A 68,653-nucleotide genomic window follows, 5' to 3' on the forward strand; every position below is an offset into this window, starting at 1 on the left:
TCTTCTCTTCTTCTTCTTCTTCTTCCTGTTTGGAATTTTTTAAAAGTTCCTCAGACGGTAAAAATACAAGTCTGAGAATGTGAGGAGGCGGTGCCTCTCTCTGAGTCAACAGGCTGAGACAACAGCTCACAAAATGGCGGCAGCACAGACACACACACAAACTCTCACAGACACACACACACACAGACACACACACACACACACACACACAGACAGACACACACACAGAGGTTCAGCTGTCTTTGTGAGGGACACTTCCTCTCACATTAACCCTCACATCTCAGTGATTCAGCCTGACATAAAAGGACTTTTAACCCTCAGACATTTTAAACAGTGACTAGATATAAACACGTCCTCACACAGTGGACAGAGCAGACTGTGAGCCCTGAAGGTCGTGTCTGATGAGGACGTTTGCTCCATATTTGAAATTCAAAGCCTGTGTCTCAGCCTGTGTCTCACCCAGCAGCCGCCGCAGGGTGTTTCCAGTCTGGACCAGGAAGTGTCAGGTTTCTAAGTAAAGTACAGAAACAGGTTTTAGAGTTTTTAACCCTTTACACACCACACAACATGACCTGCTGTAGACCCACCACTGGCTGCAGCAGGGTTAAAAACACACACAGGCGGCTGCTCGGGTCTGAACCACACCTTACTAACAGGTTTTCATCCCGGAGAATAGAAACAGGCTGGCACTGATCCAGCAGGGGGCGGGCTCTCTGGGTGTGTTGTTGTCGTCCTGGCAGACTCAGCTCTCAGGTTCGTTTCTACAGAAATGAAACTCAAACACTGATCTGACTGTTCAACGTGTTCATCATTATAATCACAAGATCAGAATGTGTTTACAGGAACTGCAGTTGCTGCTCTCAGCTCCAGGAAATGAACCTCCCCCACACTCACAGCTAAATATGTCGACACAACAAACAGAGACTGATCTTACCAAAGTGACATGAACAGAAACAGAAAGAAGGCCGATGGTCCCTGGTCTCACCCCACACAGGGACAGAGGAGTCCTGAGGACACTCACCCCTCACAGGGACAGAGGAGTCCTGAGGACAGAGGGACTCACAGGGGATTTTGTGTGTCACAGGGTTTTTGTGTGTCACAGGGTTTTTGTGTGTCACAGGGTTTTGTGTGTCTAACTGTGAACCCCAGCCAGACTCTGCTGTATTGAAGCACAGCTGACATGGTTCTGCTGTGTTCTACAGTCTCAGGAACATGCAGCCTCCTGCTGCTCTTTGTCTGCATGTGTGTGACAGTCTGTTCACAGCCGCTCTGTGAAACCACTTCCTCATTCAGGGTGGAGCAGCAGAAACTCCTCCATCTTGTTCTTTTGTTCAGCGTTTACTGAGCTGATGTTTACTCTGAATTATCACCCTAACAACTATGAACCTACAGTAAACAAAGACACAGATCCACAGAGCGACTGTGTTTCAGCGTGCTGCAGAGTCAACGTGTCATATTATAAACCGCTTCTGTTAATACAGAACAGGCTGTGAACTTAAACACAGCTGTTCCCCTGCAGCACATGGGGAGTGGGACGAGACGTCACGGAACACGGTGTGTGTCACGGGGGTTTTTATGTGACACACACACACAGACTCTCTCTCTTCCCGTGTGTCTGAGCTGTACAACCCTTTCAGTGTAAATCAGCAGCTGTTGTGTTGAAGCTCTTCCTGTCTCACAGAGAGCTGCAGCTTCAGCCACAGCCTGTCCTCCATGTTAGACTGACAGGGCTCCATGTGCACTGGCAGCACATTAAGAGTTAATACATGTGACCTGAGCTCTGTGAACAGAGGGTCAAAGCCTCTGTCCTGAAGCAGGTGGACAATAAGAATCATTTCTGCAGCAGCACCAGGAGCTGAGAGTGAAGTCATGAAGGAAGCAGCCGAGCCTCTGCACCTCAGTTATGATGAGGAACTTTATTTTGTTTGTGTACATGTTGACAGCATGAAGGCACAGAGCTGCTAAGAGAATGAAAATACAACTTCTTAATAGTTAACAGTTTTTTATCTTAATAAACATGGCAAACTAATGAATATAAACCCTGAAAAGCACTGGTTATATCAGCTGCTGAGGCACAAAGAAGGAACATAATAATCATAATGATGGTTCATACCCTGAAGTCATGAGGAGCATCAATTAGGCAGTGATCATCACTTCTATTGATCAGTAATGATGAAGTCAGAGAACAGGTGTCAGCCTGAACCTCCATGATAATGTAACATTGATCTACAGTTCAATAAACATTTAGATCCATCAGAGTAACAGGAGTGAAACATTCCTCCAACTGATTCATGCAGAACTCATCACTGAATATTACCAACATTAATAACAGGCTATAGGAGTCTTATTCAGAACATTATCCAAATATAAAAATAAAGTGCATTTCATAAGCTTGAAGAAGCTTCTACACTGAGTCACAGAGTGAAGACGAGCAGCTCTTCATCACTTGGTGACAGGGTGGAGGTCCTGACACAGAGCTGCTCAGAGATCCTGCTGCACCTGAACCATCAAGAGAGACACCAGGTCTCCATGTGACACATGTTATGATGCAGCCTCTGTCTGAGCAGCTCTGTGCACACAGCAGACCAACACAGACTCACACAGACCCACACAGACCCACAGACCAACACAGACTCACACAGACCAACACAGACCCACACAGACACACACAGACTCACACACACTCACACAGACCCACACAGACTCACACAGACCCACACAGTGGACACACTTTAAACTCAGCTAGAGGCACTGTGAGGGTTAAAATGATTTTTCTTTCATATAAAGATTCTGTCAGTGATGATTAATTATAGATAAAGCCTGATTGATTGATTGATTGATTGATTGACACTTTAAAAGAAGACCACATCACTGATCAATGAACTGCTCTTAGTCTGGCTCATCAGCTGGGACCAGTCTGCCATGGGAGACCCTACCAGCAGCTCAGAGCTGCAGACAGCTCAGCTCCCAGCATCCTCTGAGCTCTCAGACCCTCCACCACGGTAAGGTGGCAGTTCAAGGAGGGGTCACATGATGCTGCCGGAAGTTATCCACTTCACTTAATTGGTCCATTAATTATTATTTATTCACAGTAAATAATTTGTCTTGGTTCGTGTGTGCCAGTAACGTATAGTGACAGTCATTGAGTTGGTCCGGCAGCCCTGACTGCACTGAGTTGAGGTAGCGTCCACTGTGAGCGACACAGAGAGCAGGTGTTCCATGGGGTTTGTTTGTACAATATCTGCCGTGGGTCAAAAAAGTTAAAGTAACACTGATCTACACACGCTCTGATTGGTCTGCTGCTGGAAATGTCACCAAGTGCTTCAACTCAGACCAGCTGAACTTTAACTGCTTCATCAGGAGGAGGAGGAGGGCTGCTCTTCATCTGGCGTCTTCTATAGATCATAAAACCAACAACAGCAACAGCAGCAACAATCACAAAAAGAGTGACTCCAACAACCAGTCCAACATGTCCTCCTCTGCTCCTTTCCTTGTCTCCTCCACTGTGTCCTGCAGAGCAGAAAGAGCTGTGATCAGTCTGAAGAACAGCACACACACACACACACACACACACACCACACACACCACACACACACCACACACACACACACACACACACACACACACACACACACACACACACACACACACACACACACACACACACACACACACACACACACACACACACACACACACACACACACACACACACACACCACACACACACACACACACACACACACCTGTGCAGTTGGAGTCGGCAGCTCTCTTCCTGCGGCTTCCCTTTCCCTGTGTACACTCGTTTGACAGGACTGAACAAGAACAGAGCAGAGGTTAAAGGGTCAAACTGACCAATTTCAGCACCATTTGTTTGTCATCACAACAGACCTACAGCTGTGTGTATAAGCTTTAATCTCCATATTGCTCTAACATAAAGTTAAAGAATGTTTTAAAGTATTTAGTAAGTCTCCAAACACACCTGTCAGGTTGACTCTGCTGATGAGCGGAGCTCCTTTAATTGTGTCCCCTTTGACTCGGCACTCATATGTCCCGCTGTCCTCAGTGCTCACATTCTTCAGAGTCAGAGACGCGTCTCCATCCTCCTTCCATCCCTCCTTCAGCTCCACCCGACCCTTAAAAGATGGAAGCAGCTTTTTCTTTGCATTAGGGTCTCCATTTCGATACAGGACAAATCCATCATCCTCGCCTTTTAAGCGCCACACTGCAGTGTTGATGTTCCTCTCTGCGTGACATGGCAGAATGACGTTTGCTCCAAGACGTGCAGCAACTGTGAAATCTAGAAGTGAAAACACAACAGTTGTTGTTTTATGAGGCACCAAGGTTGTTATGAGACAATAAACTCAGGATCCAAATGCTGGTCTCAAAGGTGCTCGGATTTATTTGCACAACAAAAGACGACCACTAGGACGAAAAGGTCTCTCTGGAGTAAACGAAAAACAACCACAAGGGCGAAAGTCTTTGAGGAAAACAAAAAGTCCACGACGGTGGGAATCCTTAAAGGCGCTCTGGAGACTGCAGCGGGAGACTGGACGGGACCAAGGCTGAGGCTCCTAGGCGGCGGAAGGACACAGGATAAGTACGAGCGGTTGGAGTATAAAAGGTTCAGGAAGGAGGTCGATCTGTTTACCACGACGTTAGTTGAAGAACTGATGAGGAAGGCAGGTAAGTGGAGTCCTTAAATAGGCTACTCTACTACTCTACTTAATGTAGATGAGAAACAGGTGAGACCAATCAGCCCAGTACTCCGCCCAGAGGAAGCTGCAGCCCAACAGAGCGCCTGAAAGAAAAAGCAAAGGGAAAACAAAGAAAAACAGAACAACCAGTAGGCCAAAAGAGGGTGCTCATGCATCTCACCACAGTACCCCCCCTTCAACGGACGCCTCCTGGCGGACCCCCGGGCGTGTCAGGGTGGAGACAGTGGAACTCCTGAACCAACGCAGGGTCATAGATGGCAGACCTGGGGACCCAGGAGCGTTCTTCAGGTCCGTACCCCTCCCAATCCACCAGATACTGCAAACCTCTGCCTCGGCGGTGCACATCCACCAGCCTCCGGACCGTGTAGGCGGGGGCGCCATCGATGATGCGAGGAGGTGGAGGAGGGGGAACAGGCGGCTGCAGAGGGCTATGGGTAGCAGGCTTGATGTGGGAGACGTGAAAAACAGGATGGATCCTCATAGATGAGGGAAGTGCCAGTTTGACTGTGGCTGGATTAATGAGCTTCAGGATTTTGAATGGACCAATGAACTGGGGGGAAAGTTTACGGGACTCTGTCCGTAAGGGGATGGTGTTAGTGGACAGGAGGACGGACTGACCTTCTTGGTAGGGGGGGGCAGGTGTGCGGTGGCGATCGGCTGACCTCCGGTTCTGGTCGGTGGAACGGAGCAGGGCTCTCCTGACCTGCTTCCAGATCCGACGGCAGCGCCCCAGGTGGTGTTGTACTGAGGGGACGGCCAACTCCTCCTCCTGGGTCGGGAAGAGGGGGGGCAGATAACCCAATGAGGCCTCGAAGGGAGACAAGCCGGTAGCCGCACAGGACTGGGAGTTGTGGGCGTATTCAACCCAGGGCAGGTGGGAACTCCAGGTTCCTTGATTGGTGGCCACAACACAGCGCAGAGTCGACTCCAGATGTTGGTTGGCCCGCTCCGTCTGTCCGTTCATCTGGGGATGGAAGCCCGACGACGGACGGAGGCCCCCAGTGCCCGGCAGAATGCTCTCCAAACACCGGAGGTGAATTGAGGACCTCTGTCAGAAACGATGTCAGTGGGGATGCCATGGAGCCGGAAGACATGGGTGACCAGCAGTTGAGCCGTCTCGAAGGCAGATGGAAGCTTGGGGAGGGGTACAAAATGTACAGGTCCACAATGGTGAGGATGACTGTGTTACCATCGGACGGCGGAAGGCCCGTGATGAAATCCAGTGCAATATGGGACCAAGGGCGACCGGGCACTGGGAGAGGACGGAGCGGGCCGGCAGGAGGACGATGAGAGGACAAGCCGTGGGAGCAGGCAGAGCAGGCAGAGACGAACTCTTTCGTGCCCCGTTCCAAAGAAGGCCACCAGAAATGGCGTTGAAGCAGGTTGACAGTGCGGCGGACTCCAGGGTGACAGGACCAGCGAGAAGAGTGGACCCAAAGCAGGATTGGCGGGAGTTCAGTCTCTTAGCTCCCCTTATGAACTCCAGGTTCTTGTGGTCGGTCCAAACCACAAAGGGTTGCTCGGAACCCTCCAGCCAATGTCTCCATTCCTCCAAAGCCAACTTTACGGCGAGCAGGTCACGGTTTCCCACGTCATAGTTCTGCTCTGCAGAGATGAGGCGGCGAGAGAAGAATGCACAGGGGTGAAGTTTATCATCCTCTGCAGAGCGCTTAGACAGGATGGCCCCTACCCCTGAATCCGAAGCATCTACCTCTACGATGAATTGTCTGGTAGGATCCGGCTGGATCAGGATCGGGGCTGAGGTAAAACGGGCCTTTAACTCACAAACTCAACTCAACTCTAGGCAAGCGGAATCCTTAAATGGAGAAATGGGGGTGTGGTAGTATGCTAATCACTACTTTCATGCACGTATGCAAGGTGATGAGAACAAAACTGGCGGATGCGCAGGTTTCATGAATCCCACAGTGATTTTGTGTTTGCACTTGTTCACCATTGGTTTAGTCCACTGCAGCGCGTCTCTACCAAAAGTCTAGATGGGGTCAGAGAAGTGGGTAAAAAAAAAAAATCAAGCAGCAACCTTCGGGCCTCAGACTTGAAGCCCATGCGGAAGTGTCAAAACTTGTAGTTCATGCTGCAGCCACTGGGGGCTGGCTCCAAAAGCGAGTAATTTCCCATTGACTCCCATGTAAAAATGGCGACTTCACAGCAAAACATGTTTACAGCCTGGTACAAAAACCACTCTGGTCTCAGATGATAGTTTCTCTTCTAGTGTCAGTAGTACGGGGGGTGAATTTTTTTACAACCCACACTTTAATTGTATTCGGACTTAAAATTACTTTTAAAATTACTTGAGTCACAGGCGCTTGCCGTATCACAGCGCGAGTTTCCTGGTTCCACGATCGCCCGCCCCCCTAAACTCTGCTCGTGCTCCCCCTCTTTGTCCATATTTGGAGTTTTGGCGGACGTGACGCTACCAACATGGCGGTGGTCCCGGAACCTCCCACTGAGCCTCAGAACAGCTCTTCAGAAACGTCACGGAAGCTCTGTCCATAGATTTCATGGCTTTTTGTAGCATCTGAGGAGCAAAGCCAGGAAGACACTATGGAAAAAAACGAGATTAGGGAGGGCCCAGGCCCGGCTGAACGAGCGGTGGTGAGTAAAAAGGGCTGCTTAAAGTTCATTGTGTTGATACATTAACATAACAAAGATGCTGTTTGTGTCCTGGCATTAGTGTTTCCATCTACATATTATTCATAGGTGAAGCAGACTCTGAGAGAAGGTGACAGAGTCCAGTGAGTCTGCAGTGGCCCAGGGTAAAAAACACAGCCACAGGGACAAGAAGAGGCCAGGATTGAGTTGTTATTTATGAATATTGTCCATACTGTAATAAAACATGTATATTACGTGTAGGGCTGTGCGATTTGACGATAAATGATCGTGAAGGATTTGAACGTATCGGCGATCTACCAGAACGGACAGATCGTTTTATCGTCCATAGAGCACCTTCTATTAATTGCAGTTCTATGTTCGCTCAGACGCATGAGTTTTTTCACTCGTCCAACTCTCAGTGTGCTTAATGTGAACCTGACCAACCAATGACAGCCTCCCTGTTAGGAAGCTACGGCTGAAAACGAAAAGAGAACGGAGGAACTGGTCCCTGAAACCAACTCCACCTTTATGTTCGGTACTGCGCGTGTTCTAAGCCTGTGTGTGTGTTTGCGCGCGACGTGTGTCGCAGTGGAAGGGCCGCGTGTATTCTAATGCTACGAGCGCGTACGCGCCCACCTTTCTGAACATTACCAGCTCGTTATATTCAGGTTCGCTGCTGTTGTGCCGTCAGCACCTGTGTGTGTGTGTGTGTGTGTGTGTGTGTGTGTGTGTGTGTACATCAGATGCAGACAGAGGCAGCAGCTGATGACGTCACCAAAACAATAACGCAGGCATTTGATGAAGAGGCTCCATGAGGACTCTAGTGAACGGTGGACAGAGCTGACAGCAGCAGCTCCGTTTGTCCTTAGACATGATTCCCATGAAAGTTTGATCATTTGTTCTAAATCACATTGAACTTTAAGAGTTACTTAAGTCTCATACTGTATTTATTGTTTAACCTTAGGAGGCACACTTCAGTCTGTTTAATGACTGTTGAATAATACTTTACAGAACTACATTAGTCTTCTTTTAACCTGTTTGAATTTTGTTCTGTAAATTATTTAAATTTTCATGTGAAAACTAATACTGAGTGCAGGTTATCAGAGTTGTTGTTTGCCTTTAAAATCTACTGATAGTTTTTGAGAAGTGACAGAGCAGCTACCTGAAGTCATTTACACAGAAACATGCAAATTAGTGTCAATGTAAAAACAAATCGTGATAAAATCGTGATTGTATCATTAAAGAATCGTGATATAAAATTTTTGCCATATCGCCCACCCCTAATTACGTGCTACATTTTTGCCTAATTTTTCATGTGGTGAGTAATGGGCCGGTCTTGGCCATTAAACTCCTGGGCTGAAAAGTTGTCCCACTCCGCCCCTGGTCATCTGTCAAGTCCACAGGGTAACTGTAGTCCTTAATACAGAGTCATATACGGTGCAATCATCTTTTTGGCATCAAATATCTTGTGGTACTTCTATTCTATTGTCACTGGGAGTGTCTAAACACCATGTCTGACCCAGTGCAGCAGCTCTTTTCCTGTGTATTAAGCATTGTGTCATCATTTATTATTAGTATGCTTGTTAGTGAGTTTCCAGCTGCAGGGCGGGGGTTTAGAGCTCAGTGAGATCGGCTGGCTGTTCTGCATACTCCACCTCCCTCTGCTCTTCACCGGTCCTTCTGTGGTGCTACAGAACCAGCCTCTAGAAGCCCTGTTCTAATCTTTTCGTCCTATTGACTATTTCTTAGGCTGACTTTTCTCCAGAAACATGTTTTCTGTCTCATTAAATCACTTTTTTTTCTTAAAACAGGATTTATTAATTTTATACAAAACGCTTCTGTAAACATCCTGAAACTGAAATAAAACCTCAGACTCACCCTCAGCCTGAGAACAGGTCAGCAGACCGAGAAGCAGCACAAAGAGTGACGCAGATGTTGGAGCGGACATTTTGTGTTCCTCTTCTTCTCCTTTCTTTTATGTTGTTCATATGAAACAGAAAATACACAGAATGAAGCTGGAACATGTTTAAAGTGATGTACAGAGCTCACAGGTGAAGAATAAATGATTAAATCCTCACCTGGAGAGCAGGAGCGGCTGGTTCTGTGTTTGACGAACTGTTCAGTCTCTGAGGAAGTTTGTCTGAGGAAGTTTCAGTCTGCGTCTGCGCAGTTCAAACAGGGTGGAGTTTATGATTCGTGGGCGTTTGCGCTGAAAACCTTCTCGACTGAAGTCTGCCCGGTGACAGGTGACGGACCAAACTTAGTGTTCTTGTGGCGCCTCAGTTTAACAACAGTGACAGTGTTTGTGTTGGATCTGTCTAGAGTAAAATGTCATTTGTCCCTGAGAAGCTGCTGGAAGAGAACAATGTTCTAACAGTGCTAAGAAAAAGACGGTAATGCGCATGCGCCGGCTGCAGCGTTTCTTATAAATCACGTGACATCCTTCGTTTTCCTTCCTGAATCATCATTGTTGCTTTAAATAGGTTGTGTGGATGTGACGCTCTCTACATCTGATCAGCTGTTTGTCCAACATCACACACCTGCCTACTGCAGGGCTGACTGACGTCATGGTGTCCAGCTGAAGAGACAGACAGTCCCCATGAGAGACCATCACTCACTGATTAACTCTCATATAAGCATGTTTGAACAGTGAACAGCTGATCTCACAGCTCTGCCTCAGTATTCTCAGACTCACTGCTGGGGACACTTTTGGAAGGGGGGAACACTCCTGAAGACCTTATCTGTCTATTGTAACTCTGTCTATTGTATTTATTGTTGTTGTGATGTAATTTTGTTGCACACACAATTTTTGAATTGCAAATATCAAGTCCAGAGCAGGCATCTTTGTCCTCAGCATGATGAGTTCCTGAGCAGACGTCTCCCCCTGCTGGTCATCAGCAGCTCCTGCAGGAACATCCTCACACTGATGGAGCTCTCTGCTCTGAGGGGGAACACACACCTGTTCCTGCTCCACACACACCTGCAGCTGTGTTTCAGTTACCATGGTAACCCTTTGACTTCCTCATTCATTCAGTGCAGTCAGAGTGAGCCGATGAGCTGGAGCTGAAACAGGGACTGATCACTGTCTACATGGAACACACTGATCAGGGATCAATCACTGATCAGGGATCAATCACATACATGTGAAACCTTTCAGAGACGGTACGACTTCTACAGACCACCCAGAGGAAGAGGGCGGGCCTCACTGTGTGCCACCATCAGACAACCAGCTAATGATGACACATCACAGAGAGGGACGATGGAGGAAGCAGCTGTGCTGCGTCTGCTCTGTAAGTACACAACCTGTGTGTGTCTGTGTGTGTGCTGCTCTGAGGGTCAGTGTGGAACCAGGCCAGCTGAGCTCAGACTGAACCCTGTGAACAGATGAAGTCAGATCATTGCTGTGGAGAGGACACAGCTGCTCAGTCAGAGCTTGAGGGGGTGTTAGAGATGATTTACATCAAAGACAGGAGATACATGTAAAATACAACAAGAGAGGATGGACTGTTAGTAGCCTTTCTGTAGCAGTTATTGCCCTGTTTGAGGATGCAGGCAGGACTCTGGCACGGCACAACATGGCAGGTTTACAAAAGAGGCAATGAATAAATGAGTCTGCAGGAACACCTGGACAAAAAAAAGGCAGCGCTTTGGTCCCTCTGTTCATCTACTTTGGTCAACACTTCTTCATTCTTCATCAGCTCTCAATCTTTTGTGATGTTTTTGTATTTACATCAAACTAACTTGTCATCTCTCTTCAGTCCTGACCTCACTGCTGTGCTGCACAACAAACCAAGGTCAGTGAACGTCTCACAATTCAGTTGTTACTAGACTGAAAAAGGTTCTTTAATTCATGCCCTGAAAAGGTTAAATAAAGCAGCTAGTTTCACATTTTGGAGGTTTTGCTTTTGGTTGGTTTTGGTCCTCCCATGGGCCCACCACCGGTGGGAGGAACCGTAAGGGGCCGGTGCAGAGTGGATTGGGTGGCAGTCGAAGGCGGGGGCCTCGGCGACCTGACCACGGGACACAGAAACTGGCTCTGGGGACATGGAATGTCACCTCGCTGGGGGGGAAGGAGCCCGAGCTCGTGCGGGAGGCCGAGCGGTACCGACTAGATATAGTCGGGCTCGCCTCCACGCACAGCTCGGGTTCTGGAACCCAACTCCTTGAGAGGTGGGACTCTCTTCTATTCTGGAGTTGCCCATGGTGTGAGGCGGCGGGCTGGTGTGGGCTTGCTTATAGCCCCACAGCTTAGCTGCCATGTGTTGGAGTTTTCCCCAGTATGTGAGAGGGTCGCCTCCCTGCGCCTTCGGGTTGGGGAGAGGTCTCTCACTGTGGTTTCGGCGTATGCGCCGAACAGCAGTGTAGAGTACTTGACCTTCTTACAGTCTCTGGGAGGGGTGCTGGATGGCACCCCAACCGGGGACTCTGTCATCTTGCTGGGAGACTTCAACGCCCACGTGGGCAGTGACAGTAACACCTGGAGAGGCGTGATTGGGAGGAACGGCCTCCCCGATCTGAACCCGAGTGGTGTTTTGTTATTGGACTTCTGTGCTGGGCATGGTTTGTCCATAACGAACACCATGTTCGAGCACAAGGTTGTCCATCGGTGCACGTGGCACCAGGACACCCTAGGCCGGAGGTCAATGATCGATTTTGTAATCGTGTCAGCTGACCTTCGACCTTGTGTTTTGGACACTCGGGTGAAGAGAGGGGCTGAGCTGTCAACTGATCACTACCTGGTGGTGAGTTGGATCCGTTGGCGGGGGAAGAGGCTGGACAGGCCCGGCAGGCCCAAACGTACTGTGCGGGTCTGTTGGGAGCGTTTGGCCGAACCCTCTGCTAGGGAGATCTTCAACTCCCACCTCCGGGAGAGCTTCACCCAGATTCCGAGGGAGGCTGGAGACATTGAGTCGGAGTGGACCATGTTTTCCACCTCCGTTGTCGATGCAGCCGTCCGAAGCTGCGGCCGCAAAGCCTCTGGTGCCTGTCGTGGCGGCAATCCCCGGACCCAGTGGTGGACACCGGAGGTCAGGGATGCCGTCAAGCTGAAGAAGGAGTCCTATCGGGCCTGCTTGGCTTGTGGGACTCCTGAAGCAGCTGATAGGTATCGGCAGGCCAAGCATGCTGCAGCGAGGGCAGTTGTAGAGGCAAAAACTCGGGCCTGGGAGGAGTTCGGGGAGGCCATGGAGGAGGACTATCGGTCAGCCTCAAAGAGATTCTGGCAAACCGTCCGGCGCCTCAGGAGGGGGAAGCAGTACTCTGCCAACACTGTATTCAGTGGAGGTGGGGAGCTGTTGACCTCGTCTGAGGGGGTGGTTGGATGGTGGAAAGAGTACTTTGAGGGTCTCCTCAATCCCACCAACACGCCTTCCGTTATGGAAGCGGAGGCTGATGACTCAGTGGTGGACTCGTTCATCACCTGTGCTGAAGTTGCCGAGGTAGTCAAAAAGCTCCCCGGCGGCAAGGCAACGGGGGTGGATGAGATTCGCCCTGGGTACCTTAAGTCTCTGGATGTTGTGGGGCTGTCTTGGCTGACACGCCTCTGCAACATCGCGTGGCAATCGGGGGCAGTGCCGCTGGACTGGCAGACCGGGGTGGTGGTCCCTCTTTTTAAAAAGGGGGACCGGAGGGTGTGCTCCAACTACAGGGGGATCACACTCCTCAGCCTCCCTGGGAAAGTCTATGCCAGGGTACTGGAGAGGAGAATCAGGCCTATAGTCGAACCTCGGATTCAGGAGGAGCAATGTGGTTTTCGTCCTGGCCGCGGAACGCTGGACCAGCTCTACACCCTCTGCAGGGTGCTGGAGGGTTCATGGGAGCTCGCCCAACCAGTCCACATGTGTTTTGTGGACTTGGAGAAGGCGTTCGACCGTGTCCCTCGCGGCATCTTGTGGGAGGTGCTCTGGGAGTATGGGGTCCGTGGCCCTCTGCTGAGGGCTGTTAGGTCCCTGTATGGCCGGAGCAGGAGTTTGGTTCGCATTGCCGGCAGTAAGTCAGACCTGTTCCCAGTGCATGTTGGACTCCGGCAGGGCTGCCCTTTGTCACCGGTTCTGTTCATAATTTTTATGGACAGAATTTCTAGGCGCAGCGAGGGACCGGAGGGGATCTGGTTCGGGAACCATAGGATTTCATCTCTGCTTTTTGCAGATGATGTTGTCCTGTTGGCTTCATCGAGCCGGGACCTCCAGTGTGCACTGGGGCGGTTTGCAGCTGAGTGTGAAGCGGCTGGGATGAGAATCAGCACCTCCAAGTCTGAGGCCATGGTTCTCGACCGGAAAAAGGTAGTCTGTGCTCTCTGGGTCGGAGGAGAGCTCCTGCCCCAAGTGGAGGAGTTTGTGTATCTCGGGGTCTCGTTCACGAGTGAGGGAAAAATGGAGCGGGAGATTGACAGACGGATCGGTGCAGCTTCCGCAGTAATGCGGTCGCTGTACCGGTCTGTTGTGGTGAAGAAGGAGCTGAGCCGGAAGGCGAAGCTCTCGATTTACCGGTCAATCTACGTTCCTACCCTCACCTATGGTCATGAGCTTTGGGTAGTGACCGAAAGAATGAGATCGCGAATACAGGCGGCCGAAATGAGTTTCCTTCGAAGGGTGGCTGGGCGCTCCCTTAGAGATAGGGTGAGAAGCTCAGTCACCCGAGAGGAGCTCGGAGTAGAGCCGCTGCTCCTCCACATCGAGAGGAGCCAGCTGAGATGGCTCGGGCATCTGGTTCGGATGCCTCCTGGACGCCTCCCTGGGGAGGTGTTCCGGGCATGTCCCACTGGGAGGAGGCCCCGGGGAAGACCCAGGACGCGGTGGAGAGACTATGTCTCTCAGCTGGCCTGGGAACACCTCGGGATTCCCCCAGAGGAGCTGGAGGAAGTGTCTGGTGAGAGGGAAGTCTGGGTGTCCCTGCTTAGACTGCTGCCCCCGCGACCCGGCCCCGGATAAGCGGTTGAAGATGGATGGATGGATGCTTTTGGTTTTTTTAAAAAAACAATGTTTGATATGTTTAACTGTCTGTGAGACAAACAGTCACTGAATGTGTCTCATCTTTTCAGTTGTTGATATTTAAACACTGTGATGGATCAACAGGTCTGAAGGTGAGTCCCAGCAGCTCTCAGCTGTTTGAAGGAGACTCTGTGTCTCTGAGCTGTGAGGAGGACGACAGCTCTTCTGGATGGACTCTGAGGAGAAACACCACCAGAGGACAGGTGTCTCAGTGTGGACATGATGGGTTTGGAGAACCAGCTAATTCTTCCTGTGAGATGGACTACGTGGCCCCCTGGGACAGTGGAGTGTACTGGTGTGAGTCCAGACAGGGACAGACCAGCAGCAGCATCAACCTGACTGTCTCTGGTAAGATGAGCCTGTGGACTCAGTGCTGATGAAGCTGTGTGTGTCTGCATGAAATGCTGTAGTGTGTCTCTGTGTGGAGGTGAAGCAGTGATCCTGCAGAGTCCTGTCCTCCCTGTGATGGAGGGAGACCCCGTCACTCTGACCTGTACAACAAGGCCCCCTGCCTCCACCCTCCCAGCTGCTTTCTATAAAGATGGCTCCCCCCTCAGCACTCAGCCTGCAGGTCACATGACCATCCTCCATGTTTCCAGCTCTGATGAAGGCCTCTACAGCTGTGACATCAGCGGTCATGGAGAGTCTCCACCCAGCTGGATCTCTGTCACAGGTGAGGAGCTCCACCTGTCTGTGTCTCTGCAGCAGGTCTCAACGTTCACAGAGTCACTCTGATGTTTGATCATTTCAGGGACACCCCCAACAACAACAACAACAACAACAACAACCACTGCACCTACACCTTTCCCCCATCTCACTGTGTGGCCATCCGTCTCTGGTGGTCTTCTCCTGGTCCTGGTCCTGGTCCTGGTCCTGGTGAGACGTGGTGTTTGTAGTAAACCTGCAGGTGAGACACAAACGTCTGGACGTCTCTCTGTGTCCTGTCTCAAATGTCCGTCATGTTCTCAGTGAGTTCTTCTTCTCTTTGCTTCATCTCAGCTCAAGAAGCAGGAAGTGATGACATCACGTACAGCGACCTGCAGATATTACAGCAGCAGCCAATCAGACGGAGCCGAGGTAACAGCATCAGCCCTGCAGCTCAGAGTTTACATGAACAAACATGGACGTGTTGCTGCCATGACGACAGTCAGTGTGCTGCTCTCTGTGTTGTGTTGCTGCGGTTAGCGTGCTAACAGCTAACAGCTCTGTTCTGATGGAAAGACCTCAGTTCACCTGCTGCTGCATGGACACCAGACAGCAACATGTCTGAAGCTGCAGCAGCAACCAGGAAGTCAGCATGCACAGACAGCCAATCAGATCTCTGCACTGTCTTTTGGGTTGTTACAGACATTTGTTGGTTTTCAATGTACAGTTTGTGTCTTTTTTTTTGTTCAAGGTCAGCCATATGGGAAGCTGGTTTACAGTAAATAAAATTAACATTAAAATGAAAGCATCACAAAAATAGAAACACTCAGGTAAAAAGAAAACGCCTGAGTCAAACTGATCAATTTTCTGCCAGGTTGCATCTGAGATTCTTTCCTTTAAATCTTCTTCCCACTTAGTTTTAAGTTGCACTAGAGGTTCTGAATCATGTGAGCTGAGGAGTTTGTAAACTTTACCTATAACCTGCTTTGTGGTGGACTTAAATTTAAGTATACTGTCTAGCAAGGATTCAGGGGGGCGGGAGGGTAAGCAAGGGCAGTGAGAAGCCACAAAACTTCGTAACTGTAAATATCTAAAAAAGTGGGACCTAGGGATACTGAATGTATTCACAAGTTGCTCAAAGGAAGCATAGTTATTATTCAAATACAAATCCATTAGTTTGTAAATTCCTCCTTTAGCCCAGACATGAAATGAAAACAGACGTGTTTTCTAACTGACCGTTCATACTGATGAGAATTGTTTGATGTTTTCAGACTGTGTGGAACCACAGCTTCCTGCTGCTGCTTCCACTGAATGATAGTCTGTGTGTGTTCATGGTGACAAAGTGCAGCTCTGTGGCCATCTCTTCCTGTTTCAGAGGAACACTGACCTGACTCATTAGTATTTATGCTCTTTTATCATCAGAGTGTGATCCAGCTGCAGTGTACTCAGCAGTGAGGACAGGAGACGTCACTTATGGACAAGTCGTCATCAAACAGCAGAGAGACAAGTCAAAGACCAGAGGTAAGCTGCTCTAACCAGGAAGTCAACATGCACAGACAGCCAATCAGGTCTCTGCCTTTTGAGTTGTCATGATTTCATCATGATTCTGCTACTTGTTTTTTAATTTTACAGTTAGATTTCTGATTCTAATCCTCTTTAATCCCACAGTTTATTATAATCTCATTGTGTTGTAATCTCATTGTGTTATAATCTCATTGTGTTATAATCTCATTTTGTGTTCATTAGTTCAGTCTCTACTGTTGTTGTTGAACTAACCCACAAACAGACGTTGTGCCTCTGCATGTCGTGGAGGCATGTGTGTGGTTTCTGCAGCTCGAACTGACCGTTCACACCTGATCATTTTGTATCTTTAAACCGGGCGTGAAACCACAGCTCAACTTCCTGCTGATGTTTCCATTCAGTTGTCGTCTCTGTGTGTTCATGGTGACAAAGGGTGGAAAAAACCATGTGTTGACAGAGGTGAAGCTCTGTGGGCATCTCTTCCTGTTACAGAGAAAAACGGACATGTTAACACTGACCTCATTAGTATTTATACTCTGTGTGTGTGTGTGCAGAGTGTGATCCAGCTGCAGTGTACTCAGCAGTGAGGACAGGAGACGTCTCTTATGGACGAGTCGTCATCAATCAGCAGAGGAGCAGAGGTACAGCTGACACTGATCTGTGAACTGTCCCTTTAAGACGCTCAGACTCTGACCTCCATGTGCTGTTAGCTAGTCAGCTAGCTCACTGTTAGCTTTCCATCAACTCTGAACAGTTAATGACTGATAAACAACAAGTCAATGTAGTGTGGCTACATCAGAGCTAACTGTTTACACTTGGCTTGCCCAAAACAATTAAATAAATAAATAAATAATCCCTCTCCAAGCCAACTTGAGTATGCACTACATGCATACGGCCACAGGGGGCGCTACATGACCACTGGTAACTGATGGTCTGTGACTGACCCTTCCTCAGCTTTAGATCACAGTGTGAACACAGACACTGATCAGACCTGAGGACTGTTGCCATGGAAACATGAAGACAGTTTAAAATAGAGAGCTGAGAACAAAGAGCAGCAGCTCGTCTCAGAACAGAGATAAAGATCGAAGTGTCAGAATAAAAGCAGCAGCTTCATGTGACAGCTTCACAGTCTGCTTTAAAAATAAATGAACCGTGTGAACAAAGGAGGAACTGAGAGGAGAGTCCACACAGAGTCCTCTGAAGAACCAGTGGAAGGTCACATGGGTTCAAGATATTAGAACAGTGACCTCTAGTGGTTATTTTGTCAGTCAAAATAAATGCTACTTTTTCTCACCCCCCCTCCCCCCTCTGTGTGTTCAGGGCGTCCACCTGAGCCAGACGTCCTCTACTCTGCAGTGAAGTGATCCATCAGTCCAGACTCTGAGTCCAGCTGCAGCACTGTGTGTGTGTGTGTGTGTGTGTGTGTGTGTGTGTGTGTGTGTGTGTGTGTGTTATAATCTGATGATCGGTGGCTCTCAGTGGGATCAATAAACTCTGACTCCTCCTCTGTGGTTCTGTGTCTGCTTCTTGTCTGGTTGTGGCTCACCGACACACACCTGTCTTCAGTGCAGATACACAAACACACACAAACCACAACCGCACACTACAAACAGAACAAACACTCAGAGACTTCAGTCTGAGCTCAAACACACACTCAGCAGGAAGCCATGATGGAGTCACTGTGAGCAGCAGTCACATGACCAACACTCAAGAGAGTCTCTGTCTGAATCCCTGAGTGATGCTGCACACACTCTGACTGCAGACAGGATGGAGCTGACCAATGAGAGCACACTGAAACTCAGTCTGAGCTCAAAACAAAGTGAAACACTGAAACACACAAACATCTGCCTCCCCTCATCAGACAGGAGGTGACCTCCTGTCTCCATGGCAACGGCAGCATCAGCATGAACACAACATGTTCCAGTTTATTCAGCACACAGCGTGCCCTGTGACATCATCACCACTGACAGCGCCATCACCACCATCATCATCTTCATCATCATCATCATCATCACCTTCATCAACATCATCTTCATCATCATCATCATCACCATCATCATCATCACCACCATCACCACCATCACCATCATCACCATCATCATCATCATCACCATCATCATCTTCATCATCATCTTCATCATCTTCATCCTCAGAGCAGCTGTATCCTGTGAACTTTGCATCTTTTCCACATTTCTGATCCAAATAATAAAAACGTGACATGTCAGCACTGTGAGGAGCTTTTATTGTGTGAGCACAGATACAATGAATGCAGACAGTCATCACCATTCACTCACACACACATGACAGCATGACCTCATGGTGACCACTGACCTGTTGCTATGACAACACTGCTGGTGGTAATGGCCGCTGCCATAAACAGGTTGGTTTGTTGACACATATATTAATGTGTCCTATTTACAGAGCGAGCCCTACACTGCTCAGAGACAGGCTGGATACACATGTGACATGTTGAAGGATGAAGAGCGCCCCCTGCAGGAGCAGCACAGTAATGACCTGACAACACAACAAGGACATGAAACAACTAAAGATAAAAATATATAAGAAATATTCAAAGTGTCCTGATGTCAGACCTCTGTACGGTGGCCCTGTTAGGACATCTCACAGTGGATATATCCACTACACACAGACACACAGCAGGGGGCGCTAAAGCTCTCTGACTCAGAACTGATGCTCCGTGGTGACAGCTGAGATGACGTCATCATACTCATCATCCAATCCCTGCTCAGTGAGGGTGGGCGGGGCCATCTCCATGGAGACGGGCAGGTCTTTTCCTGCAGTCAGAGCAGGTCAGAAAGAACATGAATCAAGAGATTGATTAGTTTATTGATTGATTGATTGACAGGTCAGTGATTGATCAGAGTGTTACCTCTGTGTCCATACAGAGACACCATGAGGACAGTGGAGACGAGGTACGGACAGAACACCACCAGGTGGAGGACCACTCTGAACACCAGCTGGAGGGAGACAGGGGGCGGAGCTGAGGGAGTGGTTGTTGTTGTTGTTGTTGTTGTAGTTGTGGTTGAAGGTCTCCCTGAAATGATCAAACATCAGAGTGACTCTGTGAACGTTGAGACCTGCTGCAGAGACACAGACAGGTGGAGCTCCTCACCTGTGACAGAGATCCAGCTGGGTGGAGACTCTCCATGACCGCTGATGTCACAGCTGTAGAGGCCTTCATCAGAGCTGGAAACATGGAGGATGGTCATGTGACCTGCAGGCTGAGTGCTGAGGAGGGAGCCATCTTTATAGAAAGCAGCTGGGAGGGTGGAGGCAGGGGTCCTTGTTGTACAGGTCAGAGTGACGGGGTCTCCCTCCATCACAGGGAGGACAGGACTCTGCAGGATCACTGCTCCACCTCCACACAGAGACACACTACAGCATTTCATGCAGACACACACAGCTTCATCAGCACTGAGTCCACAGGCTCATCTTACCAGAGACAGTCAGGTTGATGCTGCTGCTGGTCTGTCCCTGTCTGGACTCACACCAGTACACTCCACTGTCCCAGGGGAGGACGTAGCCCATCTTACAGGAAGAACCAGCTGGTTGTCCCCAGTCTTCACACTGAGACACCTGTCCTCTGGTGGTCTTTCTCCTCAGAGTCCATCCAGCAGAGCTGTCGTCCTCCTCACAGCTCAGAGACACAGAGTCTCCTTTAAACAGCTGAGAGCTGCTGGGACTCACCTTCAGACCTGCTGATCCATTAGAATTCAAACACCAACAACACATTCACTAAGTCTCTATTCAGCCTTCATATATCAAGGCTCCCTAACAAGGACTGAACAGACTGAGCTGTGAGACGTTCACTGACCGTATCTTGAGGTGTAGTCTGAGGTGTAGTCTGAGGTGTGGTCTGCTGCTTGGTTGGAGCTGCAGCACAGCAGGGAGCTCAGCACTGCAGAGACATGACAGTCAGGTTAGTTTGAGGCTTCACATCAAACAGCACAGAGGAGGCCTGTAAAATGTGCAGTGTACTCACAGAGCAGCCACAGCGGCCATGTTTCCTCCATCCTGCTGTGTGATGAGTTTGATATGTTCTCCGTCACATCAGGTGGAGCCTCCTCCGTCCTGACTGTCAGTCTGAGGGCTTCCTGTCTGATGACCACAGTCACTACAGCTTCTGTGTGCAGTGAAGCAGGAAGAGGAAGAAGAAGCAGAGCAGCATGAACAGCAGGATCTGTCTGCAGTCCCTGAAGCAGCCTCTGGGAGAACCGTGGATTATTATCTTCAGACACTCTGTCCGTCCTGCTGTGTGTGGCAGGAAGTGGCTGTAGTTGGCACACTTCCTGTGTCTCTGCTTTAAACACTGTCACATGGTCAGACAGAGGAGGAACTGTCAGAGTGTTTGAGCGCCCCCTACAGGCCACAGACTAGACTAGAATAGAATGCCTTTTATTGTCACTGTACACAGTGCAATGAGATTCAAGCCTGATCTAGTTTCAGTGCATAAAGCAATGTATAAAAAGAGACGTATGAAAGACATTAAGAAAAAGATTTACAATATAAACAGGAGTCAGTTCACAGTCCTGAGAATATTAATATGGTCTGTACACAGTATGCAGCATGTCAGCAGGCTCTCAGTGGATGAGGGAGGTCAGCAGCAGGGCGGGTTTAGGTCGTGCTTCCTGAGGACTCTGCTGAGCCTTCTGGATGATTGAGGGGATGTTCTCTGACCAGGAGATGTCCGCTGAGATGAGGACGCCAAGAAACCTGATGGTGTGGACCCTCTCCACACACTCTGCGTAGATGTAAAGGGGGGCTGGATCGGTGCTGTGAGAAAGTCCTTTATCCAGGGACATGTGGGGGGAGGGAGGCCGAGTGTTCGGTTTAGAGCACAGTCTGTCTGGGATTATTGTGTTAAAGGCAGAACTGTAACCCACAAAGAGCATCCTGGTGATGGGAGACTTCTTTGGCACCGGGACTACTGTGGAGGATTTCAGGCAGGGTGGGATGACTGCCTGGGCCAGTGAGAGGTAGAAGGTCCTGGTAAAGCTGGGGGTGAGCTGGTGGGTACTCCGTCTGGGCCGGGAGCCTTCTTGGGGTCACTGTACACGTCTGACCTCGTGCTCCTGTACAGTGAGTGGAGTGGTGCAGGAGCCAGATGGACGTGGGGTCTGGGGCATGGCTGGAGCAGATGAGTGCTGCTGGGATGATCCAAAGCGGGCACTGAGTCTTTGTGAACAGGAAACCTGCGGCCTTCTGTCTGACCCTGCTGTCAGGGAGTCCAGCTCCACCCCCACAGCACCACCGGCCCAGTTTATTGTCCAAAACTGACCTCCTCCTTCATTGTCGTCTCCGTCCTCTGTGTCTGACCTCTCCCAAAGCCAGGCGGGGTCAGGGCAGCTCCTCTGGCCGTGTATCTCCTGCCTGAGGCCCGAAGCCTCCTCCTCGTACCCGGCTACGACCCTGTCCAGCACGGATAAGATCTCCCGGGATGCAGCGGCGGGTCTCTGGGACTTCTTTGGACGCTGTTCTCAAACCCTCCGCGGTGTTTCCATCCATCACTGTAACAGCCGCCATGCTGCCGCTGTTTACTAGCATGACGCACTTCCGGGTCCGTTTGGTACGGTCATGAATGTTGTCCGGGTGGAAACTGAGAGGTCAACAACTTTTTCTTAAACTTCCAGGGCGGGGTCTGTCCAGACGGTCTGTGAAGGTCTGCTGTGACCCTCAGACTCAGAGCTCTGATGGTTCTTTGATTTAACGGGTCAGAGCTTCAGGGGTTAAATGTCTCGGTGCTGGTTGCTGCTGTTTGTGGCCCTGCTGGACTGTTGTGAGGCTGCAGGTGAGTCACTTTAATGAACTCTTCATGTCTTTGATGTGTACACAGACAGACTCCTGTTTAACACTTTAGGCTCTGTCCACACAGATTCAAATGGAGCGGCCTCACTTTAAGTGTAATAAGTTGTAGCCATGATCACATGACCCTGCTTTGCTGTCACAGGGTGTTAGCGGCCATGTGGTCCTCTTGTTCAGGTTAATGTGTGTGTTTGATTTTGAAGACTTCCTGTGGACAGTCTGGGTGTCTTTGGTCCTGTCTCAGGGATCCATCACGTCCTGTTTGGACCTCTGTGAGTTCAGACCATCACAGCCCAGTTTAAACACACCAGGGTCAGAGCGGAGGCATCTGCTGAGGACAAGAAACCTTTATTAGTCCCCCAATGGGGAAATTGTGTTTTTGATAAGATAAGATAAGATAAAACAGCAGATACAGAATTTGAATTGTTTTTGAAGTGATGATAGTTAGAAAGGAGTAATGTAGTAATGTATAAAGTCCTCTCCACCTGGTCTGTGGACCTTGGTGTCCTTGTCCATCAGGGTGTAAATAAACACACGTGTTGCACTGTCCATGTAGAGCAGGGGCGTCCAAACCTCTACAGGGAGGGCCAGATTTTCTCAGGAGGCCTTTACATTTACAGCATGAAGGTAAAACAATCAGAAACCATGACATGACGCAGACTAGGTGGGGGTCATGGAGTGCTGAGCTCAAGCTGGTCTCCTTGAGTGAAGTGCTGCGTCTCATACACTGTGTACAGCTGGCAGTTTAACAACAGACAGTGTTAACGAGCAAACAGCAGCATTCATACAGAATGCAACTCAGAGGGCTCTACAGAGGACCATAAAATACACATGAAGACATTCAAGTAGCAACAACAGGGACATTACATCATAACAGATGAAATGTGAGAGAGCAGTTCAGTCAGTAGCTACGTTTAATACATAAGAATTCACAGGAAAGCTGCAGTAAAAGTGGGCCTGGCTGTTATTCAGGAAGGCTGCTCCACAGCTGAGGGGCAGAGTAACTGAATCCTGCTTCCCTCTGTCTGGTCCTGACCCTGGGTCCACACAGCAGGCCTGTCCCTGATGATCTCAGGGGTCTGGATGCTTCATAGGGATCCAATAAGACCATTCAGTGCTTTGTAGACCAAGGTCTGAGATCATGTGATCAGTGTCCACTCTGACTGGCTGCTGTGGATGTGAGGCAGTTTAACTCTTTAACCTCTCTGCTCTCATTCAGATGAACAGGTCACAGCTGGACCTGGACAGACTGTCACTCTGTCCTGTGGAGTTAATAACAGGAACAACATCATAGTTGTACAGTGGAGCAGAGCTGACCTGAAGACAGATGAATACGTCCTGCTGTACAGAGATGATCAGCCTGACCCAACACAGCAGCATCCATCTTTTAATGGTCGGGTGGAGCTGAAGGAGGGATGGAAGGAGGATGGAGACGTGTCTCTGATCCTGAAGAATGTGATGACTTATGACAGCGGGACATATGAGTGTGAAGTCAGACAGGAAGGAACAACCCGCAGGAAGAGAGGCGTTCTTTTAAAGGATGACCCCATCAAGACTGTCAGTCTGTCTGTAGTTCAAGGTGTGTGTGTGTGTGTGTGTGTGTGTGTGTGTGTGTGTCTGTGTGTGTGTGTGTGTGTGTGTGTGTGTGTGTGTGTGTGTGTGTGTGTGTGTGTGTGTGTGTGTGTGTGTGTGTGTGTGTGTGTGTGTGTGTGTGTGTGTGTGCAGCAGATGATGTCTGACAGCAGTGTGATGTTCTTCAGACTGATCACAGCTCTTTCTGCTCTGCAGGTCACAGAGAAGGACATGTTGGCCTGATTGTTGGACTGATTGTTGGAGTCCTCATTCTTGTCGCTCTGGTTGCTGTTGTTGGTCTGTTGATCTTTAAAAGACGCTGGATGAGGAGCAGCCCTCCTCCTCCTCCTCCTCCTCCTCCTCCTGATGAAGCAGCTGATCTAAGTGAAGTACAGCATATACTCAAAGTTACATGTCAGAATGCTTTAACTTCAGCTGCTGTTTGATGCTCTGAGTTCCTGCTCTGACCACAGTTTGTTTGGTCAGAACAGGCCTGGTGAGCAGCAGATGATGTCTGACAGCAGTGTGATGTTCTTCAGACTGATCACAGCTCTTTCTGCTCTGCAGGTCACAGAGGAGGAGACAGCGGGGGAGGAGAGGAGGGAGGAGGAGATGAGGAAAGAGGAAACCAGGGAGGAGGAGACGAGGGAGGAGGAGATGACGAAAGAGGAAACCAGGGAGGAGGAGACGAGGGAGGAGGAGATGACGAAAGAGGAAACCAGGGAGGAGGAGATGAGGGAGGAAGAGACAAGGGAGGAGGAGACAAGGAAGGAGGAGACGAGGAAAGAGAAAACCAGGGAGGAGGAGATGAGGGAGGAGTAGACAAGGAAGGAGGAGATGAGGAAAGAGGAAACCAGGGAGGAGGAGATGAGGGAGGAAGAGACAAGGGAGGAGTAGACAAGGAAGGAGGAGATGAGGAAAGAGGAAACCAGGGAGGAGGAGACAAGGAAGGAGGAGATGAGGAAAGAGGAAACCAGGGAGGAGGAGACGAGGGAGGAGGAGATGAGGAAAGAGGAGACAAGGGATGAGGACACAAGGGAGGAGGAGACAAGGAGGAAGGAGACAAGGAAGGAGGAGATGAGGAAATCAGCAGTCAGGGACCCGTTGGACTGGTTGGAGGCATCATTGGTGTGTTTGTTGCTGCTGCTGTTTGGTGAACTATAAAAAGCCCAGAAGAAGAGCAGCGCTCCTTTTCCTCCGCCTGATGAATCGGTTGGACTGCAGCTTCTCTGAACTGAAGAACTTGTTGATATTTCAGCAGCAGACCAACCAGAGCGTCCTGTAGCTCCACCCACTGTCTCTGAGACAGAGTGCACCACACACAGGAATCCTATTGGCTGCTGCTGAGCTGTCTGCAGGTCTCAAGCAGTGGGTGTGTGTGGTGGGGAGAGCAGGGGGACTGAAGTAATAAAATAAATAAAAATGATTACAACCCTGACACCATGTTCGCTGTAAATTACATTAAAACATCCAGCAACATCCAGTGATCCTGCCACAGCAGCCAATGACCGCCACATCCTTCAGGTCAGTTAGCATAGCAGCAATTGAGCACATTGATGTGTAGTGCCAGCCATAGCTAGAAGCTAAATAGCCTACATCAGCTAGCTATGCTAGGCTGCTACGATAATTCCTCCCCTCACACACCTCACACCAACAATGGTCTCCATTCCTGAGCTTTCATTGCCATCTAGTGGAAAGGACATGCAACAGCATGAATAATACAAAAGCATGGGCCTATCGTTTGCTAAGTGAGCACACGTAAAATACAAGAAGCAAGCAAACCAGCAGTACATGAGTCTCTACATGTGTTGTGAGTCTGTGCATGTGTTGTGTCTGTACATGTCTTGTGAGTCTGTGCATGTGTTGTGTGTCTCTGTGCATGTGTTGTGTGTCTCTGTACATGTGTGTCTGTACATGTGTTGTGTGTCTCTGTGCATGTGTTGTGTCTGTACATGTATTGTGTCTGTACATGTCTTGTGAGTCTGTGCATGTGTTGTGAGTCTGTGCATGTGTTGTGTGTCTCTGTGCATGTGTGTCTGTACATGTGTTGTGTGTCTCTGTGCATGTGTTGTGTCTGTACATGTGTTGTGTCTGTACATGTCTTGTGAGTCTGTGCATGTGTTGTGAGTCTGTGCATGTGTTGTGTCTGTACATGTCTTGTGAGTCTGTGCATGTGTTGTGTGTCTCTGTGCATGTGTGTCTGTACATGTGTTGTGTGTCTCTGTGCATGTGTTGTGTGTCTCTGTACATGTGTTGTGTGTCTCTGTGCATGTGTTGTGTGTCTCTGTGCATGTGTTGTGTGTCTCTCTGCATGTGTTGTGTGTCTCTGTACATGTGTTGTGTGTCTCTGTGCATGTGTTGTGTGTCTCTGTGCATGTGTTGTGTGTCTCTGTACATGTGTTGTGTGTCTCTGTGCATGTGTTGTGTGTCTCTGTACATGTGTTATGTGTCTCTGTGCATGTGTTGTGTGTCTCTGTACATGTGTTGTGTGTCTCTGTGCATGTGTTGTGTGTCTCTGTACATGTGTTATGTGTTTCTGTGCATGTGTTGTGTGTCTCTGTACATGTGTTGTGTGTCTCTGTGCATGTGTTGTGTGTCTCTGTACATGTGTTGTGTGTCTCTGTACATCTGTTGTGTGTCTCTGTGCATGTGTTGTGTGTCTCTGTACATGTGTTATGTGTCTCTGTACATGTCTTGTGAGTCTGTGCATGTGTTGTGAGTCTGTGCATGTGTTGTGTGTCTCTGTACATGTGTGTCTGTACATGTGTTGTGTGTCTCTGTGCATGTGTTGTGTCTGTACATGTGTTGTGTCTGTACATGTCTTGTGAGTCTGTGCATGTGTTGTGAGTCTGTGCATGTGTTGTGTGTCTGTGCATGTGTTGTGTGTCTCTGTGCATGTGTGTCTGTACATGTGTTGTGTGTCTCTGTGCATGTGTTGTGTCTGTACATGTGTTGTGTCTGTACATGTCTTGTGAGTCTGTGCATGTGTTGTGAGTCTGTGCATGTGTTGTGTCTGTACATGTCTTGTGAGTCTGTGCATGTGTTGTGAGTCTGTGCATGTGTTGTGTCTGTACATGTCTTGTGAGTCTGTGCATGTGTTGTGTGTCTCTGTGCATGTGTTGTGTCTGTACATGTGTTGTGTCTGTACATGTCTTGTGAGTCTGTGCATGTGTTGTGAGTCTGTGCATGTGTTGTGTCTGTACATGTCTTGTGAGTCTGTGCATGTGTTGTGTGTCTCTGTGCATGTGTGTCTGTACATGTGTTGTGTGTCTCTGTGCATGTGTTGTGTGTCTCTGTGCGTGTTGTGTGTCTCTGTACATGTGTTGTGTGTCTCTGTACATGTGTTGTGTGTCTCTGTGCATGTGTTGTGTGTCTCTGTGCATGTGTTGTGTGTCTCTCTGCATGTGTTGTGTGTCTGTGTTGTGTGTCTCTGTACATGTGTTGTGTGTCTCTGTGCATGTGTTGTGTGTCTCTGTGCATGTGTTGTGTGTCTCTGTACATGTGTTATGTGTCTCTGTGCATGTGTTATGTGTCTCTGTACATGTGTTATGTGTCTCTGCATGTGTTGTGTGTCTCTGTGCATGTGTTGTGTGTCTCTGTACATGTGTTGTGTGTCTCTCTGCATGTGTTGTGTGTCTCTGTACATGTGTTGTGTGTCTCTGTATATGTGTTGTGTGTCTCTGTACATGTGTTGTGTGTCTCTGTGCATGTGTTGTGTGTCTCTGTACATCTGTTGTGTGTCTCTGTGCATGTGTTGTGTGTCTCTGTGCATGTGTTGTGTGTCTCTGTACATGTGTTGTGTGTCTCTGTGCATGTGTTGTGTGTCTCTGTACATGTGTTATGTGTCTCTGTGCATGTGTTGTGTGTCTCTGTGCATGTGTTGTGTGTCTCTGTGCATGTGTTGTGTGTCTGTACATGTGTTGTGTGTCTCTGTGCATGTGTTGTGTGTCTGTTCATGTGTTGTGTCTCTGTGCATGTGTTGTGTGTCTCTGTGCTTCTTGTGTTGCTGCTGTTGTTCTGTGGTCGTAGGTGTCAGGTCGGTTGATGAGAGACACTCTAACACCATCATGTAAAAATAAAAATGAGGATGTGAGTGTTGTTGTCATGTCATTGTGTGCTTGTGTTTGTGTGTCTGTGGCTTCATCTTTCTCATCAAAGTGTTTCCTGGTAGCTGCAGCAGAGTGAAGACACACACTCAGAGGACACACACTGCAGAATGGAAGCTACATCTGTGCAGCTGCTGCTGGGTGAGTCTACACCTGCTGTGTGTGTGTCTGTGTGTGTGTGTGTGTGTGTGTGTGTGTGTGTGTGTCTGTGTGTGTGTGTGTGTGTATGCGTAGTCTTTACTTTTTATACTCTTTCAAATTGTGGATTCAGGGTTCAGACCTGGTATTAGGGTTAATAATATAATATGATCAGGTTCTGGTTACAGTAAGAGGCTGGAGAATGCACAATGAATGTCCTCACAAAGGTAGCTGCTGTGTGTGTGTGTGTGTCTGTGTGTGTGTGTGTGTACATGCTGACAGACGTGTCTCACTGTCTCATTTCTGTCCAGCTGTGTCCTCTCTGCTGTGCTGTTGGACAGACGGAGGTGAGTGCAGGTCTTCTGTCTCTGGTTCTGTCTGACTGCATCAACGCTGTTGTTGTGTCCTCTCTGTCCTCACAGCTGGTCTGAAGGTGAGTCCCAGCAGCTCTCAGCTGTTTAAAGGAGACTCTGTGTCTCTGAGCTGTGAGGAGGACGACAGCTCTGCTGGATGGACTCTGAGGAGAAACACCATCAGAGGACAGGTGTCTCAGTGTGGACAAGGGTGGGGAAGACCAGCTGGTTCTTCCTGTGAGATGGACTACGTCCTCCCCTGGGACAGTGGAGTGTACTGGTGTGAGTCCAGACAGGGACAGACCAGCAGCAGCATCAACCTGACTGTCTCTGGTAAGATGAGCCTGTGGACTCAGTGCTGATGAAGCTGTGTGTGTCTGCATGAAATGCTGTAGTGTGTCTCTGTGTGGAGGTGGAGCAGTGATCCTGCAGAGTCCTGTCCTCCCTGTGATGGAGGGAGACCCCGTCACTCTGACCTGTACAACAAGGCCCCCTGCCTCCACCCTCCCAGCTGCTTTCTATAAAGATGGCTCCCTCCTCAGCACTCAGCCTGCAGGTCACATGACCATCCTCCATGTTTCCAGCTCTGATGAAGGCCTCTACAGCTGTAACATCAGCGGTCATGGAGAGTCTCCACCCAGCTGGATCTCTGTCACAGGTGAGGAGCTCCACCTGTCTGTGTCTCTGCAGCAGGTCTCAACGTTCACAGAGTCACTCTGATGTTTGATCATTTCAGAGAGACCCACAATAACAACAACAACAACAACAACAACAACAAGCACCCCCTTAGCTCCGCCCACCTCTGCAGTCCCTCCCTGTGACTGTTCCACCCTCCAGCTGGTGTTAAGAGTGGTCCTCCACCTGGTGGTGTTCTGTCCGTACCTCGTCTCCACTGTCCTCATGGTGTCTCTGTATGGACACAGAGGTAACACTCTGATCAATCACTGACCTGTCAATCAATCAATCAATGAACTAATCAATCTCTTGATTCATGTTCTTTCTGACCTGCTCTGACTGCAGGAAAAGACCTGCCCGTCTCCATGGAGACGGCCCTGCCCACCCTCACTGAGCAGGGATTGGATGATGAGCATGATGACGTCATCTCTGCTGTCACCACGGAGCATCAGTTCTGAGTCAGAGAGCTTTAGCGCCCTCTGCTGTCTTCAGTGTATCTGTGCTCACACAATAAAAGCTCCTCACAGTGCTGACATGTCAAGTTTTTATTATTTGGATCAGAAATGTGGAAAAGATGCAAAGTTTAGACTTATTTTAGACTTTGAACTCTGTCCTCAGCATGATGTTCCTGAGCAGACGTCTCCCCCTGCTGGTCATGAGCAGCTCCTGCAGGAACATCATCAATGCTGCAGCTCACACTGATGGAGCTCTCTCTCCTCTGAGGGTGAACACTCAGAGATCACACACTTTCCTCTGTTACACACAGAACCCCAACTGTACGACTTCTACAGAGAAGAAAGACATATATTAATGTGTCCTATTTACAGAGCGAGCCCTAAACTGCTCAGAGACAGGCTGGATACACATGTGACATGTTGAAGGATGAAGAGCGCCCCCTGCAGGAGCAGCACAATAATGACCTGACAACACAACAAGGACATGAAACATTCAGGCATTAATCATTCATCGAGTCAAATAACAAAGTTTTGATTCAGACCCTCTGAGTTTAAAACTGCGTCACAGACGTTCACTGACCGTAGCCTGAGGTGTGGTCCTCACTTCGTAAAGATGTCCTCACTTCATAAAGATGTCCTCACTTTATAAAATGTCCTCACTTCGTAAAGATGTCCTCACTTTATAAAATGTCCTCACTTCGTAAAGATGTCCTCACTTTATAAAAATGTCCTCGCTTCGTAAAGATGTCCTCACTTCATAAAGATGTCCTCACTTCATAAAAATGTCCTCACTTCATAAAGATGTCCTCACTTCATAAAATGTCCTCACTTCATAAAGATGTCCTCACTTTATAAAGATGTCCTCACTTTATAAAGATGTCCTCACTTTATAAAATGTCCTCACTTCATAAAGATGTCCTCACTTCATAAAGATGTCCTCACTTTATAAAATGTCCTCACTTCATAAAGATGTCCTCACTTCATAAAGATGTCCTCACTTTATAAAATGTCCTCACTTCATAAAGATGTCCTCACTTCATAAAGATGTCCTCACTTCATATAGATGTCCTCACTTTATAAAGATGTCCTCGCTTCATAAAGATGTCCTCACTTCATAAAATGTCCTCACTTCATAAAGATGTCCTCACTTCATAAAATGTCCTCACTTCATAAAGATGTCCTCACTTCATAAAGATGTCCTCACTCTGTAAAATGTCCTCACTTCATAAAGATGTCCTCACTTTATAAAGATGTCCTCACTCTGTAAAATGTCCTCACTTCATAAAGATGTCCTCACTTCATAAACATGTCCTCACTTTATAAAGATGTCCTCACTTCATATAGATGTCCTCACTTCATAAAGATGTCCTCACTTCCTAAAGATGTCCTCACTTTATAAAGATGTCCTCACTTCATATAGATGTCCTCACTTCATAAAGATGTCCTCACTTCCTAAAGATGTCCTCACTCTAAACCCAGTGAGACAGACTGTAAACATGTGCAGGTCGTGACTGATCAGACTGTGTCCTCCACAGCTGAAGGTCAAAGCCTCGGACAGGGTTACAGAGGCTGTTGTTGTTCAGTGTTTTCTGCAGCCTCTGTAAAAAGCTGAGAGGCACAGACGCTGTCCCTGGCTGTGTTTTGTTTTCCTGTGAGACACAAAGAGCTTTTAGAGAAGCAGCTGACAAATAACAGACACATTTAACCTGAACATTTTATGTTCTTCATGAAGACAGAGCCGTCACAGAGAAATCCAGTACATATGATCCACCCTCTGCACTAATGACCAGGTGTTAGTGTCCACACATGCTGACCTGCATGAAGAGCAGGAACATGTGCTGCAAGAAATAAAAACAACACAAAAATACAAAACCCTCCAAATCATTGATTATATCAGCTGTAAAGGCACAAAGAGGAATGTTACATTTACATTATATAATGATCATCATGATACTCCATGCACTGAAGTAATACTATAATATATAATTCATGCAGCAACTCATCATGACTGAATATTAGTCAAAGTCAAAGTCAGCTTTATTGTCAAATCTGCTATATGTGCTGGACATACAGAGAATCCAAATTGTGTTACTCTTCACTCTGCAACATATAACATGTAACTAAAACTAAAGATAAATATAAAGTGTAAAAAAATAAAAAATAAAAAAAATAAAAAACAAAAATACAAGGCACAAAATGAAGGCACAATGCAGTGAGAGATGTATAGTGCAAGACAGAGCAGTTGGCATAAAATAAACAGTCCAGGAATAGTTTAAGTTCTAGCAGCTTATATGAGACTGGTATGACATGACTAAGGTGCAAGAGAATGCACAGGGTAAAGTGGCTGGTGCACAGAGTTCCTATCTTGGGTGGTGGGGGTGTCAGGGAAGGGGGAGAAAGTGGGGCGCAGCAGGGAGAGAGTTCAGCTTCCTGACAGCCTGGTGGATGAAGCTGTCCCTCAGTCTGCTGGTCCTGTCCCTCAGTCTGCTGGTCCTGGCCCAGAGGCTTCAGTCTCTTTCCTGATGGCAGCAGACTGAAGAAGCGGTGTGAAGGGTGGGTGGGGTCTCCTGTGATGCGGAGGGCCTTTCGGGTGAGACGGCTGTCGTAGAGGTCTTGGAGGGAGGGGAGAGGGACGCCGGTGATCCTCTCAGATCCTCTCAAAGCTTCCGGCGCGGCCTCGCGGTAGCAGCCAGCCAGAGAAGCTCCGCACACCGCGGGTGTATTAAGTTGTTTTTCGTAATTTATTCATTTAATGTGACTTGATACCTCTGGCACAAGAATTTCCTTCGGGATTAATAAAGTTTTTTATCTTATCTTATCTCACTATGTGATGAAGCGTCTTCCTGCAGGTGGCGGTGCAGGCTCCGTACCACACAGTGATGCAGCTGGACAGGATGCTCTCAACAGCCCCTCTGTAGAAGGTGCACAGGATGGAGGGAGGGGCTCTGGCTCTTTTGAGCTTGCGGAGGAAGTAGAGGCGCTGCTGGGCCTTCTTGGTCAGGGATGCAGTGTTGTTAGTCCAGGAGAGGTCCTCAGTGATGTGCACACCCAGGAACTTGGTGCTGCTCACCTGCTCCACAGCAGCACCGTCGATGGTCAGAGGGGTGTGCTGACTGTGTGCTCTCCTGTAGTCCACAACCATCTCCTTTGTCTTCTCCACATTCAGGGAGAGGCTGTGGTCTCTGCACCACTCGGCCAGAAGGTGCACCTCATTCCTGTAGTATGTTTCATCTCCACCGGAGATGAGACCCACCACAGTTGTGTCGTCCGCAAACTTCACAAAGATGTTGGTGTTGTGTGTTGGCGTGCAGTCATGGGTCAGCAGAGTGAAGAGGAGGGGGCTCAGCACACATCCTTGGGGAGCCCCGGTGTTCATTATGATGGTGCTGGATGTGTTTCTGCCGACCCGCACTGTCTGAGGTCTCCCGGTGAGGAAGTCCAGCAGCCAGTTGCACAGCAAGGAGTTCAGCCCCAGCTGGTCCAGTTTGTTGATGAGCTGCTGTGGGATGATGGTGTTGAATGCTGAGCTGAAGTCTATGAACAGCATTCGAACGTATGAGTCTTTATTTTCCAGGTGGGTGAGAGCTGTGTGGAGTGCTGTGGAAACAGCATCACTGGTTGACCGGTTGGGCCGATATGCAAACTGGAAGAGGTCCAGAGAGGGAGGGAGGGCCGTCTGGATGTGTTTCATGACTAACTGTTCAAAGCACTTCATGATGATGGGTGTGAGTGCTACTGGACGGTAGTCATTGAAGCAGGCGGGGGTGGACTTCTTCGGCACAGGGATGATCGTGGTGGCTTTGAAGCAGGTGGGGACAACAGCCTGGCTCAGTGAGATGTTGAAGATGTCTGTAAACACCTCAGCGAGCTCCTCAGCACAGTCTCTGAGCACATGGCCAGGTATGTTGTCAGGACCAGGAGCTTTGCGTGCGTTGATCTGGCTGAGGGATGTCCTCACCACAGGTCTGTGGTGGGGGCTTGTAGTCTGTGATGGTCTGTATCCCCGCCACAGGCTTCGGGTGTCCCTGCTGTCGCTGAAGTGGTGGGCAACCCTCCTGGAGTACTGCCTCTTCGCCTTCCTGATGCCACGGGACAGGTCGGCTCTGGCTAACCTTAGGCTGGTGTCGTCGCCTCTTCTGAAGGCAGCGTTCCTGGCCCTCAGCAGCCTGTAGACCTCCCCTGTCAGCCATGGTTTCTGACTGGCTCGAATGCTGACAGTCCTGGTTTCAGTTACATCATCAATACATTTGGTGATGTATGTAACCTGTTATTAACATTAATAACAGGTTATAGGAGGGAACACAAAGCTGGTATTGATCTGTGGTAAGATAAAGATCAAAGTTTCATAAGCTTGAAGAAGCTTCTACACTGAGTCACAGAGTGAAGACGAGCAGCTCTTCATCACTTGGTGACAGGGTGGAGGTCCTGACACAGAGCTGCTCAGAGATCCTGCTGCACCTGAACCATCAAGAGAGACACCAGGTCTCCATGTGACACATGTTATGATGCAGCCTCTGACACTTTATAAGAAGAGCACATCACTGATCAATGAACTGCTCTCAGTGGCTCATCCACTGGGACCAGTCTGCCATGGGAGACCCTACCAGCAGCTCAGAGCTGCAGACAGCTCAGCTCCCAGCATCCTGAGCTCTCAGACCCTCCACCACGGTAAGGAGGCAGTTCAAGGAGGGGTCACATGACAGGTGAAGGCTACAGACGCTCTGGTTGGTCTGCTGCTGAAAATGTCACCAAGAGCTTCAACTCAGACCAGCTGATCATTAACTGCTTCATCAGGAGGAGGAGGAGGAGGAGGGCTGCACCTGTGATGCGACCGATCACGGCGGTGTTGTCTGCAAACTTCAGGATGATGTTGTGTGTCTGGGAGGCCACGCAGTCATGGGTGAACAGAGTTTAGAGGATGGGACTGAGGACACAGCCCTGTGGTGTGCCAATGTGTGATGATACTGGCTGAAGTCCTGTTCCCTATCCTGACAGACTGAGGCCTGCCAGTCAGAAAGTCCAGGAGCCAGTCACAGAGGAAGGGGTGTAGTCCATGGCTCCCTCCTCAGCACTCAGCCTGCAGGTCACATGACCATCCTCCATGTTTCCAGCTCTGATGAAGGCCTCTACAGCTGTGACATCAGCGGTCATGGAGAGTCTCCACCCAGCTGGATCTCTGTCACAGGTGAGGAGCTCCACCTTGATGTCTGCACTTATTTCATCCACATGTTCAGCTGAGCAGGCCCACCCACACATGTAGACTGATTTAACAAACTGCTGAAACCCTCCATGATGTTAGTGCCCCCTGCTGTCTGTCAGATGTCCTAACAGGGCTTTGTCAGGTAACTCCTCAGGACGCATGGCAGTTTAAGGGGAAGCTGTAAAGTATTATTATGTTTTTGAATGATCAGAATCAGATTTAGAATCAGAAATACTTTATTGATCCCAGGGGGGAATTGTCTGCATTCCAGGTGCTCAGAAACAGTATAGAAATATAACATCAAGTAAAATAGAAGAATAAAAATAACATTCATCCATCACTGATGTGAAGGATTGCTCTGAATTGCTGGAGAATCTGCAATCTGAACTTAATTTGCTGAAACACAGTTAAGAATTTAGAAAGATGAAGCTCTTATCTGGAAAAGTAGAAAATGTTTTAATATTATGAAGATATGAAAGAGACACAGCTGAAGACAAGAACAGTATGAAGTCACGACCCTAAAGAATAGCCTGTGAATAAACCATATGAAAGGTCTGAGGCTTCTATTGTGTCAGCCTGTCACCATGGTAACAGCCTTGCCTGCCTGCCTGCATCCATGGCAACTGGAATGTTTATCAGCTGGTCCTTACTGCTGCTCTTTCTTTCCCCCTCCTAATGCATTTCCTATGTAAAACCACCCTCCGAACAACTTCTCTTTTTGTCCAAACCAAAAAGTAAGGACACCGTCAGAATCACAAGACGTTGCTCTACAACTGGTGTAATTTTTATGTGTGGGATGTCAAAGATGTGGAGATGGCGGCGAGTTAGATAATATGACTTAATGGAGGAATGACCGGCCCTCTCCCCGAACAGCTGGCTGTCAGGGCAAAACGGTTGGGTGTGGATTTCTAAGAGGGACACCGTCAGAAAGCCAACGAGTTTTCCTTGAACTGATAAAAAATGATCCCAGTATGTGTGGCGCGCCTTGCTGGTCATCGTATGACACTGCTTGGCAGCAGCCTTAAACAGTTTCCCTCTGGGATTATTAAAGTATCTAAAATAAATAACATGAAAAAGTTCCCTGCCCCCTCATGGGTATGTGCACAACAGCATGAACATCACATTCATGGTGAGCTTCAGGCTCGGTGGAGGTGAAACTCTGTCAGAGCTGCTCAGAGGTCAAACAATCACCAACCTCTGATCATCACTCACACAAAGCACCAGGACTCACTATATAATACAGGAGAGCTGCACACAGCTCAGCTCCCAGCATCCTCTGGGCTCCCTCCATGATGAGGAGACTTCAAGGGGAAGCTGTTCACACTCTGCAGCAGCCAGTAGGATTCCTGTATGTGAGACGTGTGCTGCTGTCTTCAAGTCTCAGTCAGTGGATGGAGCTACATGACTGCTTGGTCTGCTGCTGAAACATCAACAGCTGCTTCAGTTCAGACCTGCTGTTCAGCTGCTTCATAAAGAACAGGAGGGCCGCCCAACATCTGCCGTCTTGCATAGATCACAAAACCAACAACAGCAGCAGCAACAATCACAGCAAGAAGGACTCCAGCAGCTCCATCAGGTGCTCCTCTGATCCTTATCTTGTCTCCTCCTTCCTTGTCTCCTCCTCCCTTGTGTCCTCCACTGTGACCTGTAGAGCAGAAAGAGCTGTGATCAGTCTGAAGAACATCACACTGCTGTCAGACATCATCTGCTGCACACACACACACACAGACACACACCTGGTAGAAGCACAGACAGACTGATGGTGTTGATGAGTTCAGTCTTTGTTCCTTCCTGTCCGACTCTGCACTCATATGTCCCGCTGTCCTCAGTCATCACATTCTTCAGGATCAGAGACACGTCTCCATCCACCTTCCATCCCTCCTTCAGCTGCACCCAACCTTTAAAAGATGGATGCTGCTGTTCTGAGTCAAACTGACCATCTCTATAAAACAGGACGTATCCTTCTGTCTCCAGGTCAGCTCTGCTCCACTGCACAGCTCTGATGTTGTTCCTCTTTGTAGCTCCACAGGGCAGAGTGACAGTCTGTCCAGTCTCAGCTGTGACCTGTTCATCTGAATGAGAGAAGACTGAGAGCAGAGCAGAGAGGTTAAAGGGTTAAACTGACACATCCACAGCAGCGTCAGACAGAGGAGCTATACCAGAGATTCGCTGTGAAAGAACATGCTTTATTTTCTGCCAGCTGTGACTGTAGTTACCATAGACGTGTTAGTACAACCTCCACAGTGAGCCAGAGGCACAGAGCAGCACAGCGGCACTAAAACAGCGAGAGATGACGCTTCATGCATGTATCCAAGTGATAAAGTCCACAAAAACATCCCCAAACACAGAAGGCATGTGAGCCACAGAGCGGCACACACCATAACACAGCCAGACACGGCCCGTTCAGATAGATATACCACTATTACAGCGGTATACGAGGCACACCAAAGGCCACTTTGGGGTCTCGCCGTCTCTCCCCTCAGCACTCAGCAAATATAATTTACTCTGGTACACAGCAGCTTTCAGCTAATATTTGTTTTCATTTGTATTTCAGTGAAGTAAACTGTGCACAATGACGCATCACAGTGACACTGTACATCATGTGTGTACAGACACATTAAAGACATAAAGAGTTCATCAGAAGTGACCCACCTGCAGCCTCACAGTCCAGCAGAGCCACAAACAGCAGCAGCCAGCGGAGAGACATCTAACCCCTGAACAGGACAGCGTGTGGATCCACTGGAGACCTGCTGAGCAGTCTGCCTAGCAACAGCTGACGCTGATTGTTTTTAACTGTTTAACCCTGAAGTGTTTGTTGTCTGTTCTCTGCAGGAACCAACACGTAGAAACGAACTAGTTAAAACCTGCTCGTGCGTGTGAACACGTACAGTGCGTGCACATATGGCTGTGTCTGAAAACACAGCTTCCGTGACGTCACCCGCCTGTTTCTGAAAAGCCGTTTTGAGGAGGGCGGGCGAGCGCGGGAGCAGGAAGCTCGCGCTATGATACGTCAGCCGCCTGTCACTCAGCAACACCCAAAATGCGTAATTATAAGTCCGAATATAATTCATTATATTTAATTTTTAACTAGTGAGTAATAAAAAAACAAATCACACCGTTTTTTCATTAATAAGAAATGTAGAAAATCTGTAGGTAGAATTCTAGTTTGAACTGCTGAATCGCTCCATGATCTGTGAGCGCCCCCTGTTGATCCACTGATGAACCTGTGTAATATCACTGTTGCAGACATGGATCATAAGCACATCACACACACGATGGACTCCCTTGACCCACGGTGAGAAAAACAGGATGTACATTCTGAATAAAAACAAAGAGGACACAAACAGGTCTAACAATAAATCACATGTTCTCAGATTATCACACAGTAACAGCTGTCACAGCTGCAGCTGGTCTGACTGTTACAGCATTTATACTTATTCACTCTGAACAGAGGCCAACACAGAGTGTACACAGAGTTCAGACCACACACACATCTGGCACATCTCCATGTCCATCTCTCCATGCTGTGCTGAGCTCCAACCAAGCAGCAGACCACACCTCAGACCACACCTCAGACCACACCTCAGACTACACCTCAGGCTACACCTCAGACCACACCTCAGACTACACCTCAGACCACACCTCAGACCACACCTCAGACCACACCTCAGACCACACCTCAGACTACACCTCAGGCTACACCTCAGGCTACACCTCAGACTACACCTCAGGCTACACCTCAGACCACCTCAGACCACACCTCAGACCACACCTCAGGCTACACCTCAGGCTACACCTCAGACCACCTCAGACCACACCTCAGACCACACCTCAGGCTACACCTCAGACCACACCTCAGGCTACACCTCAGACCACACCTCAGGCTACACCTCAGACTACACCTCAGGCTACACCTCAGGCTACACCTCAGACCACACCTCAGGCTACACCTCAGACCACACCTCAGACCACACCTCAGGCTACACCTCAGGCTACACCTCAGGCTACACCTCAGGCTACGGTCAGTGAACGTCTCACAGCTCAGTCTGTTCAGTCCTTGTAAGTCATCAGGACCATGTTTCAGACTGTGAGTGGATAGAGGTGCTAAAAGGAACTACTGACTGTAGGTAGAATAATAAAGAGGGATTTTATATATAAAAAGTGAAGAATGTGTCTGTGAAAAATAATTGTATTAACACAACATGTATAGCTCCATCTTGTCATAGCAGACAGTGATGTCACTGGGCTGGTTGGTGTGGAAGTCTGTCGGTAGCTAGCATTAGCTAACCAGAAGTGACAGCTTTGACAATGAAGCTAACAGTGATAAAGAGGAGGACATGTCTGTACTGAGACTGGGTGTAGAGATTCATATTTTACAGTCAACAACCAGAAACACATTGTCCACTTTCATGCTGTATTTCCTGTGTGGGGAGAGCTAACACTAAGACAAGAGAACCGTCCTGTTAGATGATGAGGTGGAGTCACACTGTTGACTTACAACAACAACATGTTTTAGATGAAAAATCCACCCTTTAAAGTTCAACTACAGTCAGTGGTTTACCAACTACACATGTCTCATATGTTACAGTCTGTATATGTCTCCTTGATATGTCTCCTTCTTATGTCTCCTTGATATGTCTCCTTGTTATGTCTCCTTCTTATGTCTCCTTGATATGTCTCCTTGTTATGTCTCCTTCTTATGTCTCCTTGATATGTCTCCTTGTTATGTCTCCTTCTTATGTCTCCTTGATATGTCTCCTTGTTATGTCTCCTTCTTATGTCTCCTTGATATGTCTCCTTGTTATGTCTCCTTCTTATGTCTCCTTGTTATGTCTCCTTGATATGTCTCCTTGTTATGTCTACTTCTTATGTCTCCTTGTTATGTCTCCTTGATATGTCTCCTTGTTATGTCTCCTTCTTATGTCTCCTTCTTATGTCTCCTTGTTATGTCTCCTTGATATGTCTCTTTGTTATGTGTCCTTCTTATGTCTCCTTGATATGTCTCCTTGTTATGTCTCCTTGTTATGTCTCCTTGATATGTCTCTTTGTTATGTGTCCTTCTTATGTCTCCTTCTTATGTCTCCTTGATATGTCTCCTTGTTATGTCTCCTTGTTATGTCTCCTTGATATGTCTCTTTGTTATGTGTCCTTCTTATGTCTCCTTCTTATGTCTCCTTGATATGTCTCCTTGTTATGTCTCCTTGTTATGTCTCCTTGATATGTCTCTTTGTTATGTGTCCTTCTTATGTCTCCTTGATATGTCTCCTTGTTATGTCTCCTTGTTATGTCTCCTTCTTATGTCTCCTTTCTGTCCTCACAGCTGGTCTGAAGGTGAGTCCCAGCAGCTCTCAGCTGTTTAAAGGAGACTCTGTGTCTCTGAGCTGTGAGGAGGACGACAGCTCTGCTGGATGGACTCTGAGGAGAAAGACCACCAGAGACTCCAGGACTCCGTGTGAAGACTGGGGAGAACCAGCTGGTTCTTCCTGTAAGATGGACTACGTCTTCCCCTGGGACAGTGGAGTGTACTGGTGTGAGTCCAGACAGGGACAGACCAGCAGCAGCATCAACCTGACTGTCTCTGGTAAGATGAGCCTGTGGACTCAGTGCTGATGAAGCTGTGTGTGTCTGCATGAAATGCTGTAGTGTGTCTCTGTGTGGAGGTGGAGCAGTGATCCTGCAGAGTCCTGTCCTCCCTGTGATGGAGGGAGACCCCGTCACTCTGACCTGTACAACAAGGCCCCCTGCCTCCACCCTCCCAGCTGCTTTCTATAAAGATGGCTCCCTCCTCAGCACTCAGCCTGCAGGTCACATGACCATCCTCCATGTTTCCAGCTCTGATGAAGGCCTCTACAGCTGTGACATCAGCGGTCATGGAGAGTCTCCACCCAGCTGGATCTCTGTCACAGGTGAGGACCTCCACCTTGATGTCTGCATTTATTTCATCCACATGTTCAGCTGAGCAGGTGGGACTCTCTCCACAGGAAGACCTCCAACCACGGCCCCGCCCACCTCCTCAGCCCCGCCCCCTGCCTCCCTCCACCTGGTGGTGGCCCCGCCCACCCTCACTGAGCAGGGATTGGATGATGAGCATGATGACGTCATCTTTGCTGTCACCACAGAGCATCAGTTCTGAGTCAGAGAGCTTTAGCGCCCCCTGCTGTCTTCAGTGTATCTGTGCTAACACAATAAAAGCTCCTCACAGTGCTGACATGTCAAGTTTTCATTATTTGGATCAGAAATGTGGAAAAGATGCAAAGTTTAGACTTATTTTAGACTTTGAACTCTGTCCTCAGCATGATGTTCCTGAGCAGACGTCTCCCCCTGCTGGTCATGAGCAGCTCCTGCAGGAACATCATCAATGCTGCAGCTCACACTGATGGAGCTCTCTCTCCTCTGAGGGTGAACACTCAGAGATCACACACTTTCCTCTGTTACACACAGAACCCCAACTGTACGACTTCTACAGAGAAGAAAGACACACACAAGGAAGAGGGAGGGCTTGACTGTGTGTCACCAACAAACAACAAACTAATGAACACACATCACAGAGACTGCTGGAGGATCATTAAAAAGTGGAGACATGGGAATTCAACCTGTTGTGTCCACAAGACAACCAAAACAGAGCAGCTGAAAGGAAAACAGTCTGATCTGTAACTTTGAGTATATACTGTACTTCACTCCAGACAAGCTGCTGACCAGCTGCTTCAGGAGGAGGAGGAGGGCTGCTCTTCATCTGGTGTCTTATAATGTCCTCCCCCACTGTGTCCTCCTCTGTGACCTGCAGAGCAGAAAGAGCTGTGATCAGTCTGAAGAACATCACACTGCTGTCAGACATCATCTGCTGCACACACACACAGACACACATGATATAATGATTCACAACATGATCATCATCACCATTGTTTATTCAAGAGAAGAACTTGTTGCACCGAGGACTAACGTTGGAATGCAGCAGAGCTGAGGAGGAAGTACAGGGGCAGGAGTTAAAGTAAAGGCTGCACGTAGACGTTTTAAGCCAGCGACCCCCTCGGTAATAATGGGGAACGTCAACTCACTACCGAATAAGATGGACGAGCTGTCTGCGCTGAACAATCAACAGAGTTACCGTGAGTGCAGCTTATACATCTTCACAGAGACGTGGCTCACTGATGTGATGCCGGATGCTAACGTGGATCTACCGGGGTTTACTGCTGTGAGAGCCGACAGAGACACGGACGCTTGCAGGAAGAGCAGAGGTGGGGGGCTCATCATATATGTGAAGGAGCGTTGGTGTTGCCCAGGACACGTCTCGGTGAAAAAGGTACTGTGTTGTCAGGACTTGGAACTGTTAGCGGTTAGCCTGCGGCCATATTACTTGCCGAGGTGATCGTGCTCTGTGCTTACGTCCCACCGAGCGCGGACGCATCAGCTGCCTGTGAGAAGATGCACAGAGTAACCGCAAGGTGCAGACAAATCACCCCGAGGCGTTTATGGTCATATCTGGGGACTTTAACCATGCTTCCCTGGACTCCACCTTGACCTCCTTCCACCAGGCTGTAGACTGTCCCACAATAGACCTGCTGTACGCCAACGTGAAGGACGCCTACAGAGCTACCCCCCTCCCCCCACTTGGAAAGTCTGACCATAACCTGGTCCACCTGCAGCCACAGTACACCCCCCTGGTCAAAAGGATGTCCAAAACCACTCGTTTAATCAGGAAGTGGCCACCTGAAGCAGAGGATGCTCTGAGGGACTGCTTCGACACCACTGACTGGGATGTACTGCTGAAAACACACAGCGAGGACATAGAGGAGCAGACTCATTGTCTGACAGACTACCTTAACGTCTGCCTGGACGTAGTCTCCCCAAACAAGTCTGTCCGCTGTTACCCAAATGACAAACCTTGGGTAACACAAGATGTTAAAGCTGCCCTCAACAGGAAGAAGGTGGCCTTCATGAACAGAGACAGAGAGGCTATTCAATCAGCACAGCGGGAGGTGAAACAATGCCTGAAAGAGGCAAAGGACAGCTACAGGAGGAAGGTGGAGAAGAAACTGAGTGAGAGACGCATGAAGGAGGCCATCACAGGCTACAGATCAAAGGCCACAACAGCAGGGGGGACAGTGGAGGAAGCAAACAGGCTGAACAACTTCTTCAACCGCTTTGACCAACCCACTGTCCCCCCCTCCTCACTGCAGAGTATGACCCCCCTGACTCCACCCCCTGTGCAGCCCCACCTATCACCCCTCCCCCCATCTCAACATCCATCCATCACAGCAGACCAGGTGAGGAGAGAACTGAGGAGGCTCCACCCAAGGAAAGCGGCGGGCCCCGACACAGTGCCTTCTCGTCTTCTGATGACCTGCGCTGCTGAACTGGGGGAACCACTCCAGCATGTCTTCAACCTCAGTCTCAGTCTGGGGAGAGTGCCTACCCTGTGGAAAACATCCTGTGTTGTTCCAGTTCCAAAGAGAATCTGCCCTCAGGAGCTGAACGACTACAGACCGGTGGCACTCACATCACAGCTGATGAAGACAATGGAGCGGCTCATCCTCGACCTCCTCAAGCCCCAAGTGCATCAGGCTCAGGACCCCCTACAGTTTGCCTACCGGGCAGGTGTGGGTGTGGAGGACGCCATTCTCTACCTCCTACACCGTGTTGAAGCACATCTGGACAAAGGGAGGGGCACCGTGAGGATCCTATTCTTTGACTTCTCAAGTGCCTTCAACACCATCCAGCCCCTGCTGCTACTGGACAAACTGAGGGAGATGTCAGTGGACCACTGCTTGGTGTCCTGGATTGCTGACTACCTCACGGAGAGACCGCAGTACGTCAGAGCCGTCTCTACTTCCTGCGAAGACTGGGAGCCTTCAACATCTGCAGGAAACTCCTGTGGATGTTCTACCAGTCTGTGGTGGCCAGTACACCTTTTTATGCTGTTGTCTGTTGGGGGGGGGGTAACATAAACAAAAGGTGTGCTAACAGACAGACTGATCAGGCCGGCTCTGTGGTCGGCATGAAGCTGGACTCCCTGGTGACAGTGGCAGAGAGGAGAACACTAAGAAAACTCCAGGCTATTGTGGACGATGCCAGTCATCCTCTGCACACTGTCATCAGCGCTCAGAGGAGCCTGGACAGTCACAGGCTGCTCCTCCCCAAGAGCAGGACCAGCAGACTCAGAGACTCCTTTGTCCCCTGATCCATCAAACTCTACAACTCTGCTTTTGGCAGCAGGGGGAGAAGGAGGGAGGAGCACAGCCCGCTGATACAACACACGTGCAATAACTTATTTTTATAAAGTGCAATAACTTGTGCAAAATCCCTGTGTATCAATAACTATACAATAACTTATTTTACTGCACTATATTCTATTTTATTCTATTTAACTCTGACTCTCACTTTAGCTCTGACTGTCGGTGTTGTGTTGCTGCTGGTACCCGAAATTCCCTGAGGGACCTTCCCAAAGGGATTAATAAAGTCTGTTCTATTCTATTCTATCGCCACCATCCTCATCATCATCATCATCATCATCATCATCAATACCATCATCAGCTTCATCCTCACCATCATCATCATCATCATCCTCATCTTCATCATCACCATCATCATCATCTCATCACCATCATCATCATCATCACCACCACCTTCATTATCATCATCTTCATCATCATCATCATCACCATCATCACCATCTTCGTCATCATCATCACCACCATTATTATCTTCATCATCATCATCATCATCATCACCTCACCATCACCTCACCATCACCACCATCATCATCATCATCATCATCTTCATCATCTTCATCCTCAGAGCAGCTGTATCCTGTGAACTTTGCATCTTTTCCACATTTCTGATCCAAATAATAAAAACGTGACATGTCAGCACTGTGAGGAGCTTTTATTGTGTGAGCACAGATACAATGAATGCAGACAGTCATCACCATTCACTCACACACATTCATGACAGCATGACCTCATGGTGACCACAGACCTGTTGCTATGACAACACTGCTGGTGGTAATGGCCGCTGCCATAAACAGGTTGGTTTGTTGACACATATATTAATGTGTCCTATTTACAGAGCGAGCCCTACACTGCTCAGAGACAGGCTGGATACACATGTGACATGTTGAAGGATGAAGAGCGCCCCCTGCAGGAGCAGCACAGTCATGACCTGACAACACAACAAGGACATGAAACAACTAAAGATAAAAATATATAAGAAATATTCAAAGTGTCCTGATGTCAGACCTCTGTACGGTGGCCCTGTTAGGACATCTCACAGTGGATATATCCACTACACACAGACACACAGCAGGGGGCGCTAAAGCTCTCTGACTCAGAACTGATGCTCCGTGGTAACGTCAGAGATGACGTCATCATACTCATCATCCAATCCCTGCTCAGTGAGGGTGGGCGGGGCTCTCTCCATGGAGACGGGCAGGTCTTTTCCTGCAGTCAGAGCAGGTCAGAAAGAACATGAATCAAGAGATTGATTAGTTCATTGATTGATTGATTGACAGGTCAGTGATTGATCAGTGTTACCTCTGTGTCCATACAGAGACACCATGAGGACAGTGGAGACGAGGTACGGACAGAACACCACCAGGTGGAGGACCACTCTGAACACCAGCTGGAGGGAGACAGGGGGCAGAGGTCTTCCTGTGGAGAGAGTCCCACCTGCTCAGCTGAACATGTGGATGAAATAAGTGCAGACATCAAGGTGGAGCTCCTCACCTGTGACAGAGATCCAGCTGGGTGGAGACTCTCCATGACCGCTGATGTCACAGCTGTAGAGGCCTTCATGAGAGCTGGAAACATGGAGGATGGTCATGTGACCTGCAGGCTGAGAGCTGAGGAGGGAGCCATCTTTATAGAAAGCAGCTGGGAGGGTGGAGGCAGGGGGCCTTGTTGTACAGGTCAGAGTGACGGGGTCTCCCTCCATCACAGGGAGGACAGGACTCTGCAGGATCACTGCTCCACCTCCACACAGAGACACACTACAGCATTTCATGCAGACACACACAGCTTCATCAGCACTGAGTCCACAGGCTCATCTTACCAGAGACAGTCAGGTTGATGCTGCTGCTGGTCTGTCCCTGTCTGGACTCACACCAGTACACTCCACTGTCCTTGGGGAGAACATAGTCCATCTTACAGGAAGAACCAGCTGGTTCTCCAAACCCACCTTGTCCACACTGAGACACCTGTCCTCTGGTGGTCTTTCTCCTCAGAGTCCATCCAGCAGAGCTGTCGTCCTCCTCACAGCTCAGAGACACAGAGTCTCCTTCAAACAGCTGAGAGCTGCTGGGACTCACCTTCAGACCAGCTGTGAGGACAGAAAGGACACAACAACAGTGTTGATGCAGTCAGACAGAACCAGAGACAGAAGACCTGCACTCACCTGCGTCTGTCCAACAGCACACCAGAGAGGACACAGCTGGACAAAAATGAGACAGTGAGACACGTCTGTCAGCATGTACACACACACACACACACACATACAGACACACACACACAGACACACACACAGCAGGTGTAGACTCACCCAGCAGCAGCTGCACAGATGTAGCTTCCATTCTGCAGTGTGTGTCCTCTGAGTGTGTGTCTTCACTCTGCTGCAGCTACCAGGAAACACTTTCAGAAAGATGAAGCCACAGACACACAAACACAACCACACAATGACATGACAATAACAGTCACATCCTCATTTTTATTTTTATATGATGGTGTTAGAACGACCTGACACCTACGACCACAACAGAACAACAGCAGCAACACAAGAAGCACAGAGACACACAACACATGTAGAGACACACAACACATGTGCAGACACACAACACATGTACAGAGACACACAACACATGTAGAGAGACACACAAAGACAACAAAGAGACAGAAGGAGACAGAAGAGCCACCACACAACTACACACGCAACCAGCAGAAGGATGGACAAACTTCCCTAAAGACACAAACACAACCACAGAGAAACACACAAACCCCACATTGGCTCTACAGAGCCCCCTTTCCTTTTGAGCCAACTTGATGCAGTCCGGCAGTGCTTCAGCTGAGAATGATGGGATGGCACCGTAGAACGGAGACGGCGACCCATAAGCAGCTGAGCTGGGCTGTATCCATTTTGGAGTGGAGTAGCTCGATAGGCTAGCAAAGCCAAATAAGGGTCTTCTGCCTTCTTCAAAAGATTCTTCACAGTCTGAACCGCCCACTCAGCTTCCCCATTGCTCTGCGGAAATGCTGGGCTACTGGTGACATGCTCAAATCCATAAGACGCCACAAGTGAAATAGAAGTGAAAGCTTGCCCTGAAAACTGTGGCCCATTATCTGACATCAAAACCTCAGGAGTGCCATGATGGGCAAAAATTGACTTCAGGTGAGTAATGAGGTCGGTGGACCTGGTTTTACATAGCAGAGCTATTTCAACATACCTAGAAAAGTAGTCAATGACAAGCAAGTATGTTTTGCTTCCTATGACAAACAGGTCTGTCCCCAGCTTCTGCCAGGGCCTTTTTGGACATTCAGTTGGCATAAGTGGTTCTTTTCTGTTATGTTGCTCTTGAATACACGTTCTGCATCTCAGCACCATGTCATTTATTTGCTGGCCAAGTCCAGGCCACCATACAGACTCACATGCACGTGCTTTACACTTTACTACACCGAGGTGTCCGTCATGGAGCTTAGCAAGCACGTCATTGCGCATCGCTTGTTAGGATTCCGTGTCTCTTGAATTGTTTTCTGTTTAGTTTTCATTCCTGCCCTGAGTCTGTGATCTGTGTGTTTGCAGTTGTGTCTTGTGTTTCCTGTTTTATTTCCTGTTTCCCCCTTGTGTTCCTGTGTGTTTTACTTCCTTGTGTTTCCCGCCTTTAGGATTGCTTTCCCCACCCTGATGTGTCTCACCTGTGTCTTGTTACCCTTCTGTATTTAAGTCCTGTGCTCCCCTTTGTTCTTGTTAGTCCGTCCGTGTATCCATGCCATGTTCCTGTGTGTATTCCCTTCCTCCCTTTTGGATCTCCTTTAGGTTTGGTTTGTTTTTTACTGTTTGTTGTTGGTGATTTAGTTGTTTTTTACTCCTTTGATTTGTACTTTGTGTTCTGGGATTTTATGTTTTTTGACCCTTTTTGGCTTCATTAAAAGCTCACTTTTAGTTCACCTCAGCCTCAGTGTCTGCATTTGGGTCCAAACTCCCCCATAACATAACATCGCTGGCGGTATTACGAGTCGTGTGCCTTTCAGAAGCAACCCATCTTCCACAGTAAGTGATGCTCGCTTGGGCCAGAAGTTCCTCAGCACAGGCTCTTGTCTGGCATGTGATGGCCATCCTTCAGTGCACACCGTCATGACACGGGAACAGACACTGTCAGCTTTTAACTGCTCTCTTAGGTTTTCCATGTATGAGGAGCTGATAGGCAGGCTCTGTGTTAGGCAGTCCACTTAAACATTGGTGCTTTCCATCCAGGTCTTGATCATCCACAGACATGTGTATGGCCACAGGTGAGCGTGACAGTGTGTCTGCTGTCCAGAGCGACTTAGCAGGAGCATACACAATGGTGTATGTGTAACGCATCAACCTCATCTTGAAACGCTGAATTCTTGGCGGTCTAGAGCTTGGGCTCCCAACAAGCTCAGGAGAGGTTAGTGATCAGTTTCCAGGCAGCAGGACCTACCTATAAGGTAGTCTTTAAATCTTTCACAGACCCAGGTGAGCCCTAAAGCCTCCTTCTCCACCTGTGCATAGCGTCACTCTGTAGCGGTGAGTGACCGTGATGCATATGCCACAGGCCTCCATTCTTCCCCCATCTCTGAAGAAGAACGCTTCCCAAGCCATATGATGATGCATCTGCTGACTGGTGTCCTTGTTTGGGTCATACATGGCCAGTGTAGGAGGTGAAGACAGTGCCTCCTTCAACACTTTGACAGAAGGTCTCGCAGTGGCTTATTCTTGTCTGCCAACTGTGGAATGAATCTCCCCAACTGATTCACCATGTGACCTGTGATGGCCTCAGTCTTTCTCGGGTCAGGGTGTATGCCCTCAGATGTGAGAATATGGCCCAAAAAGACCACCTTGCGCTTGGACAGCTCACACTTGTCCACATTAAGTGTAATGCCCGCATTTTCCAGCGTTCTCAGCACAGTATGAAGTCTGTTGTCATGTTGCTCTTGATCCTTTCCCCACACTAACACATCATCAATGTGGCAGATCACACCCTCTAGCCCGTTGAGAACCTCTGCCATCCTAAACTGGAAATGCTCAGAGGCTGAGGCAATGCCAAAGGGCAGGCGGTTAAAGTGGAAACGACCAAAGGGCGTGATGAACGTGGTGTACTTGGCTGACTCTTGGTCATCCTAATGATGAATGGATGAAGGTATGAAGTGATGATAAAGTGCAAACATAACAGTGGCCAGTAGAGGGCAGCGCTCTGCTGCAGCTGAAGGACTCACAGCACAAACTGACTCTGATCAATAAAACGTGATGTTACTGTCAGTGTTGATCAATCAATCACTAGCCAGGAGGCAGAGTCGCTGTCCTACACACCTCTCTGCTGCTTCTGGAGGACTGCCGCCCTCAGAAACACATTAAACACAAATACACATAGAAACACTAAGCTTAATAATGTTATTGAAGTGGTGACGGTCACACGTCCTCCCACAGTTCATCAAGCACATAAGTTAAGATATATTAATCATAATAACCTCATAAAAATACACACTAACACACACAAACACATAGAACAAGGTAACAGAACACTCAGGTGTGGATTGTTTAACATACGATCCCTCCACTCTAAGTCGCTCTTAGTTAATGACTTAATTATTGATCATCACACTGATATACTTTGTCTCACTGAGACTTGGTTACAGGGTGAAGAATATGTTGCTTTAAATGAATCAACTCCGTCCTGTTATACTAACTGTCATGTTCCTAGAGTTACAGGTCGCGGAGGAGTGGCAGCAATCTACCGCTCCAGTCTTCAGATGAATCCTAAACCTAAGTCTACTCATACTTCGAAAAGTCAAAAAGTTTACTCCTCTCTCTCTCTCTCCTTTATCCTGCTCAAGGTTTCTTCCTCTTAAAGGGAGTTTTTCCTTGCCACAGTGCTCTTAGGGGGGTTCCTGTGAAGCGCTTTGAGACAATGTCTGATTGTAATATGCGCTATATAAATAAAACTGAATTGAACTATCAATACAAACTGATTTAATTAAAGCTCACTTTATTAAAACAGTCACAAGAGCTTGAACTCAACCACAGACACTGTTTCTACAAAGACGCCATGAGTCTGAACACCAGCTGGAGGGTGGGGCAGGTTGGAGGTCTTCCTGTGGAGAGAGTCCCACCTGCTCAGCTGAACATGTGGATGAAATAAGTGCAGACATCAAGGTGGAGCTCCTCACCTGTGACAGAGATCCAGCTGGGTGGAGACTCTCCATGACCGCTGATGTCACAGCTGTAGAGGCCTTCATCAGAGCTGGAAACATGGAGGATGGTCATGTGACCTGCAGGCTGAGTGCTGAGGAGGGAGCCATCTTTATAGAAAGCAGCTGGGAGGGTGGAGGCAGGGGGCCTTGTTGTACAGGTCAGAGTGACGGGGTCTTCCTCCATCACAGGGAGGACAGGACTCTGCAGGATCACTGCTCCACCTCCACACAGAGACACACTACAGCATTTAGAATAGAATAGAATATACTTTATTAATCCCTTTGGGTACCAGCAGCACTACAACACCGACAGTCAGAGCAAGAATTAAATAGAATAAAAAATAGAATGAAACAGAATATAGTGCAGTAAAAAAAATAAAAGATAAGAGGAATTATGTACAAACATTGCGCACCAGCATAGATGGTCATGTGATATAGTGCAGTAATGTAAAGGAATTATGTACAAAATTTGCACAGCAGCATAAATGGTACAGGATTATTGCACATATGAATTATTGCACGTGTGTTGTATCAGGTGGGCACACACAGCTTCATCAGCACTGAGTCCACAGGCTCATCTAAAGCTTGTTACACACACGAGAATTGAGGTGAGAAGAACAAAGTTCGATTCGATTTTTTCATGCTTCAGTAGAAACCTGTGTGCAAAGCTCCTCCCACTGCAGCACACACACATGTACGGACTGAACAACAGGTCTGACCGTTTGACCTGTGTGAAGGCTGATTAACTCTGACTGCAGCAGTCTGCCAATATGATATCTGCATACAGTAGCAGCTACAAGGGGCTTTCCTCCTCTGACAATGACAAGGTTCCATCAGCTGGAGCTCAGCTTTAGACAGAGAGTATATAATTCTAGAATTGTAATCATTTTTTTGAGATCATTTATTTTTAATACACAGGGGCAGAGGAGTAAAGTGAGGAGCGACAGCCAGGAAATACAGAGAAAGGAAGGAAACAGGGAAACGTTTCACTGGATCTCAGTATGGATTGATGACAGGCAGACTCGTTGACTGGTTTGACTGAAGATGATGAGAGAGGTGAAGAGAACCTTCTAGTAAAGACAGAGGTTTAGTTAAGGCCTGATGTGATTAAGAAACAAGGAAAACACAGTGTTAACTGTGATGCAGCACAGCTCAGAAAACCAGTCAGGTTCTCCGGTGCAGCCACTGCTGAAAGTTAGTCTAGAGCCCTGTTTAATTATAAATACTGACTCAGTACACAGGTCTCCATCAGTTTACAGTTCAGTCACAGGCTTATTCTTCCTGCTCACTCAATGATCATCAACGAACATCAACAGTCACATTTGTAAGAAGAGCACATCACTGATCAATGAACTGCTCTCAGTGGCTCATCCACTGGGACCAGTCTGCCATGGGAGACCCTACCAGCAGCTCAGAGCTGCAGACAGCTCAGCTCCCAGCATCCTGAGCTCTCAGACCCTCCACCACGGTAAGGAGGCAGTTCAAGGAGGGGTCACATGACAGGTGAAGGCTACAGACGCTCTGGTTGGTCTGCTGCTGAAAATGTCACCAAGAGCTTCAACTCAGACCAGCTGAACTTTAACTGCTTCATCAGGAGGAGGAGGAGGAGGGCTGCTCCTCATCTGGAGTCTTCTATAGATCATAAAACCAACAACAGCAACAGCAGCAACAATCACAAGAAGCGTGACACAACACTGACCTGCTGAGCATGAACATGCAGATACATGTCATAACAAGCCTGAAGATGAAGATATGATGCAGCTCTCACACAGCAGGTAACACACTCTGAACACAGCTAGAGGCACTGAGGGTTAAAACTCAAGCTTCTTTTTAAGGACCAGATTCAAGGAGGGGGTCTGCAGAATGGCTTGGTTGGTCTGGAGGAGGAGAGCTGCTCTTCTTCTGGCATCTTCTATAGATCATAAGACCAACAACAGCAGCAGCAGCAATTAGAGCAACAAGGAGGACTCCGACAACCAGTCCAACAATCAGTCCAACATGTCCTCCACTGTGACCTGCAGAGCAGAAAGAGCTGTGATCAGTCTGAAGAACATCACACTGCTGTCAGACATCATCTGCTGCACACACACACACACACACACACCTGATGGACCCACAGACAGCCTGATGGTGTTGATAAGTTCAGTCTTTGTTCCTTCCTGTTTGACTCGACACTCATATCTCCCGCTGTCCTCAGTGCTCACATTCTTCAGGATCACAGACACGTCTCCATCCTCCTTCCATCCCTCCTTCAGCTCCACCCGACCCTTAAAAGATGGAAGCTGTTCGTCTAATTCATAGTGCTTGTTCCTGTAAAGCAGGACGTATCCTTCTTCCTCCAGATTAACTCTTTTCCACACTACAACACTGATGATGTTCCTCTTTGTAGCTCTACAGGACAGAGTGACAGTCTGTCCAGTCTCAGCGGTGACCTGTTCATCTGAATGAGAGCAGAGAGGTTAAAGGGTTAAACTGACACATCCACAGCAGCCAGTCAGGGAGTCACAGACGTCCTCCTTCATCCTCTGTGTGGTGTTAGAAATCCTCCAGTCATCGACTGAAAGTTTGGTACAAAACAGCTAATATTTGTTTTCATTTGTATTTCAGTAAACTGTGCATAATGCCGCATCTCAGTCATGGCGCCCCACGCGGCAGACGTGTTTGCGAGGAGCTCCCGACATCGACTTTGTTTATTGTTTATTTTAGTGTGTATAAGGATTGCAAATGTTCAGTGCCTGTTCACAAGGATCACGTACAGCAGAGAATCACTTCTGGACATCGGAAAAGTTTACCACGAACTAAATTCAGAACTTTTGGACTACAGCTCTCTTCTCCTCTGCACGGATCCCACCAACTCCAGCCGGCAGACCGCACCACCACAAGGCCCGAGTAAACAAAGGGACCGGTGTTCCAGTTTAACTGGTGATCATGTTGACTGGTGATATTTGTTTACATTCCAGGCAACCAGATGTGCTTGGTGTTGGCCTCCGCAGATTCGTCACAATCCGAGACCACTCCTATGCTGTGTGGCCGTCAAATGTTGCAAGATATAGATATCTGCGTTGAATAAAAACAGCCGTCCTGTCGATACCGTGCACAGAAAGTAATGAAAACGTGCTTATAAAACAAAACAGCCACATGTATAAATAAAGCCCCATGCGGGATTCGAAACTCTGCACAACAGCAAAATGATTACCAACCCAGCGTCGTATTCTCTGCACCACGGACAAGCTACTGTCTCCCGTCGCTTTACCTGCACATATCTCCTTCACGGTGTTGGCCGTTCAACACACGTGAGTGATGCGGTGAACACGCCCATGTTAACCAGTGACAGTCACAACTTAACATGGGCAGATGACCCTCTTTAAAAGCGAAATAAACCAACACAAAGCAGCGTTTTACACAGCGAAACTCAGCTATAGGGAAGAATACACAAGCACGGACACCGTCACGTTGAATGGATTTGATGTGAACCATGTGAAATATGTAACTCTGGCCCTTTTGATCGGACCACCGAACTACAGCCACCATTCAAAACATAAGCAGCGCTGTGTGTCACAGCGACGCTGGTATTGTGAAGAACATTCAAAGACAACCACCACGACGTGACCAGAGTCCAGTTATCATATTCCATGGTGCCCTATAAAGGAGCTAAATGCAGCTTTATCCCAATATCTGTGGTTGATTCTGTCACTCGCTCACATTTAGGCGGCGAGGTTAACGCGCCCATGTCAACTAGTGACAGTCACAACTTAACATGGCCGACTTCTGTATCCTCAAAAACAAACGATCGTCTCACACAGCAAACTCAGGTGATGTAAAAACACACAGACATGGCCACCGAGGACACAGACCGTGGGATGACAGCGTTTTTTGGGTTCGGTGTAAACATTTAGAGCTAGTTTAAAGCTCTGTTTGATTACACTGCTGAGCCACAGACACCGGAAGCGAAATGCACCTTTCAAAATAAGAGCAGGTGGCACCATGCACAGCCACCCCAGAAGAAACTACTTGTACTTTTGTGTGTTTGTTTGATAACTACCGTAAACAATTTAAACAATTTGTATCGTTAGTGCATACATACAAACAAACACAAGTAACGATACATATTGTGTGTAGTTTCTTCTGGGGTGGCTGTGCATGGTGCCACCTGCTCTTATTTTGAAAGGTGCATTTCGCTTCCGGTGTCTGTGGCTCAGCAGTGTAATCAAACAGAGCTTTAAACTAGCTCTAAATGTTTACACCGAACCCAAAAAACGCTGTCAGCCCACGGTCTGTGTCCTCGGTGGCCATGTCTGTGTGTTTTTACATCACCTGAGTTTGCTGTGTGAGACGATCGTTTGTTTTTGAGGATACAGAAGTCGGGCCATGTTAAGTTGTGACTGTCACTAGTTGATATGGGCGCGTTAACCTCGCCGCCTAAATGTGAGCGAGTGACAGAATCAACCACAGATATTGGGATAAAGCTGCATTTAGCTCCTTTATAGGGCACCATGGAAGATGATAACTGGACTGTGGTCACGTCGTGGTGGTTGTCTTTGAATGTTCTTCACAATACCAGCGTCGCTGTGACACACAGCGCTGCTTATGTTTTGAATGGTGGCTGTAGTTCGGTGGTCCGATCAAAAAGGCCAGAGTTACATATTTCACATGGTTCACATCAAATCCATTCAACGTGACGGTGTCCGTGCTTGTGTATTCTTCCCTATAGCTGAGTTTCGCTGTGTAAAACGCTGCTTTGTGTTGGTTTATTTCGCTTTTAAAGAGGGTCATCTGCCCATGTTAAGTTGTGACTGTCACTGGTTAACATGGGCGTGTTCACCGCATCACTCACGTGTGTTGAACGGCCAACACCGTGAAGGAGATATGTGCAGGTAAAGCGACGGGAGACAGTAGCTTGTCCGTGGTGCAGAGAATACGACGCTGGGTTAGTAATCATATTGCTGTTGTGCAGAGTTTCGAATCCCGCATGGGGTTCTTATTTATACATGTGGCTGTTTTGTTTTATAAGCACGTTTTCATTACTTTCTGTGCACGGTATCGACAGGACGGCTGTTTTTATTCAACGCAGATATCTATATCTTGCAACATTTGACGGCCACACAGCATAGGAGTGGTCTCGGATTGTGACGAATCTGCGGAGGCCAACACCAAGCACATCTGGTTGCCTGGAATGTAAACAAATATCACCAGTCAACATGATCACCAGTTAAACTGGAACACCGGCGAACAGCGAGACGGAAACGGGGCAAGAGAGGAGGGCTACATGCTAGGCTAAAGGCTAGAGGCACACGACCACCACTACCCAGCCTTCTGTTAGCTAACGTCCGCTCTCTGGAAAATAAAATGGATGAGCTACGAACAAGGACAACATCTCAACGTGAGATCAGAGAGTGCTGTGCTCTTATCTTCACGGAAACATGGACTACTGCAAGTACACCGGACTCAGCCATTCAGCTTCAGAGCCACACAGTGCACCGCGGAGACCGCACATCAGCCGCAGGTAAAAACAAAGGCGGCGGTGTGTGTGTCTACGTTAACAACAGATGGTGCACAGACGCTCAGGTGGTGGAGAAACACTGCCGATCAGACCACAGCGTTAGGACTACTGCATGACATCATTGGCAAATACGAGACTGCACACCCGGATGCTGTGTTTGTTGTTGCCGGGGATTTTAACCACCTCAGGTCTGTGCTCCCAAAATTTCACCAATATGTGACTTTTCCTACAAGGAACAACAACACTCTGGACCAGGTCTACAGCAACGTGAAGGGCGCATACAAGGCAGCGCCCCGCCCCCACTTTGGACAATCTGACCATATCTCTGTGTTCCTCTACCCAGCCTACAGACAGCTCCTCAAACAAGCCCCCCCGGTAAGCAAAACCATCAAAGTTTGGAATGAAGAGACTGACATGGTGCTTCAGGACTGCTTTAATGCTACAAACTGGGACGTGTTTAAAACTGCTGCTTGGAGAGAGGAGGACTGTTCTGTGGACTTAGAGGAATATGCTTCAGCCGTCACCAGCTACATCAGCACCTGTGTTGATAACATTGTCCCCACCAAGTGCTGCAAAATATTTCCCAATCAGAAACCCTGGATGAACTATGAGGTACGCTCCATGCTGCATGCACGCTTCACTGCATTCAACTCTGGTGATGCTGAAGCCTACAAAAAGGCCAGATATGATCTACGTAGATCCATCAGGGAAGCCAAGAGGCAGTACAGACTGAAGCTGGAGGGATACTACAACAACTCAGACTCCCGGAGCATGTGGCAGGGCCTACGTCACATCACAGACTTCCAGCAGAGGAGCAGTACGGTCACAGACAGCCACAGAACACGACCAGATGAGCTGAATGAGTTCTACGCTCGCTTCGACACCCTCTACACCAAACAGCACAGAGGGATTCTACCAGCAGAGGCAGCACAGAGCTCTTCACTCACTGGGACTTCAACTGAGGTGCGCGGGGCTCTGAGGAGGACAAACCCCGAAAAGCAGCCGGCCCTGACAACATCCCCGGCTTGTGCTTTGAGGGCCTGCTCTTCAGAGCTGGCTGAGGTTTTCACAGACATTTTCAATCTGTCCCTCTCTCAGTCATCTGTGCCCACATGCTTCAAGACCACCACCATAGTGCCCCTCCCCAAGAAAAACAAAATAACCTGTTTGAATGACTATCGCCCCATTGCCCTCACTTCCATTGTAATGAAGTGTTTTGAGAGGATAGTCATGTCCCACATCAAAGACACCATCCCAGACACCTTAGACCCCCTGCAGTTTGCATACCGCCAGAACCGTTCCACTGACGATGCCGTTAATGCAGCCATCCACACAGCTCTGTCACACCTCGAACACAAAGACACCTATGTTAGAATGCTGTTTATAGATTACAGCTCAGCATTTAACACTGTCATTCCCAGCACACTGGCTGAAAAGCTCCTCACTCTTGGACTGACATCCCCCCTCTGCCGCTGGGTCCAGGACTTCCTCACAGACAGACCCCAGACTGTCAGAGTTGGTGCCAGAATATCAGCCACAAAGACTGTGAGCATAGGAACCCCCCAAGGCTGCGTGCTCAGTCCACTGCTGTACACCCTCTTCACCTACGACTGCGTCCCCTCCCAGAGTAACACGTCCATCATCAAGTTCGCTGACGACACAACAGTCATCGGGCTGATCACTGGAGGAGATGAGGCAGCCTACAGGCAAGAGGTGGCTCAGCTGGTGTCCTGGTGCAGGAAGATAATCTCTCCTTAAACTCTGAGAAGACTAAGGAGATGATTATTGACCCAAGGAAGAGGAGAGACCAGCACGCCCCACTCTTCATCAACAAGGCCCAGGTAGAGAGGGTGAAAACCTTCAAACTCCTCGGCACCCACATCAGTGAGGATCTCACCTGGGCTCACAACACACAGCAGATCATCAAGAAGGCTCAACAGAGACTCTTCTTTCTCAGGAAGCTGAGGAAATTTGGATTACCCTCCAAACTCCTCAGCAACTTCTACAGATGTACAGTGGAGAGCGTCCTGACAAACTCCATCACAGTCTGGTACGGGAACTGCACCGTTCAGGACAGGAAGGCTCTCCAGCGTGTCATTAAAACGGCTCAGTTCATCTGTGGAGCAGCCTTCCCACCTCTACAGGATATCTATAATGCCCGGGTCACAAAGAGGGCCCACAATATCATCAAAGACCGCACTCACCCACAGCACTCACTGTTCACACTCCTGCCGTCAGGCAGACGCTTCAGGAGCGTGAAAGCAAGGACAACCAGACTAAAAAACAGTTTCTATCCACAGGCCATCAGGCTACTGAACCACTGACTGAACATTTTTCTTTATCGTTCCACAATGCAAAAATTGCACATATTTGTTTTTGCATGTACAATCTCTTAAAATATTTGCACATTCTAAACATCCTACCTCTGTACATAGAACTGCACATTTTGCTTATTCTATTTTATTTTTTTCCTATTGTTTATTCGTATTTTTATTTATTCTTATGCCTAAGTCTACTGTTTATTTTTTTATCTTAATTTAGTTGTGTATAAAGTCATATGAAGGGAACTCGCAAAGTAAGAATTTCATTGCTCAGTGTAACTGTAAAGTGCTGTGCATTTGACAGTAAACTTCTTGAATCTTGAATCTAAGATGGCGTCTACTTCCTGTTTGTCTCCTTTGTGTCATGGATGTGTGTTGTAGCCATTTTTTGATTATTTGGCACTGTACAATATTGTTTTGGGTTATTTAGTATATTTGAAAGCTGTGCCATTATTATTATTTTGCTACACATAACAAATCTACATTTATGTTTAGTTAGGGTTTTTACGGGAAGTGGAGGTGACGTCATAAGGGCAGCGCCAGGATTTTTATGAATGGGAAAAATGTTTGGAGTGAGCGCGGGGGTGGAAGGAGGTGGCAAACAGTTTCTTGATCACCTTTGGCTAAGCGTTATTTATTAGTTTTGAGTGGTTTTCATTTGAGTTAAATTATTTTGTATTTTTTAAGACCTTTTGTTCAGCTTTGAAAATAAAACACGAAATGGAATATAAAAGATGTGTCGGAGGTGTGTGTAAGACGGCCACCCATTCACCCAGCCCAAAGTAGAAGACGAAGACAAAGAAAAAGCCGAGACATCTAAGTCAAGAAACTGTTTGGGCTTTTTGGAGTTTTCCCTGAAATAGCTGGATTGTTGGAGTTTAAAACAAAAAACAAAAAACAAATTGGAGAGGACGCGCAGCGTGAGTAAATGCTTCACCTGGCGGCATGTAATTATTGGATTTCGTTGGACCTGCAACTCTGTGATAAAATGAAACTATTTTGATGAACAATGAAAGACTAAGTAAATCGAAATTTGAAGATAATATGGATGAGGACGCTGAGCAAGAAATGGAAAAGGAACGGGAGCTCCTAAGTTTGATTAAGTCGTGCAGAGGGAAGCTCGGATTCCTCACTCGAAAAAGAAATGAAATTGATGCTTTAATTGATGCTGGGCAACCCAAAGATGTAATCAAAGAAACTATGCAGATGTTTGATACTTATTTGGAACAATGTATGGATTTGCAAGTTGCAGTTCAAAGTTTGTTGAATGAAGATGAAAGAGACGCGGACCACAGTGATTGGTACGAACCTAAATTGCTTCATTTTAAAGCGTTTGTGGAAAAGGTTCACATCTGGATGGATGAAAATGGTGAAGCATCAGATGGTGATTCAAATGATGTGGAGCCTCAGGATTCTATATCTCAAATTGGAGAAACAGAATTTAAGGGCAAGGCCGCTGATCAGCCTTCCGCCAAGGCAACCAGCAGGACTTCTAGTAAGAGCTCTGCTAGCAGTACAGCCTCAAGCAACAATAGCACAGTGTCTATAAGGCATCTGCAGTGCGCATACAAGCCGAGGTGGAAAGAGCCACTTTAAGAGCGCAGGCGGAAGCTCTGGAAAAGAAGCATGCTCTGGATCTCGAAGAAGCCCACTTAAAGGCACGAAAGGAAGCTTTGGCAGTAATGACTGATCTGGCTGTGGCCGATGCAAAGGTGCAGGTCTACACATCGCTGCAGGAACATGTGGAGGATTCCAGGACTCAAATTGGACTGGACAGTATATTTACAGCCGCATCAGAAGCATCCACTGAGTTTAAACCTCTTGCAACAGCGCAAAAGACTCAGAGAACAAGTAAAATGTCGCCACCTGTTGTACCTCTCGTCATTGCAACCAAGTACTTCACCTCAATCATTACCGCTGAAAGCAGAAGAGAGTACCACACAAATTCACACTCTAGGTGACACTACTAACTTTGGCAGCAGCGCTATTGCTGAAGTGATGAGAAAGCAGAATGAGTTAACCGAAATGATTGTAAAGCAGCAAAAACTAGCACTTCTTCCATGTGTTCAAATTCCCATCTTTGATGGCGATCCTTTACAGTTTAGATCCTTCATTAAAGCATTTGAACAAGGAGTTGAAGCCAAAACTGACAATATGCAGGATAAGATTTGTTACTTAGAGCAATTTACAACTGGGCAGCAGTGTTAATTTTGGCAGCAATTTCGGATTTAGTTTTTATTTTAGTCTTGTGACTAAAATGTCATTTGATTTTAGTCACGTTTTAGTCATCAACATTTTTAAAGTTTTAGTCTAGTTTTAGTCGACTAAATATCAAATAATTTTAGTCGACTAAATCTGCTGTGGATTTAGTCGACTAAAATTCTATGATATATATTTTTCATGAAATATTTAAGGTTTGATTGTGCAATAAAAACAGGCACAGCTTTAACTTGTGTTATTTGAAACAAACACCTCTTTATTTAATTGCTATTACCTTTTCACAAAAGACCCAGTGAACAGTGAGCTGCTCTCCCTGAATACACTGTTCAGTCATGACCTTCTTCATGAATCCTCCATAACTACAGCAAAACACTTCAGTGACAACTTAGAAACAGGTCACATGCTGTAAAACCATCAGCAGCGGTGTCTTCATTTATAGATTTTGTCACGTGTATGAGCGGAAGTTAAGATGACTCGTCTGCAAACGTCGCTTCAGGTTTATTGTTTTTACCGCTGATAGTCGCTCCGCACGGTTTGTAAACCGTCTTGATTGTCTTGAAATTAAACGTGTCCGTGTGTCTGTTCTTCTCCTGTGTTGTGTGACCATGCATGAGGACGCCTTCTTCCAGCATCGCGGGGTAACGTCCTTACGCAGAGAGATCACTTCTGATTGGCTCTCTGCCGCCGTCTCCTGATTCGTCCCTCCCTTCCACAAACAAAATTTGCTCTGATTGGATCTCGTCTCCATCAATAATTTCGTCTCGTTTTTATTCGTTGACGAAAGTGTCAGTACATTTCGTCTTCGTTTTTGGCACCGTGCGTTAGTTTTTATTTAGTTATCGTCTCGTTTTTATCAGCAAAAAAAGGTCGTTAACGAAAACTATGACGAAAATGATTCGTCAACAAAATTAACACTGCTGGGCAGCCCAGAAATCTTGTGCGGAGCTGCATGCACATGAATCCACAGACCGCATATGAAAAGGCAAAGGAGCAGCTTGAATGGAACTTTGGTAACAGATTCAAAATAACATCTGCATTTGTGGATAAAGCACTGAATTGGTCAGTGGTAAAACCAGATGATGTTGCAGCTTTACGGTCCTATACATTCTTCCTGAGAAGTTGCTTTAACACCATGGATGAAGCAGGATTTGTTGATGAGCTAGAAAACTCAACTAACATGAGAATTCTTGTGTCTAAGTTGCCTTTCAGGATTCGTGATAAGTGGAGGATGGTGGTTTGCAACTTAAATGAAAAGCGTCACCGCAGAGAAAAACTTAAAGATCTTCTGGAGTTCCTGGAAAAGCAAGTGAGAGCTGCATTAGATCCTGTCTTTGGTGAGTGCCCAAGAGAAAGGGTAATCTCAAAAGCAACAAAGCCAGTTTACAAAGCTAAAAGCAGTAGTTTTGCTACATCTGTAGCTCCAGTGGCAGAGCAGCCCAGTAACAAAGTCAAGTTTGACCATAACCAGTCAAATCTTGAGCCTGCCATAGTTTGTCAAACTTATTGCTTGTTTTGTAACAAAGATCACTTCCTGGAGAAGTGTAATGCCTTTCAACAGAAGTCCAATAAAGAAAAAATTCAATTCATTAGGACCAATGGTTTATGCTTTGGCTGTTTAAAAAAGGGCACATGAGTAAAAGCTGTCCACAGCGTATGTCCTGCCAGACCTGCCAAAAGAATCACCCAACAGTCCTGCACATTGAGACGCCAAGACAGTCCCAAGTGAAGATGGAGTCAAAGGAAGCATCCATGTCCAGTGCTCTGGTTTCCTTAAATTCAGAGAGCCATACTGGGGCCGGAATAAGCGAATGTGCATTGTCGGTTGTTCCTGTGAAAGTAAAATTAGAAAAAGGAAACAAAGTTGTGGAGACTTATGCCTTTCTTGATCCAGGCAGCTCTGCAACATTTTGCACTGAGGCACTAATGATGCAGTTAAATGCAACTGGAAAAAAAGTTGGAAATACTGCTCAAGACCATGGGGCAAGAAGGACCTGTAGGTAGCTATAGGGTCTCTGGTTTGGAAGTAGCTGCTTTAAAAGAAAGCACATTTCTTAGGCCCCCCTGATGTTTATTCACAAAAGTCAATTCCTGTCACAGAAGAAAACATCCCTAAAGAGGAAGATGTAAGAAAATGGCCTTACCTGAATGAGGTGGAAATAATGCCAATAGATGCAAGCATTGGGCTGCTTATTGGCGTGAATGCACCCAAGGCATTGGAACCTTTAAGAATTGTTAACAGTGAGGGTAGTGGACCCTATGCTGTGCTAACTCGTCTTGGGTGGGTCATCACTGGACCACTCACTCTTAGTGAAGAGAGTGAAAGTGATGTTACTTCTGTTCAAGTCAACAGGATCTCTATAAGTAACCTGGAAGAAATGTTTCAAAGACAGTATAACCAAGACTTTGTGGAGCAGCACTGTGATGAACGCACAGAGATGTGTAGAAGATAAGCAGTTTATGGACATAATGTCTACATCAGCAGAGCTCAAAGATGGCCACTACCATTTGAAGCTGCCCTTTCGTAACCCTGAAGTAAGAATGCCCAACAATAGACAGGTGGCCCAGCAGAGGGCGCAATACCCGTTGAAAAGATTTAAAAGAAATCTGCCTTTCTTTGAAGAATACAAAGACTTCATGAGTAATGTCTGTGCTCAAGGCCACGCAGAGATTATACCACCTGATCAGCTGGAGCATGAAGATGGAAAGGTGTGGTACATCCCCCATCATGGGGTCTATCACCCCCAAAAGAAAACACTGCGTGTTGTATATGACTGTGCCTCAACCTTTGCTGGAACATCTCTTAACAAGGAGCTGTTACAGGGGCCAGATTTGACAAACAGCTTGATAGGAGTGCTCCTTCGCTTTCGTCAAGGTCCTATAGCCCTTATAACAGACATTAAAGGCATGTTTCACCAAGTCAGAGTGGCTGAGGAAGACATAAATTATCTGCGCTTTCTCTGGTGGCCTGATGGTGACATCTCTAGAGACCTTACTGAACACAGAATGTTAGTTCACATTTTTGGAGCGGTGTCCTCTCCCAGCTGTGCCTCATATGCTCTGATAAAAACTGCCAGTGACAATGAGAGCCTCTATCCAGAGCATGTCATAAACACAATCAGGCAGAACTTTTATGTTGATGATTGTCTAAAGTCTGTTCAGTCTGTGCAACAAGCCATATGCCTGTACCATCAACTCAGTGAAGTGTGTGCTAAAGGGGGCTTTGTACTCAATAAGTGGGTTTGCAATCATCGTTCTGTCCTGTCTGTGATTCCTGAGGAAAACAGAGCTAAAGGAGCAAAGACGCTGGACCTCACCCAGGACCACCTTCCTATGGAAAGAGCTTTGGGAGTCCAGTGGGATGTTGAACAGGACGTCTTCACCTTCAGCATCACAAGCAAACACAAGCCAGCGACAAGGCGTGGAATTCTGTCTACTGTATATTTGATCCTTTGGGTTTTTTAGCTCCAGTCATTCTCACTGCACCTGTGTAAGATGAAATTTGGTTGGGATGAAGCAATTCCAGTGGAGATGGCGCAGACTTGGAAGAGATGGATGGAGAACTTAGAACTGCTTGATTCATTCAGTGTAGGTCGCTGTTTCATGCCCAAAGCCTTTGGGGAAATAACAGTGGCACAGCTGCATCACTTTTGTGATGCCAGTGAAGCTGGATTTGGTGCTGTGTCATATCTTTGACTGTAAAATATCAGGCAGGAAGTGTGTGTTGCCTTCGTCATTGGAAAGGCAAGAGTGGCACCACTTAAACAAGTCACTATACCCCGGTTGGAGCTTGCAGCTGCAGTTTTAGCTGTGCGTTTAGACAAGATGCTATCAACTCAACTGGAACTTAGCCTGAGTGAATCAGTCTGTTAAAAAAATCAAGCCACCTATATAAACTTGATCCAGTTATTGCTGATGGAGTGCTAAGAGTGGGTGGGAGGCTGAGCAAATCAGCCTTGCCTGAAGAAGCAAAGCATCCTGCTATACTGCCAAAAGCAAGTCATGTGTCAAACCTCATTCTACACTATGTCCACCAAAAGGTCGGCCATAGAGGAAGAAATCATATGCTTTCCACCCTTCGTCGGCGTTACTGGATCCCACATGCAAACTCTGCAGCAAGAAGAATCATTAGAGAATGTATGGTGTGTCAACGACAGCGACAAAAACCAGGTGAACAAAAAATGGCTGATCTCCCTGCTGACAGAATATCAGCTGATTCTCCACCGTTTACAAATGTTGGCCTAGACTATTTTGGACCCATAGAAGTAAAGAGAGGAAGGAGCACTGTCAAAAGATATGGAGTATTGTTCACCTGCCTTGTTTGTCGTGCAGTTCACCTGGAGGTGGCACATTCCCTTGACACAGATTCCTGCATAAGTGCAATAAGAAGATTTGTGTGCCGCAGGGGCCAAGTAAAGGAAATCCGGTCTGATAACGGAACCAATTTCGTCAGCTCAAATCGAGAGTTAAAGCAGGCCATTTCAGAACTAAATCAAAGCAAAATCCAAAACATTTTAATACAAGATGGTATAAAATGGACATTCAATCCACCATATGGAGCCCATCATGGAGGCGTGTGGGAGCGCCTAGTGCAGGAAATCAAGAAAGTGTTAAACTCAGTGTTAAAACAGCAAACACTTGATGATGAATCTCTGCAGACCATTCTTTGTGAGGTAGAGGCAATACTGAATGATCGCCCAATCACTCCCTCCTCAGATGATCCGAATGATATGGAAGCTTTAACTCCCAACCACATACTGCAGCTAAAGGGTAAACCAATACTGCCACCTGGACTGTTCAGAAAGGAGGACCTGTACATTCGGAGACGCTGGAGGCAGGTTCAGTACATTGCCGATCTATTCTGGAAAAGATGGATTCAAGAATACCTCCTGCTCTGCTCCAAGAAATTCTTGGACAGTTGGACGCATCATAAAAGTCATGGCAGATTCCAAAGGATTTGTTCGCCGTGTTTGTATCAAGACACAAACAAGCGAACTGGAGAAGCCCATTAGTAAGATCTGCCTTCTTATGGAGGCAGTGTAAAGGCAGCTGTAAATGTTTGCCTTCTGTGAGTCATGGTATAACCTCTGACTCTGCAAGTACAAAGACATTTGTTGACGTTTTGAACCTTTGTTTTTTGAGGAAGATTTCAATAGGCATCCAAGATGGAGCCTTTTTTTTAAGTTGATGAAATGGCTACTTATAGAATGTAATGTAATTACTTGTTGTACAAGAATTAGGGGCCGGAATGTTGTAGCCATTTTTTGATTATTTGGCACTGTACAATATTGTTTTGGGTTATTTAGTATATTTGAAAGCTGTGCCATTATTATTATTTTGCTACACATAACAAATCTACATTTATGTTTAGTTAGGGTTTTTACGGGAAGTGGAGGTGACGTCATAAGGGCAGCGCCAGGATTTTTATGAATGGGAAAAATGTTTGGAGTGAGCGCGGGGGTGGAAGGAGGTGGCAAACAGTTTCTTGATCACCTTTGGCCAAGCGTTATTAGTTTTGAGTGGTTTTCATTTGAGTTAAATTATTTTGTATTTTTTAAGACCTTTTGTTCAGCTTTGAAAATAAAACACGAAATGGAATATAAAAGATGTGTCGGAGGTGTGTGTAAGACGGCCACCCATTCACCCAGCCCAAAGTAGAAGACGAAGACAAAGAAAAAGCCGAGACAGATGTGTGTAAAGAGTTAATAAAAGCTGAGCTGTGTCACACTGTACATCATGTCTGTACAAACACATTAGAGACATAAAGAATCAGAAGTGACTCACCAGCATCCTCACAGTAAAGCAGAGCCACAAAGAGCAGCAGCCAGCGGAGAGACATTTAACCCCTGAAGCTCTGACCCGTGTCTTCGTATGAAACAGACAAAGATAGAACAACACGAGAAGTTGCAACATTGTTGATAGTGCTGACTTTAACGTGGATCAAACCTTCTGCTCTGACTGTTGACGCCGCCGCCCTGCTGCTTTAACGTCTTTGCTGTGTGTGGATTGTTGGGTGAAAGAATTTATTCTGCACGGTGTTAACATGCAGTGTGTTCAGATATATAAGTATTCATGTTTATATGTGTTTATCACTTAATAATGTGATTTTCATAAGTGTTTATGTGTTAGGAAGTTTTATAGAAAATCAAAGTAATTTGCGGATACTGAATGTATTAATAAGTAATTTCATAGTATGTCATATAACGTTGTTTTCTGCAGTTCAGGCTGTGGCAGATGAGATCAGTTGTTTTTCTGTTCTCTGGAGAGAGCTCCGGTTGGTACAAGATGGTCATAAATTTAGACTAAGGACAGCAGCACCTCTGACCTGATAAAAGCCAGATTCTAAAGGAATGTGTTTTTCTCCTGAGTACCCAGTTTTATGGTCACCCCCAGATCGGACTCACAACCTATGAGATTTAAGGAATTGGAGTTTTACCTTATTTGGCAGTAAACACTAATGGTCTAGTTGCTGTATGAACCAGGGTCTGCAGGGGGGCGGTAGATGCCCCTGTGGGCCGGCAGGCAGGAACGCCCATGGGGTATATCAATGTGTGAATCCCATGTCCAGTTGTTGTTGCGTTGTTCGTTGTTGCTGTGTGGTTGTTTGTTCTTGTTGGTTGTCCTGTTCTTGTGTTGTTCTTGTTTGGTTCTGTGTGTGCAACAACCCAGAGCTCTGCGACTCAGAATTTGCCTCATTGTTTAATAAATTATAATTTTGAGACCAGAATTTATCCGCTCCTTCCTTACAAACTAATTCAGGGGGTGATCAGAAGGAAACAAGGGGATTTTCACCCCGACAATTTGGCGCCCGAACAGGGACACGAAGGAGTGTGGGTCAAATGACATCTTGCCTGACGGAGTGACTACTGGCTGGCCAATAATAACAAGGTAAGCAGATACCTGTTTAATCAAAATTCTGCACATTGGACAATCTAAATTAAGTAGTCACTGGGATGGGTACGGTGTTTTAGAGTTCAAATTGTAAGAGGCAGATTGTAAGTCTTAATAAGTGAAGTAAAATGAGATGAAGTAAAAGAAAATGAGATGAAGTAAAAGAAAATGAGATGAAGTAAAAGAGAAAAAGGAAAAGTGACACTGAGAGAGATATTAACCAATTAAAAATAAAAAGAATAAAAAAAGGGTTAATACAATAACGTGAATGAGCGTTATGTCATTGGGAGTGGCATCCCCCGCTATATTTGGACGCAAATATAGATAAAGCTCGGTTGAAAGCCCGTGGGATTTGATGACCCCTGAAACGACAGTGATGACCGCCTAAAGCTTAAAAAATAAAAAAAAAGGGTCACACAGAGGAAAAGTGTCACAGTGATCACAAAATAATAAAGACAAAAAAAAGGATCACGAGAAAAGAGAAAAGAGAAGAAAATATATAGCCTATTGTTTAAGTTGTGTTTTATGTATTGAAAATTGTGTTTAATTGTTTTGACCTCGCGCCGTCGAGGAAAGGTGTTTACTCCGTGCCGTCGGAGAAGTGAGTGTGTGTGTGTAGGCCTATGTGTGTGTGTTTGTAGGTTGAATGAGTGTCTGTGTGTGTGAAAGTGTGTTTAAGTGAAGGTGTGTGACTCTGTTGCCAGAGTCACAGTGAGGGATAGAAGAAGGCACATATAGAAGGTACATTTTTAACATACAGCAGGTACGCAAGAAGGATTTGGTGAGTGGTAATCATGTCTACGTGGAAGACAATTGATGAACAGATGAGTAAGATGTTGAGCCGTTGCTACGGACAGGCAGGACCAGAGGGACAACAGAAGGCTGCAGCTAAGATGGAAGCAGCGGTGTGTACAGCAATGACAGGACAGGGAGTGAAAGGAGATGATAAAAAGCCACTAAAAGTGTGATTGCAACAGTGGAGAATAAAGTTAAACTAGAGAGAGAGAGAAAGGAGGAGATTATTAGATTATTAGTGTTAGAGACAGTTGAGTTGAAGGAGGCAGTGCAGGCTGATGAGGAGAGACGTAAGATTCTATATCAGGCATATCTGTGCTGCATAGACGATGATTGTGAGGAGTCTGGTAGTACCACTGACATTAAACAGGAAGTAGAGGGCAAGGGAACTCAGGGGGCGGAGATACCGTTTTCCCTATTCACCAGCCTCTGCTGTAGCTTCTGCTTCGCCTCAGACCCCACTTCCTGGGATGTACCCCATCATGATTGTCCCTGATGGGAGGGGGCGAGTAACAGACAGACAGACAGGAGTGAACTCTAGTCAACTTGGTGCCCAGCAGCACTGGTACAGACAGGCAACAGTGGAGGGGCTTCCCCTGTTGCTTCAGCAGGCCCAGAAAAATGACCCTGATTTACCAGGAAGTGACTCTATTGCTTGGGAGAGACATGTTGTACACCATATGAATCTACACACAGACACAGAGACCATGG

At 47.5% G+C, this 68,653-nt stretch overlaps 7 protein-coding genes across 12 annotated transcripts; 2 read left to right on the forward strand and 5 right to left on the reverse strand.

Moving 5' to 3' along the window:
* Nucleotides 1-1,897: 1,897 nt before the first annotated feature.
* On the reverse strand, nt 1,898-9,541 carry LOC114436586 (butyrophilin-like protein 2). The gene is made up of 5 exons (XM_028406916.1): nt 9,407-9,541; nt 9,207-9,300; nt 3,983-4,300; nt 3,747-3,815; nt 1,898-3,510 (listed from the first exon to the last, which is right to left on the reverse strand). The coding sequence occupies exons 2-5, from the start codon at nt 9,274-9,276 to the stop codon at nt 3,329-3,331; spliced, it is 639 nt and encodes a 212-aa protein (XP_028262717.1). The 5' UTR covers nt 9,277-9,300; nt 9,407-9,541; the 3' UTR covers nt 1,898-3,328.
* Nucleotides 9,542-9,972: 431 nt separating this feature from the next.
* Nucleotides 9,973-17,987, forward strand: LOC114436574 (high affinity immunoglobulin gamma Fc receptor I-like). 2 transcript variants are annotated; one of them, XM_028406894.1, is made up of 9 exons: nt 9,973-10,618; nt 11,087-11,122; nt 14,402-14,612; nt 14,728-14,990; nt 15,069-15,224; nt 15,317-15,394; nt 16,385-16,483; nt 17,038-17,124; nt 17,804-17,987. In XM_028406894.1, exons 1-9 carry the CDS (start codon nt 10,588-10,590, stop codon nt 17,845-17,847), a joined length of 1,005 nt encoding a protein of 334 aa, XP_028262695.1. In that variant the 5' UTR covers nt 9,973-10,587; the 3' UTR covers nt 17,848-17,987. The 2 variants fall into 2 exon arrangements, with proteins under 2 accessions (XP_028262695.1, XP_028262694.1); XM_028406893.1 differs by having other exon boundaries at nt 9,977-10,618; nt 14,402-14,665; nt 14,745-14,990.
* On the reverse strand, nt 12,191-22,051 carry LOC114436577 (Fc receptor-like B). 4 transcript variants are annotated; one of them, XM_028406901.1, is made up of 7 exons: nt 20,484-20,965; nt 20,316-20,399; nt 19,939-20,199; nt 19,614-19,859; nt 19,371-19,535; nt 19,129-19,275; nt 12,191-12,201 (listed from the first exon to the last, which is right to left on the reverse strand). In XM_028406901.1, exons 1-6 carry the CDS (start codon nt 20,512-20,514, stop codon nt 19,163-19,165), a joined length of 900 nt encoding a protein of 299 aa, XP_028262702.1. In that variant the 5' UTR covers nt 20,515-20,965; the 3' UTR covers nt 12,191-12,201; nt 19,129-19,162. The 4 variants fall into 4 exon arrangements, with proteins under 4 accessions (XP_028262702.1, XP_028262701.1, XP_028262699.1 ...); XM_028406900.1 differs by lacking the exon at nt 12,191-12,201 and having other exon boundaries at nt 18,709-19,275; nt 19,371-19,531; nt 19,939-20,196; nt 20,484-22,051; XM_028406898.1 differs by lacking the exon at nt 12,191-12,201 and having other exon boundaries at nt 18,709-19,275; nt 19,371-19,531; nt 20,484-20,980.
* Nucleotides 22,052-28,091: 6,040 nt separating this feature from the next.
* Nucleotides 28,092-29,625, forward strand: LOC114435368 (high affinity immunoglobulin gamma Fc receptor I-like). Its single transcript, XM_028405025.1, has 6 exons — nt 28,092-28,122; nt 28,431-28,466; nt 28,542-28,805; nt 28,885-29,130; nt 29,209-29,397; nt 29,493-29,625. The coding sequence occupies exons 1-6, from the start codon at nt 28,092-28,094 to the stop codon at nt 29,603-29,605; spliced, it is 879 nt and encodes a 292-aa protein (XP_028260826.1). The 3' UTR covers nt 29,606-29,625.
* A 5,936-nt stretch (nt 29,626-35,561) lies between these two features.
* On the reverse strand, nt 35,562-37,572 carry LOC114436592 (uncharacterized). Of its 2 annotated transcripts, none has more exons than XR_003670696.1 (3): nt 37,019-37,116; nt 36,539-36,889; nt 35,562-36,447 (listed from the first exon to the last, which is right to left on the reverse strand). XR_003670696.1 is itself a non-coding variant. In XM_028406923.1 (3 exons), the coding sequence occupies exons 1-3, from the start codon at nt 37,507-37,509 to the stop codon at nt 36,248-36,250; spliced, it is 606 nt and encodes a 201-aa protein (XP_028262724.1). In that variant the 5' UTR covers nt 37,510-37,572; the 3' UTR covers nt 35,562-36,247. The 2 variants fall into 2 exon arrangements, 1 of the variants encoding a protein (XP_028262724.1); XM_028406923.1 differs by lacking the exon at nt 37,019-37,116 and adding an exon at nt 37,455-37,572.
* A 7,553-nt stretch (nt 37,573-45,125) lies between these two features.
* On the reverse strand, nt 45,126-46,365 carry LOC114435369 (high affinity immunoglobulin gamma Fc receptor IB-like). The gene is made up of 6 exons (XM_028405026.1): nt 46,335-46,365; nt 46,191-46,226; nt 45,849-46,130; nt 45,524-45,769; nt 45,332-45,448; nt 45,126-45,238 (listed from the first exon to the last, which is right to left on the reverse strand). Exons 1-6 carry the CDS (start codon nt 46,363-46,365, stop codon nt 45,126-45,128), a joined length of 825 nt encoding a protein of 274 aa, XP_028260827.1.
* Nucleotides 46,366-51,901: 5,536 nt separating this feature from the next.
* LOC114435371 (junctional adhesion molecule B-like) lies at nt 51,902-54,204 on the reverse strand. Its single transcript, XM_028405032.1, has 3 exons — nt 54,048-54,204; nt 52,323-52,658; nt 51,902-52,233 (listed from the first exon to the last, which is right to left on the reverse strand). The coding sequence occupies exons 1-3, from the start codon at nt 54,202-54,204 to the stop codon at nt 52,049-52,051; spliced, it is 678 nt and encodes a 225-aa protein (XP_028260833.1). The 3' UTR covers nt 51,902-52,048.
* Nucleotides 54,205-68,653: the final 14,449 nt, after the last annotated feature.

This window comes from Parambassis ranga, chromosome 5 (assembly GCF_900634625.1).
Source record: "Parambassis ranga chromosome 5, fParRan2.1, whole genome shotgun sequence".
NCBI classification, from domain to species: Eukaryota; Metazoa; Chordata; class Actinopteri; family Ambassidae; genus Parambassis; species Parambassis ranga.

Coding starts and splice junctions, on each gene's coding strand:
- LOC114436577 (XM_028406898.1), bottom strand. CDS start 20,514: ATGGAGGAAACATGGCCGCTGTGGCTGCTCT. Junction 19,860..19,938: donor CATCAACCTGACTGTCTCTG/GTAAGATGAGCC, acceptor CTCTGTGTGGAG/GTGGAGCAGTGATCCTGCAG. Junction 19,532..19,613: donor CAGCTGGATCTCTGTCACAG/GTGAGGAGCTCC, acceptor CATTTCAGGGAG/ACCTTCAACCACAACTACAA.
- LOC114436574 (XM_028406893.1), top strand. CDS start 10,588: ATGGAGGAAGCAGCTGTGCTGCGTCTGCTCT. Junction 15,225..15,316: donor TGTTTGTAGTAAACCTGCAG/GTGAGACACAAA, acceptor GCTTCATCTCAG/CTCAAGAAGCAGGAAGTGAT. Junction 15,395..16,384: donor GCCAATCAGACGGAGCCGAG/GTAACAGCATCA, acceptor TTTTATCATCAG/AGTGTGATCCAGCTGCAGTG.
- LOC114435371 (XM_028405032.1), bottom strand. CDS start 54,204: ATGGTGCCACCTGCTCTTATTTTGAAAGGTGCATTTCGCTTCCGGTGT. Junction 52,659..54,047: donor TGTCCTCGGTGGCCATGTCT/GTGTGTTTTTAC, acceptor GCTCTCATTCAG/ATGAACAGGTCACCGCTGAG. Junction 52,234..52,322: donor GCTGTCTGTGGGTCCATCAG/GTGTGTGTGTGT, acceptor TCTGCTCTGCAG/GTCACAGTGGAGGACATGTT.
- LOC114435368 (XM_028405025.1), top strand. CDS start 28,092: ATGGAAGCTACATCTGTGCAGCTGCTGCTGG. Junction 28,467..28,541: donor GTGCTGTTGGACAGACGGAG/GTGAGTGCAGGT, acceptor CTGTCCTCACAG/CTGGTCTGAAGGTGAGTCCC. Junction 29,131..29,208: donor CAGCTGGATCTCTGTCACAG/GTGAGGAGCTCC, acceptor TGATCATTTCAG/AGAGACCCACAATAACAACA.
- LOC114435369 (XM_028405026.1), bottom strand. CDS start 46,365: ATGGAAGCTACATCTGTGCAGCTGCTGCTGG. Junction 46,227..46,334: donor ATCTGTGCAGCTGCTGCTGG/GTGAGTCTACAC, acceptor ATTTTTGTCCAG/CTGTGTCCTCTCTGGTGTGC. Junction 45,239..45,331: donor GTCTCTGTATGGACACAGAG/GTAACACTGATC, acceptor CTCTGACTGCAG/GAAAAGACCTGCCCGTCTCC.
- LOC114436592 (XM_028406923.1), bottom strand. CDS start 37,509: ATGTCTCTCCGCTGGCTGCTGCTGTTTGTGGCTCTGCTGGACTGTGAG. Junction 36,890..37,454: donor GCTGGACTGTGAGGCTGCAG/GTGGGTCACTTC, acceptor CTCTGCTCTCAG/TCTTCTCTCATTCAGATGAA. Junction 36,448..36,538: donor TCTGTCTGTGCTTCTACCAG/GTGTGTGTCTGT, acceptor TCTGCTCTACAG/GTCACAGTGGAGGACACAAG.
- LOC114436586 (XM_028406916.1), bottom strand. CDS start 9,276: ATGTCCGCTCCAACATCTGCGTCACTCTTTGTGCTGCTTCTCGGTCTG. Junction 3,816..3,982: donor CAGCAGAGTCAACCTGACAG/GTGTGTTTGGAG, acceptor GTTCTTGTTCAG/TCCTGTCAAACGAGTGTACA. Junction 3,511..3,746: donor TGCCGACTCCAACTGCACAG/GTGTGTGTGTGT, acceptor TCTGCTCTGCAG/GACACAGTGGAGGAGACAAG.